The sequence below is a fragment of the Sesamum indicum genome, linkage group LG5 (genome assembly GCF_026168435.1).
Source record: "Sesamum indicum cultivar Baizhima isolate 11 linkage group LG5, ASM2616843v1, whole genome shotgun sequence".
NCBI lineage: Eukaryota > Viridiplantae > Streptophyta > Magnoliopsida > Lamiales > Pedaliaceae > Sesamum > Sesamum indicum.
This window is the reverse complement of record NC_142661.1, coordinates 606431-660260: the sequence shown is the minus strand read 5'-3', so window position 1 is coordinate 660260 and position 53830 is coordinate 606431. Positions and strand designations below refer to the sequence as shown.

General features: G+C 31.3%; 5 protein-coding genes across 5 annotated transcripts; 3 read left to right on the top strand and 2 right to left on the bottom strand.

Moving 5' to 3' along the window:
- Nucleotides 1-5361: 5361 nt before the first annotated feature.
- LOC105162965 (1-aminocyclopropane-1-carboxylate oxidase 5-like) lies at nucleotides 5362-6921 on the bottom strand. Its single transcript, XM_088880229.1, has 3 exons — nucleotides 6727-6921; nucleotides 6418-6650; nucleotides 5362-6158 (listed from the first exon to the last, which is right to left on the bottom strand). The coding sequence occupies exons 1-3, from the start codon at nucleotides 6826-6828 to the stop codon at nucleotides 5552-5554; spliced, it is 942 nt and encodes a 313-aa protein (XP_088736355.1). The 5' UTR covers nucleotides 6829-6921; the 3' UTR covers nucleotides 5362-5551.
- Nucleotides 6922-25870: 18949 nt separating this feature from the next.
- LOC148787980 (1-aminocyclopropane-1-carboxylate oxidase 5-like) lies at nucleotides 25871-27419 on the top strand. The gene is made up of 3 exons (XM_088880248.1): nucleotides 25871-26053; nucleotides 26130-26362; nucleotides 26623-27419. Exons 1-3 carry the CDS (start codon nucleotides 25952-25954, stop codon nucleotides 27227-27229), a joined length of 942 nt encoding a protein of 313 aa, XP_088736374.1. The 5' UTR covers nucleotides 25871-25951; the 3' UTR covers nucleotides 27230-27419.
- A 4573-nt stretch (nucleotides 27420-31992) lies between these two features.
- On the top strand, nucleotides 31993-33641 carry LOC105162914 (1-aminocyclopropane-1-carboxylate oxidase 5-like). Its single transcript, XM_088880276.1, has 3 exons — nucleotides 31993-32207; nucleotides 32285-32517; nucleotides 32841-33641. Exons 1-3 carry the CDS (start codon nucleotides 32106-32108, stop codon nucleotides 33445-33447), a joined length of 942 nt encoding a protein of 313 aa, XP_088736402.1. The 5' UTR covers nucleotides 31993-32105; the 3' UTR covers nucleotides 33448-33641.
- Nucleotides 33642-39904: 6263 nt separating this feature from the next.
- Nucleotides 39905-41547, bottom strand: LOC105162915 (1-aminocyclopropane-1-carboxylate oxidase 5-like). The gene is made up of 3 exons (XM_011081090.3): nucleotides 41356-41547; nucleotides 41047-41279; nucleotides 39905-40706 (listed from the first exon to the last, which is right to left on the bottom strand). The coding sequence occupies exons 1-3, from the start codon at nucleotides 41455-41457 to the stop codon at nucleotides 40100-40102; spliced, it is 942 nt and encodes a 313-aa protein (XP_011079392.2). The 5' UTR covers nucleotides 41458-41547; the 3' UTR covers nucleotides 39905-40099.
- A 9895-nt stretch (nucleotides 41548-51442) lies between these two features.
- LOC105162966 (1-aminocyclopropane-1-carboxylate oxidase 5-like) lies at nucleotides 51443-52949 on the top strand. The gene is made up of 3 exons (XM_011081148.3): nucleotides 51443-51603; nucleotides 51680-51912; nucleotides 52135-52949. The coding sequence occupies exons 1-3, from the start codon at nucleotides 51502-51504 to the stop codon at nucleotides 52748-52750; spliced, it is 951 nt and encodes a 316-aa protein (XP_011079450.1). The 5' UTR covers nucleotides 51443-51501; the 3' UTR covers nucleotides 52751-52949.
- Nucleotides 52950-53830: the final 881 nt, after the last annotated feature.

The following is a 53830-nucleotide window of genomic DNA, read 5'->3' as shown; positions in this document are numbered from 1 at the left end:
TTGAGTACACCTATGGTATCGCTTGATGTTAATAAAGATCCATTTCGTCCTCCAGCACATAACGATGAGATTTTAGGTCCAGAAGTACCATATCTCAGTGCAATTGGTGCATTGATGTATCTTGCTAATAATACCCGACCAGATATAGCATTTTCTGTTAATCTACTAGCAAGATATAGTTCAACACCAACAAAGAGACACTGGAATGGTGTTAAACACGTTCTACGTTATTTACGTGGAACAAGTGACATGGGACTATATTTTGAAAGGCATGATGATGCCAAAACAACCAAATTAGTTGGTTATTCAGATGCAGGGTATTTATCTGATCCACATAAAGTTATATCTCAATCTGGATATGTATTCATGTATGGTGGAACTGCTATTTCATGGCGTTCAACCAAACAGACTTTGGTAGCCACCTCATCAAATCATGCAGAATTAATTGCATTATACGAGGCTGGGCGTGAATGTGTATGGCTTAGATCACTAATACATTATGTGCATGAATCATGTGGACTGGAATCAATCGAAAAGAGTCCCACAGTAATATATGAAGACAATGCAGCATGCATCGCCCAAATCAAGGATGGTTATATTAAAGGCGACAGAACCAAGCACATATTACTAAAATTTTTCTCCACTCACGAGCTTCAAGTGGAAGGCAAAGTTGATGTTAAACAAATTTCATCAAGTCAGAACTTAGCAGATTTGTTTACGAAGGCGTTACCAACAAAGGTGTTCAAACAACTCGTACGTAATATTGGCATGCGACACCTGAAAGATATCTGCTTCAATTGAGGGGGAGATTATACAACTGTACTCTTTTCCTTAGCCTTGGTTTTTATCCCATTGGGTTTTTCCAGGCAAGGTTTTTAACGAGGCAGGATGTATATAATAAAGAGGTATGCATTCAAGGGGGAGTATTATATATAATATGTATATATGAATGCATACACCTCTTCATATTCATTTTTAATAATCCATTATGTTATACCCTTTTGTATCCCCCATTATGATTTGTAATTATAATGATTTATGGTGTATTTTGTAACCACATTTTTGTGGTCTATAAATACCACCATGTATTTCATTTGTATATAGTCTTTGGAGAGAATAATAAAGTGATTTTGGAGAGAAATACATATACATTTTACTCTATATTCTATTAGGAGTGATAGGCCAATAAACTTAGAATTTCTCTAAGTTTATAACAAAGGTGAAATTAATAACGCCAAACATATATAAAATAGAAATGGATTTTTAAATTAAACTATAATACCTTCTTCTTCTTCTTCTTTTCTTATTTCTTTTGTAGAACTGATAATTATACGTTATATCTTAATATTTTAATAAACTGAACAAATAAGTAATACATCGATTCGATCAATACATTAAATTATAATAAATCTAAATAAAATAAAAAAAAAACCCACTCATTAAGCATGCATACTATCTTGTATGATTTAGACCAAAAATATACTTTTACCACGTAAAGGAACATTCGTTCTCGACACGAGTATACTATATTCGGTAACATCAATAACATCATTAGTGTCATTTTATTGTAATTATTCAACATGTAAATATAAGTTCTTATCACTTTCACAAAATAGAGAAATATATAACCCTCATTTTCCGTTGCTGCTTTCGTAGATTTAGTACAAATAGTGATTAATCATAATCTTGCTTACTGCTATTTTAACTGGAAGCAAATGAATTATTTACAAAAAACAATTATAATTTTAGTACTGTAATTTAAAGGGGGTGGTATTTTCGTCCTATATGAATTTACTTTCGTAATTTAGTCCTTTAACTTTAATTTTTTTTCAGTTTTAGTCCATTCTCGGCCAATTCGATCGGAAAAAATTGCATGTGACTTGCACACGACTCAATTATTGTAACTTTAATCATGTGAATCAATTCATGCAGGATCAAAGAAATACCAACACCCGGAAAGTTATAGAACTAAAATTATAATTAAATTATGGTACAAAACTCATTTTATCAAATACATCATTATTTCTGTACTTATCGAAGACAAATTGTTAATCCATAAATAATTTATGGTAATAAACTTTAATAAATAACCATATATGTAATAATAAATAAATAGCCAACTTTTTATCAATAGAACGACAACATTGCAATAACTAGAACTTGTTTTTAAATAAAATAGTAATTAAAATCTGGTTCTGATGCATGCATCTTGCCTTAAAAAATGTCTCATTCAGATTAAAATCTGGGGGGCTCTGTAGATATTGGATTTGAAATTTGGGCTCCATCCAATGCATTGCATCAAAATAACTAATTTTAGGACTTTGAATGATTAATTACAAAGATAAAGGACAAAAGTGATTTGGTTGGAGAAGGGATGTGCCTCTCTTGGAATGATTAATTACAAAGATAAAGGACAAAAGAGGTGACAATTTTGGTCCTCAAAATGTCAATATTTTGGTGAACATGGTCATTCACGTTAAATGCTAATTAGAATCCGATAAGTTTTCATGCAATTACTTTTAGTCCTTAACTTGGTGCACTTTCAATTTAATCCGATAACTTTCAAAATGGCTTAAATCAAGACCACAAACGGATTTTCGGACATTTTTACGCTTGAGCAGATTTTAAAGAGCTATCTTAGTCCACACAAAAAATCTGATTTTCACACATGCTCGCCTAGAATGGTATCAAAGGTTTGTTGAAGAAATACATGAATATATTACATTTTGATATTATCCACTAATGGAGGAGACTCTTTCAGAGCAAATAAAATCGAACAAAAGTTCGAGTTACAATGAAAATAGGGAATATTTTCAGATTCTAGAAATACAGAGAAGGGAATTTCTCATGAAATTCTTGACAAATATTACGACGGTCCCAAGAGGATTGATCCAAAACTTCTCATGCCAAATGAAGAACAAGAATGACTGAGAAATTTTGAAATTCGACAAGTACTATCAGGAAATGCAGTGAATGGCTAATCACAATGAAAATAAGAAAGGGAGTGAATGAGAATAAAATAATTTGTACAAATAGGAAGAACCTAAGCAAATTATCGAGCTTGAGGCACAAAATAGTAATGCAAAAAATACTGAACAAACAATTCAAGAGATTGGGAGCCGTAGTAAGCCTTCTCTCACAACTACATCATATCAACCAGGAGACATAATGAAGGTATTGTTTTAGTTTATTTCTTAAATTCATGCTTATTTTTCTATTGTTCTGTTTATTTTTTTTATTAAACAATTTTCTTGTTAATAGGTGAGACGATTAAGCAAATTTATTCGACTCGCAACCAATAATATATAAAGTTATTGACGGCCCTTCAGTGGCTTGTTCAATTTTTCTATTTATTTTTTCGAACAATGTGAGTGGTGATTGAATATAAGACTGTTAGTGTTGTTGAATTATTACCAGGCGATTATCTCTACATTAATCCACATTTTAGCATCAATTTGTATTTCCATAATGATTTGAATAGGGAGAAAATGTTTGAATTGGGATTTTCACAATGATTTGAATTAGTATTTTTTTAATAGATATTAGATTAAATGTATTTTTTTTACATTATTGTCCTCAATTACAAAATTAAAATCAAAATAGAATTTTTTGTGTGTTGAATAAAATGACAACCAAACATGGCCTTATATGAACAAGCTCCCCCGTTAATTTTTCATCCAAAATTAGATAGATCATTTGTCATAATGATCAACCTAATGGAGGATACTCAGACAGATGAAAGTTAAAAACTTTAGATACCAAGTCTGATGACTTGGAAACTTGGAATATTGAAATTAAAAAAAGGGTTATAATTTGGATATAAAAAGTAAAATTATCCCTTTTGGGATCTAAACGAACAAATCATGGAACCAAAAACGCAATACCCCTTTTTGTGGGACCAAAAAAATAATTTAGCATACAAGAACTATTATAATTATGCAAAATTGACTGAAAAAATCAAAATATATAAGAGAATACTTGGACAATGGTCGAAAAGGTAGAAATTTTTGGAATAAACAGTGGCCCCTCGCAAAAAAAGTGGTGAGGGGTTATGTTCTTCTGAAAAGATGATTGTGCGTGTACGTAGATTGGCCTATATCTCTTTTCAGAGCGAAAAGTACGTTATGACTATTTTAATTCATTATAGATAATTTTATTTAAAATAAATATTATTCAAAAAATTTTATTCTATAATTATTATAGAATTTGTATAAACTCTATAACTTAATAATAAGAAAAAGTACGAGAGAAAAAAAAAAAGGAAAAAATAAGAATAAGAAAAAAGTAAAAAAAACTCTATAACTTAACAATCCTTATATTTTTCCATAATTATTTAAATATTTACATAATTTTTGTTTGTATTATTATATGTATTTAACTTTTTTCTAAAAAAAATTATCAATACAATTTTAAACATTACACCGAAAATCTATATACATACACGAGCAGTGAAATATGCAAATCTTTAATATATATAATCTATAATACTCTATACTATTTTTGGTAATGATAAAATATATTTTAATTATTTGTACATGTAATTGAATAAAAATTTAAAACGAAGTTATATAACATACTTTTTTTATTAAATTATATGAATTATATATTAACTGTATTCTTTAACATAAATAATTAACTTTGTAGATGATATTTTCATATATTGGGCTTGTAAATATTTTTTGTATTACATAATTTATAACAATTTATAAATTTTGAACATTATTTTTTAAATAAAATCTTAGTAAAATTCCAAATAATAAAAGTAGTTTTAATAAAGCATATTTATGGGAGTTAAGTGAGAAGCGCATTTTTTTCTTCGTGAATGCTTTAAAAGGGTAAATGCGAGTATATATGGTTTGTGACATCGTGAATAATATATTTAACCCATTATTTTATTACTAATATAACAAAAAAGGTCCTTTTCAGTCATAAATAGCGATTTGTGACACGGCGAAAATAATATTTTTGTAGTGTCAATAGCACCTTAAATTAGTTTTCTTTTCTTTATTTTTTTTTTTTTGTAAAATATGATGTGTTGGTTTATATATTTTAATTTTATTTATGATATTTAAACCATGAAAGATTATTAATTTTATACACATAAAGACGGAAAGCCAAGATGACAAGCACATTAATATATATTGGGATAATTATAATTACTTTCATCTCTACACATAGCGACTGATTTAGTTTCCGTTGCTAAAATATCACATCAATCATTAATGATAGAATTTTTAAATTGTCGAAAATGTTGGAATGTATAGAAGTAAATCATTCTAAAATTTAATAGAATTAGATTGAGATATAAATATATATAGCAACTTAAATTTTACAAAATAAAAAATGGGAGCATCTGAAATATTTGAGACGGAAGACAAGATGAGCTTTTTATTTATTTTTGTATGCTTCATACAGACAAGGGTGAATTAACATACACCCAATAAAGCATTTTGCTCAAAGGACAAGCCCAAAACCATAGTTAAAAACGTAAACACACACAAGACACATACAAACTCTGTCATTTCTCAATAGGCATTGGGGTCATCAACTTTTATATTGCTGCAACGGCTTGGAATCTGGGTTCTTTAGGTTGGAATTTTTGTTCAAGATAAACGGACATATAGTCTCCAAACACAAACTTAGGATATTTAGCAACATCTTTCACCATGTTCTCAACCTTAGCATCAAGCAATTGTGGAGCAGGCTGAATGGTGGCCTTGAGGGATGGATTGTAGAATGAAGCAATTGATCTCCTTTGCCCATCTGTTTGGGGCACAACCCTGTGTAAAATACTCTTGTACCTCCCATTACTCAAAACTTCAATTTGATCACCTGTGTTAATGACTATAGCATTTTTTAAAGGTTGTACATCAGTCCAAACCCCATCTTTCAACATTTGAAGTCCTTTCACCTCATCATCCTGGAAGAGCAAGACAACTCCCCCAGCATCCGTGTGGGCTCGCAGAGCATTTACCTTCTCCGGGTGCGGGCATGGTGGATAGTGGCTTACCTTGGTGCCAAAAAATGCTGTATTGTCGATTCCACCATCAAAAGCATTCTTGATGTAGCCTTTTGGCAAGCCTAAGTTCTCATCCATTATATTCATGACTTTGTGCCCTAGTTTCTTCAGTTCAGCTCTATATTCCTTCATGGTTTCCCTAGATTCAAAATTATGATTAGAGAAACACGTAGCTGTCACTTAGATTTAATTTTTGCATATGAACCAAAACTAAACTATTAAAATGTTACTCTTCTTTTCTATTTTTATAACGCTTCGTTAGTTATAGATATGTCCTAATTTTTCTTTTAAGAAATTTTTATCTTTATGGCGTTTAAAATGTATAGAAGCATTCATTTGAAAAAACAACTTTGATTAAATTGAAGCATAAGAAAAATATTAAGAAAAAATGTGTTTACTTGAAACCAATAGTTTTTGATGGCCACTCCTCATCATTTTCATCTGAGAGTAGGAAAACATCCTCCCAATCCACATTCTCTATTTTCGCATCACTATTCTTTTCTAGCAGCTCATTCAGCAACTGCACCGGTTTTGAGTTTCTGAAATCTGCCTCCCTTTCCAATTTATAGCATTCAGTGGCCACCCTCTTCACCCTATCCAAGAGCTCCTCAGAGATGCCATGGTTGATTAACTGTCGCAATAATGAAATCAATTAGACAATCCAACATACAGTAAAATAACAAGTCATGTTGTAGTCATGTAAGTACCTGAAAGAATCCCCACTCTTGACAGTAATGATCAATCAGAGCTAGAGTATCGGCTCTCTCCTTTCCATTAACCTTTGAGAAATCAACAACTGGAATCCCCATTGATGATAAGTTGAAGAAACTACTTACCAACTTAAGTACAAAAATTAAGAACTTTTTCTTGTTGCTAGTGTGTTGATATGATGCTAAATAGCTCACCTTTAGGCCTATTTATAAAGCAACGTAGCATTACTTATATATATTTATATTTGTTGCTTTCTGAATATTGTAGAAGTTTAAACCTTAATAGGGTGGACAGTGACAGAAATCCTTAACTAAGGTAATGAATCTTAACATCATTAGACCATTTGCTTTATTTTGAAATAATTATCAAAAGTTGAATGGAGAGTAAAAATATGAAGTTCATGCAATTTTTGTTTTGGTCAAATTCAACATTTTTTGTTCAAACCCTAATACAAAGAATACAGTTATAAACAAAGCATTCTAACAAAAAGTGTATTTATAATTTCAAAAGCTTTTGAAAAAAAAAATATAATTTTATATTTTCAGACGGAGTTTAAATTCAATTAACCCTAAAAAATTCTATAGTAATAAAAGAACTTTAAGACGGAACACTTTCTAAACTATGAAACCATTTATGTTGTTTATATATTTTTTTTTCCAGGACTTTTTCTTGGTATATATTTTACTATTATTTGAGGGTGCACTTGGATTAATGCATTTAAATTATTTTAATAGATTTGTATTGATAAATTTAAATTTAAAATATTCAAATCATTCAATTTTAATTTCAATCGAAATATGTGTTCTGAATATTAGTAGATTTTATAATTTTAATGTAGATGTATTTCAAATCCTTTGCTGATATAATTTCTATTCATTTGCATATGTAATATATCATATGCATAAAGTTTTTTAGTTTACGATTGCTTTAAATTATCCTATTTTATGTTAGAGAAGGTGAAATAATGACAAACATAAAACAAAAATGGGTTTTTAATTGAACCATGTATGCACTTTCTTCTTCTTATTTTCTTTTTTCATAAACGCTACAATTTACAAGTGATTATATTAATATTTTAATAAATTAATTAATAATTAAATTATATATATACATCGATTCAATGAATATATTAATATAACAAAGAATCCTAAAGTAAATTATAATAGGCTTACATATATTTCTGGTTCTGTAATTTTGATACTTTGGTATTTTTATTTTTTATATTTCAAGAGTTGCAAAATTGCCCTGTAACTTTTTGACATTTCATGATTTGGATTCTTCTAGTGTCGAATTTTGCAAAAAAATGTATGAAAATATCATGAGCCCCTTGCGATTTTGCATTTTTATTCTTTATGTTTCCAAAAGTTGCAAAAAAGTCCTGTAACTTTTTGACATTTTGCAGTTTTGATATTTTCGGAGCTAAAGTTTACAAAATTGAACCAATTATAATAAAAGCCCAGTTTACATGAACCATGTGAGGCCCATATGATTTATTTTGATGATTTTTGCGAAGTCCGACACTGAAAAAAGACCAAAATTGCAAAATATTAAAAAATTACAAGACTAATTGGCAATCCTCAAAAGATAAAGGAAGAAAATGTCAAAATGCCAAAATTTATGACCAAAAATAGATTTAAGTCATTATAGTAAACTTACGTAAAATGAAACAGATATCCATACATGACGTGGAACTCAAATAGATATCCATGCATGCTATCTTCCATGATTTAGACCAAAGATTTTTAGCACGTAAAGCAACATTCATACTAATGGATCATGAAAATTACCAGCTATATATTTTCAGTAACATCATGAATGTTATTTTATTATAATTACTAAAAATATAAATATAAATATAATTTCTCTTCATTTTCATAATATATATATATGTATAGAAATATTCTAACCGTCATTTTCCTTTGCTTACTCCTATTTTAATTGAAACCAAATGAATTCTTTATTTGGTTTGATAATATTTTATGTTTCTTTAAGGTAAAACAATTAAATATATATATCGTTGTATGTCTATTTATCAACAACAAATAAATAATTTAAAATATTCAACTTTAATAAATAACCATATAAGAATATTAGAACTCGATTCGACAATGAAGTCTAACTTCGGGTCTCATTAATGTATAGGTATTGTTCTATTTTAATGATAGTTTTTCAAGGGTAATAGTAATTACTTATTAATTATACATATTTGATATTTATAATTGATGTATATTAATTGCTCATTATTGAAGTTAATTTATATAATTGTACCCAATTCGGTCAAAATAAAATTTTAAAAAAAAAAATCAAAAGTTGATTTTCAAATAAAATAGTAATTAAATTAAAGTCTTGTTCAGATTCATGCATCTCGACTTAAAAAATGTTCCAAGTCTCTTCCAACAGAACTCCTCAATATTTCTCAGTTCCTTGTCAATCAAATGCATTGCATCCAAATAATTAATTCGTTAGCACTTTCATTGATTACTTAAAAGATCAAAAAGGCAAAATGGTTTGGTTGGAAAAGGAATGTGACAAGGATTACGACGGGTTTATATAGATTGAGGGTAAATTACGACAGGATTCTTTGAGATTTTTTATTATTAAAAATATTTTTTATTATTTAAAAAATTATAAATATTCTTTAGAAATAATGATTGTCTATAAATACCATTTATGATTGATTGTCACGCTGGAGTATTTGTTATATGATTATTAATACTATAAGGTATTTATAATTATTCAAACAATAAGGGACAGTTGTAATTATGGAAAACTCTAGGAGAGTCTTTTGTAATTTACCCTTGGACTACATTTGGATTGATGAATTTAAATTTGAGAAATGATATAGACTAGGGGTGGCAAATGGGCAGGTTGGATCAGGTCCAAACGGCATGAGTTTAAAATGGATTTGAATTAACGGGTTGAAAATGAGTTGGGTCGCAAATGGGTCAGGTCGGGTCGATAATACCCATTTTTTTTATATTTTTTTCGGTAAATGTAAATTTCATTAAGTAAAGGGTATAATTTTATAATACAACAATGTTCAAACTGTGGTTTCTCTCTCGACAGGCCAATGGATACGTCTTAATCTATAAAGCGCACAAGAACTAACAGAGGGAGGTAATGTAACACTAAGTATTCTCTGTCGAATATCATCTACGATAAGGAAAGCTAGAGAGTTAGCTATCCGATCCGTCTGCTCAAGTTGCGTAGATTGTGTTCCTGCATATATGATAAACACAAGAAGCCAACAATGCTCGATATGCTACATTTATGATGTGTTTCCCTCTCTATTTTGTTGCTGCCCAAATAATATCCCTTAGCCAGTTACGATTAGGCCAACAATAATGTACAGACCGTCTAAGGACTTGTAAGCATCATCGAGAATACAAACACCAGAAAAATAAATAATTATGTGGTTCGACCGCTCCTTCATCATACAATATATAGGCGCCTACGTGGGAGAGCCATGATTTATCGGCCATGGAAAGTTTCTCCAGGATTGGGAGCCATAGGATGAAGTTTAGTCTCAGAATCTTAAAAAAACCTGAAAGTAGTGAAGATCAGCCTATCTTGGGTCATGGTAGGTCCAGATACAGTATAGTAGGTAGCCCATCCTTATAACGCCATACAATGGAACTATTCCTTCCATGAATCGTAGGTAGCTAGAATTTCCAAGTACTCAAGGTAACGCGGATTGATGGTCAAGTGCCATTTCCCATCCTGAATAATGCGGCTGAGTTTCTCTTGAACGCCTAGATCTAGGAACCGTAGCCCTCGCGAAAATCTGTGAATTAAAAGGTCAAGCGCATGCCACGGATCCTGCCAAAGATAGACTGAAGACCTATCTTCAATCTGATACTCCACCATCGGCCTCAATCAGGTACGCAAACGAAGGAGCTTTCTCCATCCCCACGAACCTCCGCATTCGGGAGTTGTCCAAATAGATGCTTCCCGTAAACACCCGTAATGCAGCCATTCTATCCAAATGGATGTCCTATTGCAGTGTATCACATCACATAGTTTTTTGCATATTAATGCACGGTTTAGGGTTGCAATATCACGCAATCCCTGATCGCCTTCCTTAATTGGTTTACAAACATCCCTAAGCATTTGGCCGTCCCTCTCTCTCTATTCCCTTGGAGAATGTTTCTGTCTTCTTCTCTTTTAGCAAGGAGTTCAAGATATCCCTATTTTCGATGTGGTGCGAACGCACTTAGAAGGTTGCTATGTTGGAACCTCTGGTGAACATTGTGGCTGAGTTAACAAAAATGAAAAAGGTATCATCTTCACCCTTTTATTTTCTCATTTCATACCAACAAGTCTCATATGCTTTTATTTATGTTTTTATTTCTATACTACATCGAACGCCTAGAAACTCCAAGGGTACACCCTTTGGTTCATTCGTTTCACGCTTTAATTTTTAATTATTATATGCATTTTCGTTACGCTTTCCCAAGCCGTACCACTCGATTCTTCAGTGGTATCAGAGCCCGATTCGATGGAGAGACTATTGGTTTTGTGTGATTAGCATGCTAACGTGCCCTCTAAGTTTTCTTAAAGCATGTTGCATTGCTTTTTTCCTTATTAGTAATTGTACGAAGAAATAACTTCTTTGGATTTTAGAATTATTTGGATGATTCGAGTAATTTTTGATATTAGTACATTTTGGAGATACTCGTATATTTAATTTGGTGAAATAACAACAACAACAACAAAAATTCTTTAACTACAGCAGCAGAATGTGCACGCGGCTGTGCGCACGCAGGAGACAACCCGCACATAAGGCAAGTGCTTGTGTGCAGCAGCGTGCTCACAGGCAAGAGCCTATGCGCTGCCTGGCGTGTGCACGCATGTAGGCAGCGTGTGCACGGCATGGCCAGCGCGCGCAAGGGGCTGGCCCTACAGGCTGCAGGCCAATGGCCGCGATGGGCCATTTTTCTGAATTTTTTGAAAAATTATTAAATTTCACTAATTTCATTTTAGAATAAATTGAATTTTTTCTAAAATTAAATGACCTGATTAATTTGGTGTGATATGTGTATTCGATGCACACTGTTTTTTGGATCATCCTTTTAATTGGGAATTTCGAACTTGTGTTTTGTTTATATGATTTATTTTTATGAAATTGGATATCATGGTCTATGATTTTACATGGAATGTATGTTATGAGATGATGGATGATCGGAGCCCTTGACCACTTGTATGCTTATGTTTATGGTTGGACTCGTACGCCCTTGTAATTTTTCTTCTCTTTCCCTCTCGTTTCTTGCCTTGGAATAATAAGGTTTGCTATCCTTCTTATTATGTACTCCCCCCGTTTTTTTTTTCAGTTGTAATGTGTAGGATTTTTGGTGAGATTTTTAATTTTTGTAAGAAAGCAAACCAATCGAGAAGAAGATCCACGGAGAAAGAGGCCCATAGAGGAGTTACAAGGCCCATTTATATGTTAATGGATAAATTACTTTTGTAATAGCATAAGGCCACCTTAGACTGACCATATACTCACTATGGGCTTAGTATGTCGCATAGATTAGGCTTGTAATCATCCCACAGGGTATGCTAGGCTATTTTGCACGCGATGTGTTTAATGCTTTTCGCATTTAATGTTTGGCATGCAATGTTATTATCTGATGAGGTCTCGGTCAAACACTCAAACCTAACTCTCACTTTGTGACGTCCTTAGAATTTTTCACGTAATTGGGAGACTTATTGGTAATTATTAGAAATTTAGATTTAATTAGTAAATAAATTATAGATTGAATTTGGGATATAATAAAACTTGCACGGATTAAATTGGAGTTCGTAATAATATTTGGGGGCAAATTATGTTAATTTAGAAAATTAGGAAGGACGTAATGGGTATTTTAAAAAAATTTAAATTAAATTTAAAAAAAATAAGAAAGAAAGAGAAAAGAAAAGAAAGAGAAAGGAGTATATATATATATATTGAATCAAAATTTCACTTTCAATTGCAATTCTTCTGTTCGAGTTTTAGCAGTCTGCGATGAACTAAGATGTATATTTTAATTTTTATTAATTTATATACTTATATTATTTAATTAGTTTGTTTATTAAATATTGATTATATTGAGCGATGTATTATTTAACCGGAGTATTTTATGATTTTGGCTATTTAAATTAGTGTCGAATTAAATATCACATATTAAAATATTAGATTTGTTAGATTTAATTATTACTATAGCTAATTTACACAATTCCATCGGAGTGATTAACGAAATATGTAATTTTATGTATTGTTGCTTAATTAAATTATATAGCAACGACAAATTGATAGAAGATTCATAGAAATGTCTCGAAAAATTATATTTAAGAAATATTGTGTTATTAAATAGGGAAAATGAAGTTTCAATGGTAATATAATTTACAAATGTTATTAAAATGATAGTTATAAATATATAAGGTGTTTGATTCAATGAATTCTTATGAATTAGTTGATAAATTAAATATATGTTGAGAAGCTTAGAAAGTGTAGTTATCTAATAAAATGGAACCGGAGTTTGGACTTTAATATAAATAGAATATTAAATGGTTGGTGAAAAGTATACGAACATTATATAATATTTTATTTAGAGTTTATGATATTCTATATTGATTATACATATAATATTCTATTATAGGACGTGACGATAAAGTAGAGGGTTGAGCAGTCCCTCGTGAAATTGGAGCATTTTGGGATATAAGGTAAGTATAGCTAATTGGATTTATATATATATATCTATATGTGTAGTATTGTATATATTATATATATTGATTTCTTGGATGCAATCGTGGACTTGGCTTTATAGTATTATACGTGGCTTTCGTATATTGATTGCTTATATAATTAGTTGTGGATTATTTGCTAGATTACCCTAATACCAGTGGAATTGCTATTATGTGTCATATGTAACACCTTATATCAGTGGAATTGCTATTAACCATGTTTGTTGTGATGCCCTGTGCTGATAATGCTACACAGCTGAAGTAAAAGAGTGTGGGGATATCACATACAACAGGTATCCTATGCTGTATAGGATATGATGATGGCAGGCGAAATCATTGACACATGTACTCCAATTAGAGGAAGTGGGGCCTTTAACTAATAAACGATAATGTCAAATATTATGTCGTGGATTAATTTACAGTTGTAAGTATATATTACTGCTTATATCTGATGTTGCTATATGACGAATGCACGTTAGTCGGTGTGACTGTTTGTACATGAATTGTTGCCTGTATATATATATCGACTGATTAGCTATACTTATTGAGTAGGCAGCTCATTCCTTGCCACGTACTTTTCAGGGAATAGGTCAAACTGACTAGCCGCATTGGATTTTGAGCTATGCCGTCGTCTTTATTAGGTGGGTCAGTCGTGACATCTGAAGCCCGAGTTTTTGGTGGTTTGGTTGCTAAACATTCTAGTCTTTTATCGGGGTTGTGTTTAAAATTGTGGTACGATTTTTCTTAAGGTTATGTACATTAGGATATCTAGTGAGGGTAAATTATGTACATTTTGGTGGTATCTATTATCTTTTGTGATATATATATTATATTGATAAATTATGTGTTGAAAATAAATTACTTATAGAATGAGTTCTAATTAACGAAAGGATGAAATAGTGATAATTAGATGTAGCGAGTAGGGTTTGCTACACACTTGGTTGGACCAAGTTTGATATTTGGCCCATAATGGACTTGGATCAAAATTATTTGGATATTTTCAAGCCAATCCACAACTATGTGGTGAGGAGGTTGCCACTATCCAAGTTCTTTCTCGCTCGAAGAACGTGTAACGTTTGAAAAGTGGCATGAGGACAATCGCAAAGTCCGCAGTATCATATTAGCTTCGGTGAACATTGACATCTGAAAGCAATATGAAAGACTGGAAGATGTTCTCTCAATAATGCACCGCATGAAAGAGGTTTATGTGATTCCTGATAGGCATATTAGATATACCGCCACAAAAGCATTCCTTGGAACAAAGATGACTGGGGGATCCTCTGTACAAAGTCATGGGGTGAAGATGATATCCCTAGTGGAGAAGCTCGAAGACCTCAAAGCTCGGCTTGACAATGTTACGTACATCGACGTGATCCTTCAGTCACTTCTTCCATCCTACAATCCGTTTATTATTAACTACAAGATGAGCGGACATGAGAAGTCTATTCATGAGTTAAGTACTATGTTGGTTCAATATGAGGCACCGACCCACAAGTCCGCGCCAACAGTATTAGTAGGAAAGGCTTCAACCTCTAAGGCGAAACGCAAAAGAGCCCGAATGCTGGAAGGGGAATAAGGGAAAGGAAAAAACTGTCGAAGCCACTGTTAAAGTTTCGAGAGCTTCGCTGCCCCAGTGGCAAAGGGCAAAAGGAAAGGGAAAAATAGACGTTCACAGTGGTTGAGGGAAAATGATGTCTACATACATTACCATGGAAAGAGGCATTAGAAGAGAGAATGCCCACAACTCCTCTCCAACCCAGGTATCTTTGTGATTGAAGTGAATATGATAACTAATTCTGCTTCTTGAATTTTAGATACCAGCTGTGGAGCTCACATCTGCATGACTTGCAGGTGCTGGAAAGAAGCAAAATGTTGTGTAAGAATGAGATGGTCTTAAGGCTCTGTGATGGCAAGACCGTTGCTGCTGAAGCCGTAGGATCTTGAACTTAGCTATTAGTGATTATATTTAGATAAAATTAAAGAACTGTTATTATGTACCGAGCATGATCAAGAGTATTATTACAATTCCTGTTTTAGACAATGATGGTTATTCATTTCGATCAACAAAAATAGTTTTTATTTGATAATGGATAACAAGCTTCATTTGCTTGGTACATTAACTAATGGTCTTTATATTCTCCAATAGTCTAATTAGATTATGACTACCCAACACAAATGAAAAATAAATAATCATGACCATGCAAATTTGGCACACTAGGTTAGGCCATATCTCTAAAGATAGGATGAGGAAATTGGTGGAATCCAAAAGTCTGGAGGTAGATGACTTTGATAATCTACTAACTTGTGAATCCTTTCTAAAAAGGAAAGTGACCAAGAAGGCTTTTATAGGACAAAGTACGCTTGTCCATGGTTTGTTGGATTTCATCCATATGGACATCGGTGGACTAATGGATACTCATACTTCATAACCTTCACCGATGATCTCTCATGGTACGATTATATTTACCTTATGAGGTACAAGTTTGAGGTTTTTGGAAGGTTTAAGTAAATTCAGACTTAGAGTTGAGAATCAAACTGGTTGTAAAATAAAAACCATTCGGTCAGACCGAGGTGGAGAGTATTTAAGTGGTAAATTCATAGAATACTTAAAAGAGAATGAAATTTTCTCTCAATGGACTCCTCCTCGAACGCTGCAATTTAACTATGTGGCTGAAAAGGAGGAATCAGACCCTATTGGACATGGTCTGATCCATGATGAGTTTTACCGAACTGCCCCTATCTTTTTGGGGATACGCTCTTGAGACGGCAGCCAAGTTACTTAACATAGCGCCAATCAAAACAGTGACCACCATACAAAATGTAGAATGGCATGCCAGCATCCTACAAGTATTTGAGGGTGTATGGTAGTCCCACATATGTCAAGAGGCTAGTGGGAGACAAACTAAAATCTAGATCTAGTCTGTGCAGGTTTGTTGGATATCAGAAAGAAACTGCGGGGTACTATTTCTACAGCTAGTTCGAACAAAAGGTTTTTGACTAAACAATGCAGTGTTCTTGGAGAGGGGTTTTCCTGCGGATAACCAACGAGATGACGTACTACTTGTACAGTCAAGTGAAACACCTCAGCAAAATAGTGCAACACCATCTGATGGTTCCCATTGATAATGCTCTAGTTCTCTGTAGGTCAACCAGAGTGTCCCATCCATATAATAGATTCGGATTCTTAGCGATGACTGGCCAATTGGATAATGATCCAAGGACATACAGAGAAGCATGTCTGACATTGACTCAGACAAGTGGCTTGAGGCCATGTGATTTGGAAATGAACTCAGTGGATTCAAACTAAGTTTTAACTCTTGTAGACCCACCTAAAGGCATTAAGTCAGTTGGATGTAAATGGGTCTACAAACATAAGCTTTGAGTTGACGGGGAGGTTACTACCTTCAAGACTAGGCTTGTGGCAAAAGGATAGACTCAATAACATGGGGTCGACTTTAAGGAGACCTACTCGCCTGTAGCCATGGCCAAGTCCTTCGGATACTGCTTTTCATAGAAGCATGATATGACTATGAAATATGGCAGATGGACGTGAAAACGACCTTCCTCAATGGATCAACAAGAGGGTTTCACCTCTTTTACAGAAGAACAGAAAGTCTGTCGTCTCCAAAGGTCCATCTATGGACTCAAACAAGCTTCTCGAAGCTGGAACACACATTTCAATGAAGTAATACGAGGGTATGACTTCATAAAAAATGAATTTGATCCTTGTATATACAATAGATCAGTGGGAGCTTAGTTGCGTACCTTATGTTTTATGTCGATGATATCTTGCTCATTCAAAATTATATCAAGATGTTGGGAGAGATAAAAGCATGGTTGTCCTCTCAATTTTCCATGAAGGATGAAGTTTCCTACATCCTGGGCATCAAAATCTACAGGAATAGATCTAAAAAGATGTTAGGATTGACCCAATCCTAGTATATTGAGAAAATCTTGAAGAGATTCAAGATGAAAAACTCAAAACAAGGATTCCTTCCGATGAGGTATGAAATTGAGTTGTCCAAGAAGCAATCTCCCAAGACTAATGAGGAACTCGAAAGGATGTCAGACATCCCCTGTGCTTCGGCCAAAGGCAGTTTCAGTATGTTGTTCAGAATACTAAGCCCGATACGCTTTGAGTGTAATGAGGAGATATCAGACGTGTGCCGGGGAGATACACTGGAGTTCAGTCAAGACCATACTTAAGTACTGAAAAGGACTAAAGATATGTTCTTGATCTATGACGGTGGAGAGTTGATACTAGAATGCTACAGCTACACTAGCTTTCAGTCGGATGATGATGATTGCAAGTCCCAATCGGGCTTTATATTCAAGCTAAATGGTGGCATGGTTACTTGGAAGAGTTCCAAGCAGACTACCACAATGGACTCCACCACAAAGTTGAATACATAGTAGATTTCAAAGTAGCAAAGAAGTAGTTCGAATGAAAAAAAACTACATCTAAGAGTTGTGTATGGTTCCTAGCATTGTGGAACCAGTAGTTATCTTATATGATAACAATGGGGCGATAGCACAATCAAAGGAATCAAGATCTCATCACTGTTCCCATTATTAGATGCTACCATCTGCTTAGAGAGATAGTGAGCAGAGGTGACATTCGAATGGACCGAGTCAGCTCAGTAGAAAACACAGCAGATCCACTTACTAAACCGGTGTCGCCAATTGCTCATATTCAACATCTTGCTAAGATGGGTTTAAGGTCAATGTGTGATTGGCTTTAGGTCAAGTGGGAGATTGTTAGAATAAATGACCAAAAAATCAATTAGATTGGCTTGAATATAATCAATTCTGGTAATACTCGGTATTATATAATATTATTTAGTGAATAAAATGAGTATTCACTTAATTGACTTCTTTAGTTGTTGTGCTCATTCTATATGTTTGTATCTTCTTCAATATCACAACAAAGCCCACAGACCAAGTTAACAATCGTGCAGTTAGACCGCACATTGGATGGCGGTGATGAAATCAACTGCCAAAAGGTTAAGTCTGGAACGTTCCAAGTCGAGAACCTTCAGATTGGGCATCGAGCGTTCTATAGAGACTTGCGCTAACAGTCGCATTCATTTGATGGGTGTTGCATTTCATCGGTGACACACAAGGTGCGTCTATGCGATCTTAGGAGGTTGATTGGCTAGGTGTCAAATCGATTAAACTAACTCGTGGGGATCGTCATATGGAAGTCTTGAGGGCTTGGTTGGTATCATTTGGATCCCCTATTCCAATAGTACGGGAGTAGTGCTCGGACTTGAGGAATCACGGCAGTCACTTGCATATGATGGTTGCATCTTGGATGCGCGCAAGAGGTGATTATGTCACAGATATAATCATCATAAGTCTCGTCCAGTGCCGTCGGAGTATGTAGCAAAGACGGTGAGTTCCAAGAGAAAGATCCATCCCCTATCAGCATATGATGGAGGCATCTCCTATGCACATGGAGAAGCAGTCACACTTTATTAACATGTGGCCACAATAGTTGATCGAATAGGAAAAGAGGTTCCTATGTCGATCAATTAAGCGTAACATGGTCTCAAGTATTAAAGCATAGATGTCTAGTCCAGGATGGGAACCAACACCGAATTTCATGCCTAGACTATGACAGGGACACGGTAAATGGATGGACCATACCCGAATGTACTCGAGAGCCTAAATATTCACAAAGATATTCACCTAGTCTCTAGCGTTATTGACCGTTGCTAGACGGCCACCCATGGTAACAAGCTTTCTTGATCAAAGATTGATCAAGAATTATAAATTAAATTAGATTTAATTAATAATAGTATGAGACACTAGCTCAAGATTAGCTGAAAGGTGATCCAAAGAATCACATGTTGGAATGGGTGACCAAAAGCTAATTGGATTAACGGTTTTGAGAACCATTCAAGCAATCTTTATTTAAGCGATGTTGTTTCAACGACTATGGTAAGTATTCGTCTTCAGCACACATATCTGTTGTGCTTACCAAATTACGTCAAGCACTGGTTGGATGTCACAACAGATGCCCACAGACCACTTTAACAATCGTTCAACAGTTGGATGGCGCATTGGATGGCGGTCGTGAAACTAACTATTTAGGGTTGGTCTGAAATGTTTCAAGTCGATGACCTCGAGACTAGGCATCGAGATTCCTACTGAGACATGCATTAAGAGTCGCATTCATTTGATGAGTGTCATGTTTCATCGGCAATAGACGTGGGACGTCAATGCGATTTTAATCGGTCGATTGGCTAGGTGTTTAATCATCTGAACTGACTCGCGGGGATCGTCATATGAAAATCTTGGAGGCTTGGTCAGTATGACTTGAGTCCCCAGCTCTGATAGTACGGGAGTAGTCCTCAGAGTTGAGGAATCACGAGAGTTACGTGCATGTGATGACTGTATTTTAGATTTGTGCGAGAGGTGATCGTATCTCAAAGATGGTCATCATAAGCCTTATCTAGTGCAGTCAAAGTATGTAGCGAGCATGGTGAGTTCCAAGAAGGGGATTCGTTCCCTGTAAAGACATGATAGAGGTATCTCCTACGTACTTGAAGATGCGTCTATGCTCTATAAAGCTGTGGCCACAGTCATTGGTCGAATAGGAAAAAGAGGTTCCTACGTTTGCGTAACGCGATCTCAAGTATTAAGCATAGAGTCCTAGTTTACGATGGAAATTAACACCCAATGCCATGTCCTAAACTAAGGCCGGGAGTTGGTAGACGAAAGGACCGTACCCGTATGGACTTCGGAGTCTAAAAGTTCACATGGATGTTTGCCTAGTTTCCAGTGTTATAGACCATTGCTAGATGGCCACCCATGGTGACGGGCTTTCTTGATCAAGGGTTGATCAAGAATTATTAATTAAATTAGATTTAATTAATAATAGTGTTGGAGACTAGCCCAAGTCTAGCTGAAAGATGAACCTAAAGAGTCCACACAAATCACCGAGAAGAGACGAGGAATTAATTAGGAATTGACTCCATAAGTAATTGGATTACTTATATATGAGAGGGATCCATTAGATGGATAAGCCAAAGGATAAATTAATTGGATTAATTTATATTGGGTTTGCCCTTATTATTTAATAAAGGCTTATTGGGTTTATATATTTAGTCGGATTAAATATATGATGGACCTAATCAAATGGGCTTTAATTAAATTGGATTTAATTAAGATTAATTGGGCCTTGTATTTTAATTGAGCCTTGGATGGATAAGCCCAAGAGCTTAGTTTAGCATTTGTTTGGACAAAACAACAACTATTGGAGGCGAGTTTTTGAAGTTAGGACACTACACTACTCACAAACATGTATGTATCCTTTTACTTGCATTAATTAGGAATAACTGCTTGATGTGAGATATGATCCCTTTTAATCTTTTACTTATTATTTTCATTGCTCATTTAACGTCCCGAGTTTGTACCGATTCATTCCTCACAAAGATATGAATTTTCATATATAAAATAAATGTGTATGATATTGAATATCGGTACATATTTTATATATGCTTCAATATAATATATTATGTGATATATATGATATTTGTCTGTTATTTATGTGATGAATAAGGAATGAAGATGATCATGAAGCCCTTGTCCCATATGATTTATTCATTTATTTATTATTTTATATTTGATGAGCTCTATATGTTTCTTTAATTCACTCCCTCTTGTCTATTGTTTTGGAATAATAAGACATTCTTTCACTCTCCTATGTACCTCCCATGACCTATGATTGCAGTTTCTTCATTTAAGTTGTAGTTAGAGTAGATTAGGGATGAAGATTTCATTTTGTTGTAAACTGTAAATTTGTGGAGAAAGTCATAGATGGAGACTATTGGTGGGAGTCAAATTGAAGGCGAGCAAGACCATAATTGTATGGGATAGAATCTTTGTAATAGTATAGGACAACTACCAATTGCAACCCCCAGCTTCATGCCAGTGATATCAGATCAAAATTTTGATTGAAAAAATAAATAAAATACCACTTGAATAAACTATAAATAACAACACTACTTAATATAAAACATAAGGTTTAATTGCATTTTTGTTCCCATTAGATAGGGTCATTATCACTTTTAGTCCCCTGCGTTACTTAGTCGACACTTATAGTCCCAAATTTTTCAGAATTTTAACAGTATCCTTTGATCAAATCCTTTTGCTTTTCTTTGGTAATCTACCCCTTATGCTCAGAATTAGGCCCAACATGCTTTCAAAATAAATTAAGTCCTCATAAATTCGTACTTTGTTTTTCAACGGACTTGTTTCCCGGGAATTCCAAGTCCAGGATTTTACGAATTTCATCCAACCGCACTACTGCAGTAGATGGCTAGCAGGCACTTGACTCATTCAGCAACAAACAACACAATCCTATTTCGTTTCCTACCTTAGAGCGTAGAAAACAATCCAACATAGGGATTTAATAGAATTTCGGACAACAAGTTAAACAAAAGCCTTACTTATATTGAAAAAATATATAAAATATTACATAGATATTATTTCTTCTTTTGGAGGAGACAACTATTTATCCTCTAATATGATAGAGGACTTGACTTGTAGGAGAAACCCCCTAAACTAAGAATTTGAAAAACTATAAAGACTTGGATAGACTAAATATAATTTTGCTTTGAAAAGTTAGAGAATTTTGTCATAATTACAATTGCCCCCTTGTTATTTGAAAATTTATAAATACCTTATCTAACATATACTCTTTGTATAATAATCATTATTTTTAGAGAATATTTATAATTTTTTAAATAATAAAAAGATATTTTAATTATAAAAAATTTCAAAGAATCCCGTAGTAATTTATGTCTTTTAAGCCTAATACTGCAGTGGACTACATGTTTCTTGTAATTATGTACTCCTAATCCTAATACTTCTCGGACGGAGGAGACTGCAATTGAAATAGGAAAACTCCAGAGTGAGTTAGAGTCTGAGTCAACATGAAACTCTCCTCTCCGTTGTTGCTCATATATGTGTATATATACAGATACCAAAACGCATCTACAGACGGAAAACATATCTATCCTTTACCTTCAGCAAGCATTTTGACTACGTGGCAAAATTCCAAATGGAGAAATCGGTGAAGAGCACTGCCGCAGCACCTGTGAATATGCGTATTGCGCTTGAGCTTTGCTGCAAAGGGTGTGGCCGGAAAACGTACAAAGGTGACAGATTTTGGGGTTTGAAAGAGAAAGCTGGAAAGGACTCGTGTTTTGGCGTAGAGATTTACAGGTTTCAGTTCCAATGTCCTTCGTGTCGTGCTGACTTCTTTATTAAATCGGATCCCGGGCGTTACGATTACATTGTGGAGTCGGGAGCAACTTTGGTTCCAAGGAAATTTTAGAATAAATAGATAGATTAAGGTAGATTTGGTTTAAAGAAAACTTTGTTCGATCTATTTTTTTCTTTTTTTACTTGTTCATAGAATGATTTTCTGGGATTTAACGAATTTTTATAGCTTTAATTTTAGTTGTAATTTGGCTTCGTAAACAGTTTGATGGATCTTGACCACAAGGAATTTGTGGTGATTTCTATGTTTTTAGTTGAAGAACTCTCTCTCTCTCTCTCTCGTTTGAGTTGTCTTCCTGCAAATAACTACTGTAAGGATAATATATAGATTTTACTAAAATTATGATGTGGAAGAAAAATTGGCATCTGTTGGAGGAAAAAAAGGTGACTTTTCTTCTCTCCAAACTTGCACAAAAGATGGTCAACTTGTCTTACACATCATAATTTTAGCCACATAAGATTATAAATCAACAAAAACGCATCTAGGTGTCATGCCATGTCACTTTTTCGGCACAAATTATAAATCCAATCTATCGGAGGATTAAAACTAATCAATTTTACAAGTTGCTGGAGTTAATAAAAAATGGGCATACTTATAGGACTAAAACTAAAATTAGGCATACTTAACGGATTAAAAAAATATTTTTTCCTTCCTTATAGTATTAATAACCATTTAACAAATACTCATTCGTGACAATCCATCAAAAATGGTATTTATAGACAATCATTATTTCTAAAAAATATTATAATTTTTTAAATAATAAAAAATATTTTTAATAATAAAAAATCTCAAAGAATCCTGTCGGAATTTACCCTCAATCTATATAAACCCGTCGTAATCCTTGTCACATTGCTTTTCCAACCAAACCAGTTTGCCTTTTTGATCTTTTAAGTAATCATTGAAAGTGCTTACGAATTAATTATATTGCTGCAATGCATTTGATTGACATTTTTTAAGGCAAGATGCATGAATCTGAACAAAACATTTTTTTTAAATTTTATTTTGACGGAATTGGGTACGATTATATAATTAATTTCAATTATCAACAATTAATATATATCAATTGTAAATATAAAATAACTAATAAATAATTGTTATTACGTTTCGAACAACTATTATTAAAATAGATAAATACCGACATATTCGTGAAACTCGAACCATGACTTCCCCAATAAAATAAGTTAGGCTTCATTGACCAATCAAAATTTAATACTCTTATATGGTTATTTATAAAGTTCAATATTATAAATTATTTATGTGTTGCTGATAAATAAATATATATATTTGATTGTTTTACCTTAAAAAAATATAAAATATTATCAAACCAAATAAAGAATTCATTTGGTCAATTGAAATAGGAGTAAGCAATATTATAATTAACCACTATTTATATTAAATTTACGAAAGTAGCAAAGGAAAATGACGGTTACAATATTTCTATATATATATTATGAAAGTGATGAGAAATTATAGTTATATTTATATTTTTAGTAATTATAATAAAATGACATTCATGATGTTACTGAATATATAGCTGGTAATTTTCATGATCCATTAGTATGAATGTTGCTTTCCGTGCTAAATATTCTTTTGGTCTAAATCATGGAAGATTGCATGCATGCATGAAGGTATATATTGATGGGTCGTGATCAGTTTGAGTTTCACGTCCTATACAGATATCTGTTTTACTTTATGTAAGTTTACTATAATGACTTAAATATATTTTTGATCTTATAATTTTGACATTTTGATTGGTTCAATTTTACCACATGGACGATAAATTAAAAAAATGACATGGTATATGATTTATTTGACAATTTTTACAAAATTCAGTACCGAAAAGATCAAAACTGCAAAATGTCAAAAAGTTACAGGACTCTTTTGCAACTCCTGGAAAGATAAAGAATAAAATTACAAAATCGCAAGGGGCACATGATATTTTCATACAACATTTTGCAAAATTCGGCACTAGAAGAACCCAAATTGCGAAATGTCAAAAAGTTACAGGACTATATTGCAACTCTTGAAATATAAAAAAATTAAATACCAAAGTATCAAAATTACAGAACTAAAAATATATTTAAGCCTATTATAATTTGCTTCAGGATTCTTTATTATATTAACATATTGATTGAATCGATATATATATATATGTATATATTATTTAATTATTAATTAATTTATTAAAATATTAATGTAATCATCTGTAAATTGTAGCTTTTATGAGAAAAGAAAATAATAAGAAGAAGAAAGTACACATATGGATCAATTTAAAAACCCATTTTTTTTTTTTTATGTTGGGCATTATTTCACCTTCTCTAACATAAAATAGGACAATTTAAAGCAATCGTAAACTAAACAACTCTATGCATATGATATATTACATATACAAATGAATAGAAATTATATTAGGTTATATTTGAATTGATCGACATAGACATGAGGAAAGGATTTGAAATACATCTACAGTAAAACAAAATATAAAATCTACTAATATTCAGATCATATTTCGATTGAAATTAAAATTGAATGATTTGAATATTTTAAATTTAAATTTATCAATACAAATCTATTAAAATAATTTAAATGCATTAATCCAAGTGCACCCTCAAATAATAGTAAAATATATACCAAGAAAAAGTCCTGGAAAAAAAAATATATAAACAACATAAATGGTTTCATAGTTTAGAAAGTGTTCCGTCTTAAAGTTCTTTTATTACTATAGAATTTTTTAGGGTTAATTGAATTTAAACTCCGTCTGAAAATATAAAATTATATTTTTTTTTTTCAAAAGCTTTTGAAATTATAAATACACTTTTTGTTAGAATGCTTTGTTTATAACTGTATTCTTTGTATTAGGGTTTGAACAAAAAATGTTGAATTTGACCAAAACAAAAATTGCATGAACTTCATATTTTTACTCTCCATTCAACTTTTGATAATTATTTCAAAATAAAGCAAATGGTCTAATGATGTTAAGATTCATTACCTTAGTTAAGGATTTCTGTCACTGTCCACCCTATTAAGGTTTAAACTTCTACAATATTCAGAAAGCAACAAATATAAATATATATAAGTAATGCTACGTTGCTTTATAAATAGGCCTAAAGGTGAGCTATTTAGCATCATATCAACACACTAGCAACAAGAAAAAGTTCTTAATTTTTGTACTTAAGTTGGTAATTAGTTTCTTCAACATATCATTAATGGGGATTCCAATTGTTGATTTCTCAAAGGTTGATGGAAATGAGAGAGCCGATACTCTAGCTTTGATTGATCATTACTGTCAAGAGTGGGGATTCTTTCAGGTACTTACATGACTACAACATGACTTGTTATTTTACTGTATGTTGGATTGTCTGATTTGTTTCTTTATTGCGACAGTTAATCAACCATGGCATCTCTGAGGAGCTCTTGGATAGGGTGAAGAGGTTGGCCACTGAATGCTATAAATTGGAAAGGGAGGCAGATTTCAGAAACTCAAAACCGGTGCAGTTGCTGAATGAGCTGCTAGAAAAGAATAGTGATGCGAAAATAGAGAATGTGGATTGGGAGGATGTTTTCCTACTCTCAGATGAAAATGATGAGGAGTGGCCATCAAAAACTATTGGTTTCAAGTAAACACATTTTTTCTTAATATTTTTCTTATGCTTCAATTTAATCAAAGTTGTTTTTTCAAATGAATGCTTCTATACATTTTAAACGCCATAAAGATAAAAATTTCTTAAAAAGAAAAATTAGGACATATCTATAACTAACGAAGCGTTATAAAAATAGAAAAGAAGAGTAACATTTTAATAGTTTAGTTTTGGTTCATATGCAAAAATTAAATCTAAGTGACAGCTACGTGTTTCTCTAATCATAATTTTGAATCTAGGGAAACCATGAAGGAATATAGAGCTGAACTGAAGAAACTAGGGCACAAAGTCATGAATATAATGGATGAGAACTTAGGCTTGCCAAAAGGCTACATCAAGAATGCTTTTGATGGTGGAATCGACAATACAGCATTTTTTGGCACCAAGGTAAGCCACTATCCACCATGCCCGCACCCGGAGAAGGTAAATGCTCTGCGAGCCCACACGGATGCTGGGGGAGTTGTCTTGCTCTTCCAGGATGATGAGGTGAAAGGACTTCAAATGTTGAAAGATGGGGTTTGGACTGATGTACAACCTTTAAAAAATGCTATAGTCATTAACACAGGTGATCAAATTGAAGTTTTGAGTAATGGGAGGTACAAGAGTATTTTACACAGGGTTGTGCCCCAAACAGATGGGCAAAGGAGATCAATTGCTTCATTCTACAATCCATCCCTCAAGGCCACCATTCAGCCTGCTCCACAATTGCTTGATGCTAAGGTTGAGAACATGGTGAAAGATGTTGCTAAATATCCTAAGTTTGTGTTTGGAGACTATATGTTCGTTTATCTTGAACAAAAATTCCAACCTAAAGAACCCAGATTCCAAGCCGTTGCAGCAATATAAAAGTTGATGACCCCAATGCCTATTGAGAAATGACAGAGTTTGTATGTGTCTTGTGTGTGTTTACGTTTTTAACTATGGTTTTGGGCTTGTCCTTTGAGCAAAATGCTTTATTGGGTGTATGTTAATTCACCCTTGTCTGTATGAAGCATACAAAAATAAATAAAAAGCTCATGTTGTCTTCCGTCTCAAATATTTCAGATGCTCCCATTTTTTATTTTGTAAAATTTAAGTTGCTATATATATTTATATCTCAATCTAATTCTATTAAATTTTAGAATGATTTACTTCTATACATTCCAACATTTTCGACAATTTAAAAATTCTATCATTAATGATTGATGTGATATTTTAGCAACGGAAACTAAATCAGTCGCTATGTGTAGAGATGAAAGTAATTATAATTATCCCAATATATATTAATGTGCTTGTCATCTTGGCTTTCCGTCTTTATGTGTATAAAATTAATAATCTTTCATGGTTTAAATATCATAAATAAAATTAAAATATATAAACCAACACATCATATTTTACAAAAAAAAAAAATAAAGAAAAGAAAACTAATTTAAGGTGCTATTGACACTACAAAAATATTATTTTCGCCGTGTCACAAATCGCTATTTATGACTGAAAAGGACCTTTTTTGTTATATTAGTAATAAAATAATGGGTTAAATATATTATTCACGATGTCACAAACCATATATACTCGCATTTACCCTTTTAAAGCATTCACGAAGAAAAAAATGCGCTTCTCACTTAACTCCCATAAATATGCTTTATTAAAACTACTTTTATTATTTGGAATTTTACTAAGATTTTATTTAAAAAATAATGTTCAAAATTTATAAATTGTTATAAATTATGTAATACAAAAAATATTTACAAGCCCAATATATGAAAATATCATCTACAAAGTTAATTATTTATGTTAAAGAATACATGTTAATATATAATTCATATAATTTAATAAAAAAAGTATGTTATATAACTTAGTTTTACATTTTTATTCAATTACATGTACGAATAATTAAAATATATCTTATCATTACTAAAATAGTATAGAGTATTATAGATTATTTATATTAAAGATTTGCTCGTGTATGTATATAGATTTTCGGTGTAATGTTTAAAATTGTATTAATAATTTTTTTTAGAAAAAAGTTAAATACATATAACAATACAAAACAAAAATTATGTAAATATTTAAATAATTATGGAAAAATATAAGGATTGTTAAGTTATAGAGTTTTTTTTTACTTTTTTCTTATTCTTATTTTTTCCTTTTTTTTTTCTCTCTCGTACTTTTTCTTATTATTAAGTTCTAGAGTTTATACAAAATTTATAATAATTACAGAATAAAAACTTTTGGATAATATTTATTTTAAATAAAATTATCTATAATGAATTAAAATAGTCATAACGTACTTTTCGCTCTGAAAAGAGATATAGGGCAATCTACCTACAAGCACAGTCATTTTTTCAGAAGAACATAACCCCTCACCACTTTTTTTGCTAGGGGCCACTATCTATTCCAAACTTCTACCTTTTTGATTTTTTCAGTGAATTTTGCATAATTATAATAGTTCTTGTATGCTAAATTATTTTTTTGGTCCCACAGAAAGGGGTATTGCGTTTTTGGTTTCATGATTTTTTCATTTAGATCCCAAAAGGGATAATTTCACTTTTTATATCCAAATTATAACCCTTTTTTAATTTCAATATTCCAAGTTTCCAAGTCATCAGACTTGGTATCTAAAGTTTTTAACTTTTATCTGTCTGAGTATCCTCCATTAGGTTGATCATTATGACAAATGCTCTATCCAATTATGGATGAAAAATTAACGGGGGAGCTTGTTCATATAAGGCCATGTTTGGTTGTCATTTTATTCAGCACACAAAAAATTCTATTTTAATTTTAATTTTGTAATTGAGGACAATAATTTAAAAAAAAATACATTTAATCTAATATCTATTAAAAAATACTAATTCAAATCATTATGAAAATCCCAATTCAAACATTTTCTCCCTATTCAAATCATTATGGAAATACAAATTCATGCTAAAATGTGGATTAATATAGAGATAATCGCCCGGTAATAATTCAACAACACTAACAGTCTCAGGTTCAATCACCACCCATATTGTTCGAAAAAAAATAAATAGAAAAATCGAATAAGCCACTGAAAGGCCGTCAATGAACTTTATATATTATTGGTTGCGAGTTGAATAAATTTGCTTAATCATCTCACCTATTAACAAGAAAATTGTTTAATAAAAAACATAAACAGAACAATAGAAAAATAAGCATGAATTTAAGAAGTAAACTAAAACAATACCTGCATTACTACGGCTCCCAATCTCTTGAATTGTTTGTTCAGTATTTTTTGCATTTTTTGTGCCCCAGACTCGGTAATGTGCTTAGGTTCTTCCTATTTATACAAATTATTTTATTCTCATTCACTCCCTTTCTTATTTTCATTGTGATTAGCCATTCACTGCATTTCCTAGTAGTACTTGTCGAATTTCAAAATTTCTCAGTCATTCTTGTTCTTCATCTGGCATGAGAAGTTTTGGATCAATCCTTTTGGGACCGTCGTAACATTTGTCAAGAATTTCGTGAGAAATTCCCTTCTCTGTATTTCTAGAATCTGAAAATATTCTCTATTTTCATTGTAACTCGAACTTTTGTTAGGTTTTATTTGCTCTGAAAGAGTCTCCTCCATTAGTGGATAATATCAAAATGTAATATATTCATGTATTTCTTCAACAAACCTTTGATACCATTCTAGGCGAGCATGTGTGAAAATCAAATTTTTAGTGTGGACTAAGATAGCTCTTTAAAATCTGCTCAAGCGTAAAAATGTCCAAAAATCCGTCTGTGATCCTGATTTAAGCCATTTTGAAAGTTATCAGATTAAATTGAAAGTGCGCCAACTTAAAAGGCTAAAATTAATTGCATGAAAACTTAAAGTGCTGAAATGATCATTCTCCCAAATTATTTTAGTGATACTGCTCACAAGGGACGAAATATGTATTGTGGTTGAAGTATGCGACTTCAAGGTGGGATTACAAACAACCAAAGGAAAAGCAAGAGTGCAACATGAGTTGAGAATAACAGGCCTATGTCGTGTTGTTGTGTTCCTCTTCACCAATTTTTATTCTAATTAGCATTTAACGTGAATGACCATGTTCACCAAAATATTGACATTTTGAGGACCAAAATTGTCACCTCTTTTGTCCTTTATCTTTGTAATTAATCATTGAAAGTCCTAAAATTAGTTATTTTGATGCAATGCATTGGATGCAGCCCAAATTCCAAATCCAATATCTACAGAGCCCCCCAGATTTTAATCTGATTGAGACATTTTTTAAGGCAAGATGCATGCATCAGAACCAGATTTTAATTACTATTTTATTTAAAAACAAGTTCTAGTTATTGCAAGGTTGTCCTTCTATTCATAAAAAGTTGGCTATTTATTTATTATTACATATATGGTTATTTATTAATGTTTATTACCATAAATTATTTATGGATTAACAATTTGTCTTCGATAAGTACAGAAATAGTGATGTATTTGATCATTTCACCTTAATAACAAATAATATCATCAAACCAAATAAAATGAGTTTTGTACCTTAATCTAATTATAATTTTAGTTCTATAACTATCGGGGTGTTGGTATTTCTTTGATCCTGCATGAATTGATTCACAGGATTAAAGTTACAATAATTGAGTCGTGTGCAAACAACATTACTAGCTTTTTCTATTTGAACCCTAATGTATAGAATGTTTGTTAATAAATTATATTGAATGTTCAATGAAGGGTAAAATTAAAAGTTTATTTAAATTTTTATCGACGTTAGTATTTTCTATCCTAATGCAAAGGTTATAGTTACAAACAGAATATTCTTGTAGCAAGTGCAAGTGTAATTTTAAAAAAATTAAGAAAAAGTGTAATTAAATATTTTTAAGGGGTCCAAATATAATTAATGATTTTCTACAATTACAATAAACAGTAACACATCAATAATGTACATTAGGACCCATATATATATATAATATTATAAAATAACGAACGCACTCCTAACAGTAAAGCGTATCAAAACAACATTCTTGATGGGTCAAAATAAAACGTATGTAAAATCGGACTTTATATATACTCCAATGGTCTGAAGTAAAATAAACAAACTGCAGCAAAATAGCCTAATGGAATAAGTAACTCCACCTTAAACATGAATTAGTCACACAAATGGTGTCAAAAAGTAAAGTAATTAGTGTTATTAAGTTAAAATGGATGAAATAATGCTAAAGGTATTAATTGTTTGTGATTCTAATGTTGTTAGAAAGTTTTATTACTTACTCATAAGGATTTCCAGACATAGAAAATGATATAAATATAAAATTAGTTTATTGAACGCTTCATTTTAAGTAAAAAATACATACGTTTTTAAAATTTGAATAATCAGAACAGATAATAGTTGTAATCCGAAGTTAAATAGTAACATAATTACGTGTTTAAGATTAGAACAAGATCATTAATTTTGGGATATATGCATCGAAGCGTAAAACGAACATGCTTTCATAAATTAGAGTTGATTAAACAATTGGATTAATGATGATAAGATCCATTACCTTAATTAAGGATTTGTGTCACTGTCTATTGCCCTAATGCTTAAAATTCTATAATATTTAGGAAAAAACAAATATAAATATATATAAATGATGAGTTTATATCAAGATCGAGGGTTAATACTACATTACTCCTGTATAAATATGCCTAAAAGTGAGCTCTTGGGCACCATATCAACACACTAGCAATAACAAAAAGTTCTTAGTTTGTGTACTTAAGTTCGTAAGTTTTTTCGACTTATCACCAATGGGGATTCCAGTTATTGATATTTCTAAGGTTGATGGAAAGGAGAGAGTTGATACTCTGGCTCTGATTGATCGTTACTGCCAAGAGTGGGGATTTTTTCAGGTATTTACATGGTGTAAAATACAACTTCTTATTTTGTTGTATGCTATGTTATCTAATTGTTTTCTTGATTACAACAGTTAATCAACCACGGCATCTCGGAAGAGCTCCTAGACAGGGTGAAGAAGGTGGCTACTGAATGCTATAAATTGGAAAGGGAGGCAAGTTTCAAAAAGTCAAAACCAGTGCAGTTGCTGAATGAGCTGGTAGAGAAGAATAGTGATGAGAAAATAGAGAATGTGGATTGGGAGGATGTTTTCCTACTCTCAGATGAAAATGATGAAGAGTGGCCATCAAAGACCATTGGTTTCAAGTAAACGCAATTTTTTTCTTAATGTTTTTCTTATGTTTTAGTTTTATGAATGCTGTCATTTTCAAATGGGTGCTCCTATATGTTTTAAACACCATAAAGTTGGAACTTTCTCTGAAAAAAAAAAAAAAAAATCAGGCCGCTACATCACGAAAGCATGCCTACAACTTAAATGAAACATTATAAAAATAAAAGTAACATTTTAATTGTTTAAGTTTGGTCGATATATGAATACAATAAATAAAATTTTAGCAGAATGGAAATATTTCCATACAAACATTAAATTTAACTATCACCTCGTTTATCTATCATAATTTTGGCAATAGGGAAACCTTGAAGGAATACAGAGGTGAATTGAAAAAATTGGGGCACAGAGTCATGGAAATAATGGATGAAAACTTAGGGTTGCCAAAAGGATACATCAAGAATGCTTTTGACGGTGGAGTAGACAATGCAGCATTTTTTGGCACCAAGGTGAGCCACTATCCACCATGCCCCCACCCGGAGAAGGTAAATGCTCTTCGAGCCCACACAGATGCTGGGGGCGTTGTCTTGCTCTTCCAGGATGATGAGGTGAAGGGACTCCAGATGTTGAAAGATGGGGTTTGGACCGATGTTCAACCCTTGAAAAATGCTATAGTCATCAACACAGGTGACCAAATTGAAGTTTTGAGTAATGGGAGGTACAAGAGTATTTTACACCGTGTTGTGCCCCAAACAGATGGGCAAAGGAGATCAATTGCTTCATTTTACAATCCATCACTCAAGGCCACCATTCAGCCTGCTCCACAATTGCTCGATGCTAAGGTGGAGAACAAGGTGAAAGATGTTGCTAAGTATCCTAAGTTTGTGTTCGGAGACTACATGTCGGTTTATCTTGAACAAAAATTCCAACCTAAAGAACCACGATTCCAAGCTGTTGCAGCAATATAAGAGTTCATGACGACTTGATTCAATGCCTCTTGATAATGATGGAGTTTGTATGTGTGTCTTGTGTGTGTTTGTGTTTTTTAATATGGTTTTGGGCTTGTCTTTATAGCAAACTGCTTTGTTTGGATGTATACCAATTCATCTTTGCATGTTTGCAGGATATAAAAATAAATAAAAAGCCCATCTTGTCTTAGATATACGAGCTGCTCCCACTTTTTCTTTTGTGCAACTTAAGTGGCTATATTTACTCCATAACGTTATAAATTTTGTATCTCAATTTAATTTTATTAAATTCGTGGATGACTTACTTGTACACTTTCCAACATTTTCGATAAGTTTCAAATACTCTCTCATTAATGATGGATGTGATATTTTGAGAGTAAAAGCTATAATTTTATAAAAATTATGTTACATAACTTATGAATTTTATCTAATTACATGTATGTATAATTAAAATATATCATATCATTACTCAAAATTACAAAAGATTATAGATGTGCATATTTTAGAGTACATGTATGTATATAGATGTTAAATGTAATATTCTAAATTTGTATTGATAATTTATTTTTTAAAAAAACTAGTTCAATATATATAACAATACAAGCAGAAATTATGTAAATTTTTTAATAGTTATGTAAAACAATATAAGGATTGTTAATTTATAGAATTTATACAAATCCTATATTAATTATAAAATCAAAACTTATGGATAGCATTTATTTCAAATAAATTTTTTATAACAATTTAAGTTATATTTTATGAGAATGATTGTACCATAAATAATTTAGGGGTGTAAAGGGTAAGGGCATTTTCGTTATAATAAAATAATGAATTAAGTGTATTACTCACGATGTCACAAACCATATGTACTCGCATTTAACCCTCTAAAGTATTAACCGAAGAAAAATGCCCTTCTCACTTAACTCCCTAAAATATACTTTATTAAAAGATCTCCCTCAAAACTACTTTTATTATCTTGAATTTTACTAAGATTTTATTTAAAAAAATAATGTTTATTATTTATAAATTGTTATAAATTATGTAATACAAAAAATATTTACAAGCCCAATATATCAAAATATCATCTACAAAGTTAATTATTTATGTTAAAGAATACATGTTAATATATAATGCATGTAATTTAATAAAAAAGTATGTTATATAACTTAATTTTAAATTTTTATTCAATTACATGTATGATTAATTAAAATATATCTTATCATTACCAAAAATAGTATAGAGTATTATAGATTATATATATTAAAGATTTGCAAATATAGGATGTTTGATGTAATATTTAAAATTGTATTGATAATTTTCTAAAAATAAAAAGTTAAATACATATAAAAATACAAACAAAAATTATGTAAATATTTGAATAATTATGTAAAAAATATAAGGATTGTTAAGTTATAGAGTTTTTCTTTTTTTTTTTTACTTTTTTCTTAATATTATTTTTTCCTTTCTTTTTCTCTCGTATTTTTTCTTATTCTTAAGTTATACACTTTATAAAAATTCTATAATAATTATAAAATCAAAAATTTTTGGATAATATTTATATTAAATAAAATTGTCTATAATAAGTTAAATCATATTTTAAGAAAATGATTGTAATAGACATATCTTAACGAGATAAATAATAAAAGCATTTTCACCATAAATACTTGGTCCATATTATGAGGAGGTATTAACGGGGGAGTTTGTTCGTATAAGGCCATGTTTGGTTGTCATTTTATTCAACACACACAAAAATCTATTATAATTTTAATTTTATAATTGAGACAATAATGTAAAAGAAATACATTTAATCTAATTTCTATTAAGAAATACTAATTCAAATCATTGTAAAAGTATCAATTCAAAAATTTTCTCCCAATTCAAAGCATTATGGAAATAAAAATTCATGCTAAAATGCGGATCAATGTTGAGATAAGCGCCTAGTAATAATTCAATAACACAAAAATATTATATTCAATCACCACTCACATTGTTCGAAAAATAAATAGAAAAATAGAATAAGCCACTCAAAGGCCGTCAATGAACTTTATATATTATTGGTTGCAACTCGAATAAAATTGCATATGCATACTTTGATATATTATATTATTATTTGCATACAGAATAAAAATACTTTTTCAATTATTATTTTTGACCGAGAGAATTTTGTTTGTAAATCTATTAAAATTTTCTATTTCACTAGTCATAAAAAATCCAAAAAAATTTGTTAAAAATAATTAAAAGAGAATTATGAAAAATAACATACCCCCTAAAGGATAGATTATGCATTGACAATATTTGTGTTGTAGCCATGCAGAAAGAGAAACGGAAAAAAAGGCATGTGCTTTTTCCAGTGAAAAATTGGTATTTCTTTTTTATATAAATTGGATTAAATATGTCTTTTTTTTTAAAAAATATTGTCGACCTCAATTATCAAATTGAAATCGAAATAAATCAAAATAGAATTTTTTTATATGTTGAATAAAATGACACCGAAACATGCCCTTATATAGACAAACTCCCACTTAGTTTTTCATCAAATATTGGTATGTTTGAAACTACTAAATTTTTAGAATATTTCACCGCGTTTAATAATTAGAAAAAAAAATGATGAACATATTGTTTTTTTTCATTTTATTATATTTTTTATTTTATTGTAATAAGTTGTACATTGTTGTTTGTTTATCTGATTATAAATATAGATATGAATAAAAAATTATATTATAAATCACAAATTATAATAAAATAAATATGAACGAATAAATTATTAGTCTATTCAACCATGATCTGTAAGAGTGATGTTGATTTAATAAAATAAGTTTTATGCTGTGTGCATTGATTTATTTATTAAAAATAAAAACCAATGAAAATAAAGTTTTGGGACTAACTCACAATTTCGTAAATCGTGGCCATAAAAGGAAACTTTCCTCCTTTGTGAGACAAAAAAAGGAATTTAATAGTTGAGGATTAACGGAGTTTTGTCACTTGTCGTTAAAACTTAACGGAAAAAGACTTTTGGGACTAAATTTGCAAATTTTTTAATAGTTTTGGTACCGAAAAAAAAAATTCGTAAATTATGGTAACAAAAATACGGAAAATCAATTTAGTCTTTCTTGTAGTTGTCATATAGACCTTATATCTTACAAAGTTATTGCTAGGATGTTACCAAATTTTGTGGCCAAATCTCATAAACTTTTGAAATAGTCCAAAATTTAACCCATAATTATCTATGCTCCCAATGTGCCTATGATGACTGCTAGCTAGTTTCAATCATACTACTTATCAGATATCTATGCTCCCAATGTGCCTATGATGACTGTTAACTAGTTTCAATCATACTACTTATCAGATTTCTAAAAAGAACTAGCACTCTTTGAAGACCTAGTAGTCATGATTCTTCCAGGGGGCTTGAAGAGAGGCTTAGTTGCAGCACTCTTCGATGCAACTTCGGTCTTCAACGCAACATGCTAGGATCCAAGTGGAGGTACTGAAGCAATCTGAGGGGAAAATATGGAGGCTCTAGCTTCATTCCTAATAGTGGCTCTCAACTTGAAAATACTAATGAAATTAACACCTCTTTTAACAACAATTGGTATTGTTATTCTTCAAGTTTGATTGATTTTTCCAAAATAAAAGAAGTTACTAGTAATCACAATATAAGAAACTAAAATGAAAAATACATATATTTACTTACATTTACTGAGGCCACAACGTTAGAGAAACCCCCAGTATGAGCTCTCATTTGCTTGGTATTCTGACCTGTAAACAACAAAATTATTTAATAAGAATGATGCGCAGTGGAGTTCAACAACACCCAATGGTTGAAAGATCTGCAAACATTTCCTAAGACTAAGAGAGGATTAACCTCCAAAACAGGTATTAGCAGTCTGATTCTTAAATCAGTAAATTAATTTACTGAAAAATGAGTAAGAAAACACTTGAAAATAATCTAATAAAGGTGAAATAATTGAAGTTGAATGATGAAATATTAACATATAAGATGAAATATGCTTGTGAAGTGCAATAATTGAGCAGGAACTCGTAGCCTTACTGTGTTCTAGAGTAAAAAGTGTGTGAGAGTGAATGAATAAAGTTATCGTTATGACTAAATTATAACTTATATCTATAAGCCAATTTGAAAACAAATCCAGAGGTTTGTTGTAGCAAGTGATATACTATTTGAGAACTATGTGTGTTAGCTTACCAATAGAAAAAATGAATTTAAATTTGCACTTATCTGAACGAATATATGTTAGTTTTCCAGTCAACCTGAAATTTGGGGAGTTAATATACCTGCTGTTGGTAGGTTGGTAGCACAAAATCTAAGAAAAGTTTGTTGGAGATTTTCAATGCGATGTATCACGTGATGTTAGAGAGTATGTATGACGTGAAATTCTGTAGTTTGCTAAGTTATCTTTTTGAATTAGAGTCATCTTGGGCCCCACCAAGTTAGAGTAAATGTAAAAATTATGGTTTTTACATGTAAGTAAATATATGTATCTCTCATTTCAGTTTTTCATATTGTGATTACTGGTTGCGTTGAAGACCGAAGTTGCATCGAAGAGTGCTGCAACTAGGTCTCTCTTCAAGCCCCCTCGAAGAATCATGACTACTAGGTCTTCAAAGAGTGCTAGTTCTTTCAGAAATCTGGTAAGTCGTATGTGAAACTAGCTAACAGTCCGTCCGCTACTACGTACATCATAGACACATTGGGAGCATAGATAATTACGGGTTAAATTTTGAACTATTTCAGAAGTTTATGAGATTTGGTCACAAAATTCCATAACATCCTAGCAATAACTTTGTAAGATATAAAATCTATATGACAACTACAAGAAAGGCTAAATTGCTTTTTGGTATTTTTGGTGCAATACTTTACAAATTTTCTTTTACGGTAACAAAACTATTAAAAAATTTGAAAATTTAGTCCCAAAAATCTTTTTCCGTTAAGTTTTAACAAGTTACAAAACTCCGTTAATCCTCAACTATTAAATTGCTTTTTTGGTCCCTCAAAGGAGGAAAGTTTCCTTTTATGGTCCCACGATTTACAAAATTTGGTACCAAAATTGTTAAAAAAATTGTGAGTTAGTCCCAAAACTTTATTTTCATTGGTTTTTATTATTAATAAATAAATCAATGCACAGAACATAAAACTTATTTTATTAAATCAACATCACTCTTACCAGATCATGGTTGAATAGACTAATAATTTATTTATTCATATTTATTATATTATAATTTGTGATTTATAATATAAATTTTTATTCATATCTATATTTATAAAAAAAAAGGAACAAATAATAATAAGAAAAAAGTAAAAGAAAAAACAAAAACTCTATAACTTAACAATTATTATATTTTTTACATAATTATTCAAATATTTACATAATTTTTGTTTGTATAGATATATGTATTTAACTTTTTTTTTCAAAAAAGTTATCAATAAAATTTTAAATATTACATCGAACATCTATATACATACACGAGCTGTGAAATATGCAAATCTTTAATATAATTAATCTATAATATTTTATAATATTTTTAGTAATGATAAGATTCATTTTAAGTACTCATAGATATAATTGAATAAAAATTTAAAATTAAATTATATAACATACTTTTTTATTACATTATATGCATTATATATTAACATGTATTCTTTAACATAAATAATTAACTTTGTAGATGATATTTTCATATATTGGGCTTGTAAATATTTTTTGAATTACATAATTTATAACAATTTCTAAATTTTAAACATAATGTTTTAAATAAAATCATAGTAAAAGTCCAAATAATAAAAGTAGTTTTGAGGGAGATCTTTGAATAAAGCATATTTTAGGGGGTTAAGTGTGAGAAGCGCATTTTTGTTCAGTTAATACTAGGGTATTTTTATACATTTCATACTGTAGAGGGGTAAATGGGAGTACATATGGTTTGTGACACCGTGAATAATATATTTAACCCATTATTTTATTACTAATATAATAAAAAAGATCGTTTCCACTCACAAACAACGATTTCTAACACCGCGAATAATGTTTTTATAGTGTCAATAGTATCCTTAAATTAGTTTTATTTTCTTTATTCTTTTTTCTTTTTGTGAAATATGATGTGTTGGTTTATATATTTTATTTTTATTTATGATATTTAAACCATGAAAAATTATTTATTATATACACATCAAGACGGAAAGTCGAGGACTAGCACATTAATATATATTGGGATAATTATAATTATTTTCATCTGTATACGTAGTGACGGATTTAGTTTTTGTTCCTAAAATATGACATCCATCATTAATGAGAGATTTTGTAACTTGTCGAAAATGTTGGAATGTGTAGAAGTAAATCATCCTAAAGTTTAATAGAGTTAGATTGAGATATAAATATATATAGCGTTATGGAGTAAATATAGCAACTTAAATTGCAGAAAATAAAAAAGGGGAGCATCTGAAATATTTGAGACGGAAGACAACATGAGCTTTCTATTTATTTTTATATGCTTCATACATACAAGGGTGAATTAACATACACCCAAGTAAAGCATTTTACTCAAAGGAAAAGCCCAAAACCATAGTTAAAAACATAAACACACACAAGACACATACAGACTCTGTCATTTCTCAAGACGCATTGGATCAAGTCATCAACTTTTATATTGCTGCAACAGCTTGGAATCTTGGTTCTTTAGGTTGGAATTTTTGTTCAAGATAAACGGACATGTAGTCTCCAAACACAAACTTAGGATACTTAGCGACATCTTTCACCATATTAGCAACCTTAGCATCAAGCAATTGTGGAGCAGGCTGAATGGTGGCCTTGAGGGATGGATTGTAGAATGAAGCAATTGATCTCCTTTGTCCATCTGTTTGGGGCACAACCCTGTGTAAAATACTCTTGTACCTCCCATTACTCAAAACTTCAATTTGATCACCCGTATTAATGACTATAGCATTTTTCAAAGGTTGTACATCAGTCCAAACCCCATCTTTCAACATTTGAAGTCCTTTCACCTCATCATCCTGGAAGAGCAAGACAACACCCCCAGCATCTGTGTGGGCTCGCAGAGCATTTACCTTCTCCGGGTGCGGGCATGGTGGATAGTGGCTTACCTTGGTGCCAAAAAATGCTGTATTATCGACTCCACCATCAAAAGCATTTTTGATGTAGTCTTTTGGCAAGCCTAAGTTCTCATCCATTATATTCATGACTTTGTGCCCTAGTTTCTTCAATTCAGCTCTATATTCCTTCATGGTTTCCCTACAGTCAAAATTATGATTAGAGAAACACATAGCCGGTACTTAGATTTAATATTTTTATTCTTCTGAAATTTTATTTATTGTATGCATATATTAGTTTGATTTTAGACTTTTGTATATGAACCAAAACTAAACTATTAAAATGTTACTCTTTTTTTCTTTTTTTATAACGCTTCGTTCTTCAGTTATAGACGTGCCCCATGATGCAATGTCCTGATCTTTTCTTTTTTTAAGAAATTTTCATCTTTATGGTGTATAAATTATATAGAAGCATTCATCTGAAAAAAACTACTTTGATTAAATTGAAGCATAAGAAAAATATTAAGAAAAAATATGTTTACTTGAAACCAATAGTTTTTGATGGCCACTCCTCATCATTTTCATCTGAGAGTAGGAAAACATCCTCCCAATCCACATTCTCTATTTTCGCATCACTATTCTTTTCTAGCAGCTCATTCAGCAACTGCACCGGTTTTGAGTTTATGAAATCTGCCTCCCTTTCCAATTTATAGCATTCAGTGGCCACCCTCTTCACCCTATCCAAGAGCTCCTCAGAGATGCCATGGTTGATTAACTGTCGCAATAAAGAAACAAATTAGACAATCCAACATATAGTAAAATAACAAGTCATGTTGTAGTCATGTAAGTACCTGAAAGAATCCCCACTCTTGACAGTAATGATCAATCAGTGCTAGAGTATCGGCTCGCTCCTTTCCATTAATCTTTGAGAAATCAACAACTGGAATCCCCATTGATGATAAGTTGAAGAGACTAATTACCAACTTAAGTACACAAATTAAGAACTTTTTCTTGTTGCTTGTGTGTTGATATGATGCTAAATAGCTCATCTTTAGACCTATTTATAAAGCAACGTAGTATTACCCCTCCATCTTATTAAATTCATCAATATTATACATATTTATATTTGTTTCTTTCTGAATATTGTAGAATTTTAAACCTTAATAGGGTAGACAGTGACAGAAAACCTTAATTATGGTAATGGATCTTATCATCATTAAACCATTTGCTTAATCAACAGTGATTATGAAAGCTTTATTTTGAAATCATTTCTATTGTATAAAAAAGTACCTATAATTTATCCAAAAATTGAATGGAGAGTAAAAATTAGAAGTTTATGTAATTTTTTTTGGGTCAAGTTCAATAGTTTTTGTTCAATCCCTAATAGAAAGAATACAGTTATGAACAAAGCATTCTAAAAAGAGGTGTACTTATAATTTCAAAAACTATTGAAAAAAAAATATAATTTTATATTTTTAAACGGAGTTTAAGTTTAGTTAACCCTAAAAAATTCTATAGTAATAAAAGAACTTTTAGACGGAGCACTTTCTAAACTATGAACGTATTTATGTTGTTTGTATTTTTTCTTTCCGGGACTTTTTCTTGGTACATATCTTGGTAGCATATATATATCGACTCAATCAATATGTTAATATAACAAAGAATCCTGAAGCAAATTTTGATACTTTGGTATTTTTATTTTTTATATTTCAAGAGTTGCAAAACAGTCCTGTAACTTTTTGACATTTCGCGATTTGGATTCTTCTAGTGCCGAATTTTGCAAAAAGATGTATGAAAATATCGTGTGCCCCTTGCAATTTTATATTTTTATTCTTTATCTTTCCAAGAGTTGCAAAAGAGTCCTGTAACTTTTTGACATTTTACAATTTTAATATTTTCGGTGTTGAATTTTGCAAAACTTGTCGAAATAAATCATATACCACGTCATTTTTTTTTAAATTTATCGCCCATGTGGCATGAAAATTACCAGCTATATATTTTCGGTAACATCATGAATGTCATTTTATTATAATTATTACAAATATAAATATAAATATAATTTCTCATCAGTTTCATTTTATATAGCAATATTCTAACCGTTATTTTGTTGGTTCGGGTCTCATTAATGTGTATTGTTATATTTTAATGATAGTTTTTCCAGGGTGATAGTAATTACTTATTAATTATACATATTTGATATTTATAATTGATGTATATTAATTGCTCATTATTGAAATTAATTTATATAATTGTACCCAATTCGGTCAAAATAAAATTTTTAAAAAAAAACATCAAAAGTTGATTTTCAAATAAAATAGTAATTAAATTAAAGTCTTGTTCAGATTCATGCATCTCGACTTAAAAAATGTTCCAAGTCTCTTCCAACAGAACTCAATATTTCTCAGTTCCTCGTCAATCAAATGCATTGCATCAAAATAATTAATTCGTTAGCACTTTCAATGATTACTTAAAAGATCAAAAAGGCAAAATGGTTTGGTTGGAAAAGGAATGTGACAAGGATTATGACGGGTTTATATAGATTGAGGGTAAATTACGACAGGATTCTTTGAGATTTTTTATTGTTAAAAATATTTTTTTATTATTTAAAAAATTATAAATATTGTTTAAAAATAATGATTGTCTACAAATACCATTTATGATGGATTGTCACGCTGGAGTATTTGTTATATGATTATTAATACTATAAGGTATTTATAATTATTCGAACAACGACAAGGTAGTTGTAATTATGGCAAATTTCACGAAATCTTCTGTAATTTACTCATAGACTACCTTTGGGTTGATGAATTTAGATTTGAGAAATGATTTAGACCAGGGGTGGCAAATGGGCAGGTTGGATCGGGTCCAAACGGGTTGTGTTAAAATGAAATATTTACAAAAATTAAAATTTTAAATCATAATAATTAAATGACAATATTTCTAATACAACTTGTAATATAGTACATTAATACGATTAAATTTATATTAATTATTATTTATGAAAAGTAATCAAGTTACATTAAAGATTCATTTGTCAAATATAAAAGGAAAAATTTGCAAAGTATTAAAAAATACTTCATTTTTCGAAACAAATCATGAGATGAATAGTTATGCAATCAATTTCTCCATGATTCTTTCTAAAATTGAATTGTGAATTTTCAATCCTAATAATAACAGTACATGTTAGTTCATTATAAATTATTATTACCTATTGTTATTTGATATGTTCATTGAAATTTATAATATAATTGTATATTATCAGTTTATTAAAAAAAAAATTAAATGGTCACATATGAATTGTAAATTTTGACTATTTTATAAAATTCTTCACTCTTTTTTAATTTGTTTCTCATTAATTTAAAAAATAATAATTTTATTAAATAAATTTTAAAAATATTATTTCTCGTAAAAATGTGAAAAGTCAGAAAGGTAAATGTAGCTAGTAATATATAGTACAATTAGATCATTCTAATGATCTTAAAACCCATCACCAATTCATATATATATCACCAATCCACTTAAAATCTATCATCAACCGATATTGGATCCATGATGAACTCATTATCGTAATTTATACTAATATCTTTCATTAATTTAATTATTTACTAAAATTACTTTTGGCAAACTAATAGAAAATTAAATATGAAGAATACATTTAGGACCATTTAGAACCTATATAGGACCCATAAATTATTTAAATTTATTTAAACAAAATCATATTAAACCCATGTTAAAACAATTTAAACCCAATCCAAAACTAGGTTGGTCGGGTCTCCACCCGTATTGCTGTACCTAATTTAGACAAAAGATTTCAAATAACTACATATTAAAAAATTTTAAAATCCTTCAATTTTCAGTAAAATTTAGTTTAAAATTATAGTTGAAGGATTTGAAATCATTTGAATTTAGAATTTTTCAAAAAAATTAAAAGGATTTGTTATTAGGAATTTGCAATTCATATTTTTAAATGCAGCAATTCAAACACACTGTTAGATTAATTCATTTTAAACCTTCTTCGGATTGTACAATCAATATGAAAATATATATTTTCTCTTTTTCTGAAAAAAATAGTAATCTTTGGGTCATGTCAAAATCCCTAATTCAATATTTGAGAGGTACAGTCATATATATATATAGATTTTTTAAGTTTTATATAGAATGATTGATTATATATTATTATTTATTAGTCCCTACTACGTATATTATTGTGAGTGCATTATGGTCCCAAATTTTGAGGTCCCAACCGTATATGCTTGAGAATAATCTATGTTCAACACAAGCATCCGAGGTTTCGGATCATAACTAAAATACTCTGATGATCAAGTTTGTGAAGAGAGTCAAGCAGGTCGACCACGGTACAGTAAAAGAGTGTAATGAATCGTAACTTTTCATTCAAATAAAACCTGTGATTAAAAAAAAAAAAGGACCACATAGCCACCTGTAAAATTTAAAATGATGCACACTGCCCCGGTGCATTTGAACATGAGTCTTATATTGCAATGACAAAATACTCTTTTCAGATCAACGGCTTATGTTTAATCTGATCTAAACTTGTGGCTCAAATTTAATCATGGCTTATAGAAAATAAAAGTATATTATTTTAATACATAGGGAATTATATATTTTAATATATAAATATGTATGTATATTTGTATCTATTTGTATACATCCTAAATCTAGTTTTCTTCTCCTCCCATATCTCCGTTGTCCGAACACCTCTTGACGCGAGGTTACCATCAGCAAGCTCGTCCAACGGCGAGTATTTTGATACCCCATCCACCGAAAATCTCCAATCATTCAGCGAGTTATATCTATTTTTTTCGTTCAAAAAATCCTAATCCGCAACCCCATCTTCTATTATTTTTTTCTCCGCCGTCTGACCATCTCTCAATGTGAGTCTACCATCGTTGGAAAGCCCGTCCGACAACGACCATTTTGATACCCCACCTACCGCCAATCTCCCATCCGTCGGCGAGTTATCTTTATTTTTTCGTTTTTATATTTTTTAGACTTGTATATATGGGTGAATAGAAATTTACCCTCTTATAATATTGAAAATAAGCAAATTATTACCCAATAAAAAATAAAAAGCAATTTAGTCCCCTATGTTTTAAAAATTGAAGGAGGTAAATTGCTTCATTTTCTAAATCATAAGGGGATAAATTCTTCATTTTGAAAATCACAGGATGGATAAATTACTATTTTATTTTTTATGAGAAGGTTGTTTGCCTATTTATCATAACACGGGTAGGTAGATTGTAATTTACCCTTCTATATATAAACATAGAAAAAAATGCAAGCTACCGCCCCGTGTTATGGGTAATATGCAAAATACACACTTGTGAAATAAAAAAAAGAAAAACACAAATTACCCCCTTGTCTTCTTAAAATTTAAGCAGCTTACCCCCTTAGAGGGGGGTGTGTAGTGCACTTGCCCCTCTTGCAGCTGGGCATGATTTTTTTACTAATAAAATATTATTTTTATATAATATATTATATATAAAGTTTATTAACAATTATAATATATAAAAATATTTATTAAAAAGGTTAAAATATAATTTTAATTTAAAATATATAATATTTTTAATAATATATTTTTTTTTATTTAAAGACAAAAAAACAAAACCTACCCCGACCCCCTCGCCGGCCATCGTTGCCCCCGCCCTTTCCCCCCTCAGTCCACTGCCTCAACCTCCACGCCTATCACCACTCTCCACCCTAGCCGGCGTCGCCCACGCCACCACACCATAACCTGGCATGTCGCAACCCCTCATCCGCACCCTCCTCCCCCTTCCCAACTCCAGCCTTAGCGCCAACCCCCTCCCCTACTTCCCCCCCCCCCCCAAAAAAAAAAAAAAAAAAACAATTGCAGGCCTCGCTAAACCAGTAACCTTGCCCCCTCAAAACTATTTGCATTGCAGTCGCCACACCCAAACCACCATTCCTTCCACTCCCTCTCGCTATGCCTTAACCCCTTTCCCCAACTCTCCGATATCACACCTCCCTCCCCCGGCCCTTTTTCCGTAGTCGCCACACCCAAACCCCCTCCCCAACTTGTGCCATCACCCCTTTACTCTTTTGCTCTCTCTCTCTATATATATATATATATGTATATCCATATATATAATGGTAATTATATAACATTCACTACATATAACATATTTTAAATCAATATCAATATTTAAATAAATATATATAAGGTAAATTTATAGTTGTAAATCTAGACCGTTGATTTTGAATTAAGTAAGGTTTAAGCCATTGATCTTAAATTGAATTTGGAGCTTGGTTTCAAATTAGATCCAACGATTCTTAAATGATTCAAATTAAAAACTAAAAATAATATAAAAGGCGCCTGTAAATTGCTCTTTTTTCACAAACACGGGGAGGTAATTTGGTATTTTTTCATAGGGGGTAATTTACTCATTTCTAATATTACCGGTGGTAATTTGCATTAAACCCTATATACATGCATATAACTTAAAATTATATTTTTTTTATATTATATTTTTAACGGTAAATGCTATATTTGATTCCTAAAGTTTTTGTTTAAAATATTTTTAGTCTCTTAAGTTCATTTCTTGATTTTAACATTCTTAAATTTTAAGTTTTGTCTCTGTTTTGTCACTTTGACAATTCTTTGGTGAAAATATGATTGGAGTTTGACTTTTTTGAGGGCAACTGGTCGGTTTAAGTTTTATTTTATCACTTTAGTTCCTTAAATTTTTAAAATTATCGAATTAGTCACTTTTGTTTTTGTAAAGGAAACCATTTTTTTTTTATATCTTTATATGGTATGATGTAATTATCTTGTATGAAAAATGAGAACTTTGAACTTTTCTGGACATAATATTAACATATTGCTTAACTTAAAATAAAATAGTCTCTTTTTTTAATTTTCGAAAGGGACAAAAAATATCAAAATTATAAATAAAATTATAAAGTTTATCTAATCTAAAAATATAATAAAAAAATTGATGTTGGTTCTTTAATCTTAGGAGTTAAAGATATATCTAATAAAAATAAACATTAACATCTACAATTTTGAAGAAGAAATTGGTTAAATATACTTTTAATTAGATTATTAAGTGGATTTCAAATATATATATAATTTATTTTAAGAGGGTTTTTAAATTTATTTTATAGATCTTTTTCTATATTAAGGAATGATTTTGGAGCTACTTTAGGAACGGTTAATTTTATCTTCATGTTAGGAATGGATTGTTTATACATTTAGGCATAGTTTTCTTTAAATTCATTTTAGGAACGGTCAAATATTTAAAAATTATTTCTATAGTTGATTTTCCTTCCACTTTTCATTTGGCGCGAAATTAAATTTGTTTGGAACTGATTTAGGAACAGTCAATATAAATTGCCGTTCCTATATTTTGATTTTCCTCATTTTTTCTGTAGGATATTGTAATATATTTACGCACGTTCTTTTTTACTGTTTCTGTTTGAAATTTAATATTTTTCTCAAATATTAAAGAACAGTTATATTTAGGAACGATTTTAAATGTGACTGTTCCTAGTAGGAATGGTTTCGGAACGGTTTTTTCTATCAATGATCATTCCTAAATAGAACAAATACTTTATAAAAATACATAATTAATCATTAATTTATACAAAGGTTATCTGGAGATGTCTGATTACAGAAATGCTTAACTGTCATTCATAATTATTAGCTTCTTCAGTCTAGTAATCCTCATCAAAGCTATCTTTGTCAGACTCGTCATCAGATTCACAATTCCCTGATCAGGATGCACCTGCTCCTTGTTGATTAGCAACAAAAAGCTCAACGACTAATTGATACAATTTAGGTCATGCAAGTCATAATTATAATTGTCCGTCACAATTTATGGAATAGGCATTGTTTCATCCTCTTGAAATGCAACTTCAGTCCATTGAAAGTCATCAATGACTCTTTTGGCTTTTGTTTTGCAGACAGACATCTACTCCACTTCATCTTTGTTCATGCAAGGGTATTCCGTGTAGTAGACTTGTACTGCTTGTTATGCCAGGCTGAAAGATTTGTTTTTTTGGTATACTTTTTTGAAGTTAACATCAACGATGTGATAATGAGGATGTACCTTCATACCTCCCACGAGATCGACCCAACGGCATTTAAACAGAACGATCTACATGTTTGGAATAAGTGGGTAATCTAACTGAATTATCTCTTCGAAAATCCCATAAAAATCACAATCTGTGTCTTTATATGATGAGCTTTTGACACACACCCCATAGAAGTTCTGTTCCTAATGTGTTTTTTGAAACGAGTTTTGAAACGATCTTATGATCCTTGCTAAATTCCACCTTTTTTTTTGTAATGATGATTTCATTGAATTGTTAGACATATTTGCATGCTTAATTTTGGAGGTGTTAGTTCGATAAAATTGAACAGATGAACCAAATCGAGCTGAAATATCGATATGCAAAAATATTATATGAAATGCTTGCCGCAAAGGAAAGATCTTCTATGATTGATTGCACGGTCCTCCAGTAGTTATATGCAGGAAGACAACTCAAACGAGAGAGAGAGAGAGAGAGTTCTTCAACTAAAAACATAGAAATCACCACAAATTCCTTGTGGTCAAGATCCATCAAACTGTTTACGAAGCCAAATTACAACTAAAATTAAAGCTATAAAAATTCATTAAATCCCAGAAAATCATTCTATGAACAAGTAAAAAAAGAAAAAAATAGATCGAACAAAGTTTTCTTTAAACCAAATCTACCTTAATCTATCTATTTATTCTAAAATTTCCTTGGAACCAAAGTTGCTCCCGACTCCACAATGTAATCGTAACGCCCGGGATCCGATTTAATGAAGAAGTCAGCACGACAGGAAGGACATTGAAACTGAAACCTGTAAATCTCTACGCCAAAACACGAGTCCTTTCCAGCTTTCTCTTTCAAACCCCAAAATCTGTCACCTTTGTACGTTTGCCGCCCACACTCGTTGCAGCAAAGCTCAAACGGAATACGCATATTCACAGGTGCTGCGGCAGTGCTCTTCACCGATTTCTCCATTTCGAATTTTGCTACGTAGTCAAAATACTTGCTGAAGGTAAAAGGATAGATATGTTTTCTGTCTGTAGATGGTATTGGTGTATATATATATAGATACGTATATGGGCACCAGCGGAGAGGAGAATTTCATGTTGACTCAGATTCTAACTCTGCTGGAGTTGTCCTATTTGAATTGCAGTCTCCTCCGTCCGAAGAGTATTAGGATTAGGAATACATGATTACAAGAAACATGTAGTCCACTGTAGTAGTAGGCTTAGAAGACATAAATTATGATGAAATATTATTTTTTTGAATGAAAGCTCTGAGTTTCTTGTTTCATGATACTAGTAAATACACGTGTGTTTGCGTGGGACGTAATTTTTTATTTTTCATTATATGTAAAATAGATTTTGTATAAAATAAGATTTATGTCAGTATTTCATTCTTTTTTCCAATCTATTATATAAATTGTATTCTACAAAAATTAAATATTCAAGAAATTAACTTATGGCTTCTCTCGTTAAATAGTTATCCCACATGAATTATGGAATAATACTAATGATTGAATTAAAAACCCATTCCGTATTTATGTTTTGTTTTGATTTATAGACTAGTCAAGATAAAATAGAAAACGGTTAGCCTGATTTTTGGACAACTTTTAACTACTCATGAAATTCTCGAAAGTCAAAAATAGTCCTACAACTTGTAAAAAAAGTCTTTTTTTGGACCTTTCTACCAACTTCACTAGAAAATTAACGGAAAAATCATGTGTAAGTTAGGTGGTTGTTATCTTTTAAAGTGGATGGGAACAACCACATTTTCAGAACAAAAGGAAATGGCCACAAGACTTACGCGATTTTTTCAGTCAATTTTCTAATGATAGTTGATAGAAATACTGAAAGTAAGAATCCTTTAAAATTGTGAGAATAATAGAACTGAAAGTGTGTAGAGCATAAACTATAAGATGAAAAGTGAAATTTATCCTTCAATTTCTCTTCCTCTTTACTCTTAAAGGTAAAAGTTATACTTCGTAAGGTGAAGCAAACTTGGGGAATATATCTGCGTGATGAAAACATGGATAGTGCAACATGCTTTATTAAAATCTCCTATTGTATCAAAAGGAGAAATCATATTTTTTGTACCATAATTTTTAAAAGAAACATTTTTGGTCCCATAATAAATTTTTGTAAAAATTTTAATGAAAAATGCTACGTGCTTAGCACGTGTATATTAGGGCCTTTACTTAAAAAAGTAACATTCTATACACTTAACAGCCAGTGAACTGAATCATTATTTAAGACATGATGCATGAATATAAACCCAATTTTATCACTTTAGTTATTATCAAATTTTATTGAAGTCCTAATTCCAGCAATACAAACCATTACCCTCTGGCCGTTACCAAGGGAAACGACTACATGACTTATACGTTGTTTTTTTGGTCAATTTTCTGATAAAAGTTGATAGAAATACTGAAACTGAGAATTTTTAAAAAATTTTGTGAGATTTTTTTCAGATTTTCTGTAAATAATAGAACTCAAAGTATAATCCGACAATCAATAAGATCAAAAGTAAAAAAGTCCTAAGTTACGTGACGAAAAATACTATTTGCCCGAAATCCAAATATTCTTAAATTCATATATGCATGTAATAATTGTAACAACATTACTTGAGTTTAATATTCGAGCAGGATAATTATTGGTACAAGCTGCCAAGCGAAAATGTCTAATTAGTATGGATTAAAATATTGGTTTAATGATGACAAGATGCATTAGCGTAATTAAGGTTTGGTGTCACTTTCCATTTCCGTAATTAAATATTAAAATTTTAATAATTTTGAAAAAGAAAGAAATAAAAACATATGTACTACGATATTGCTCCTATATAAATAGGTCTAGAAATGAGCTAGTGAGCACCACATCAGTACACTAGCAATAAGAGAAAATCCTTAATTGTGTACTTAAGTTGGTAATTCCCTTCGACTTATAATGGGAATTCCAGTTGTTGATTTTTCAAAGGTTGATGGGAAGGAAAGAGCTGATACTCTGGCTCTAATTGATCATTACTGCCAAGAGTGGGGATTTTTTCAGGTACTCAAATGACGATAGTATGGCTTACTCTATTACTGTATGGTATGTTAATTGATTCGTTTCTTGATTTTCGCAGTTAATCAATCATGGCATCTCTGAGGACCTCCTGGACAGGGTGAAGAAGGTGGCCACTGAATGCTATAAGCTAGAAAGGGAGGCATGTTTCAAGAACTCAAAACCAGTCCAGTTGCTAAATGAACTGCTAGGAAAGAATAGTGATGAGAAAATAGAGAATGTGGATTGGGAGGATGTTTTTCTGCTCTCGGATGAGAATAATGCCGAGTGGCCATCAAAAACCCCTGGTTTCATGTAAGCACAACTTTATTTTAATTATGTTCCATAAGATTTACTTTAACTATAGTTTTCGTTTACATATGAATAGCTATGTTTTGGTTGATATGAAAATATATGGAACCAAGATAACATATGCATACAATAAACTAAATTTTTCTTAGAGTAGGAACTAGTCCATGCATACATCAAATGAAATTTTTTTTCTAATTGTTTAACTAATTATGTTCCTTACAATAGAGAAACCATGAAGGAATACAGAACTGAGCTGAAGAAATTAGGACACAAAGTCATGGAAATAATGGATGAAAATTTAGGTTTGCCAAAAGGCTATATTAAGAACACTTTTGATGGTGGAGTAGAGAATACTGCATTTTTTGGTACCAAGGTGAGCCACTATCCACCATGCCCCCACCCAGAGAAGGTTAATGCTCTCCGAGCCCACACTGATGCTGGGGGCGTCGTCTTGCTCTTCCAAGATGACGAGGTGAAAGGCCTTCAAATGTTGAAAGATGGGGTTTGGACTGATGTGCAACCTATGAAAAATTCTATAGTGATCAACACTGGTGATCAGATTGAAGTTTTGAGCAATGGGAGGTACAACAGTATTTTACATCGTGTTGTGCCCCAAACGGATGGACAAAGGAGGTCAATTGCTTCATTCTACAATCCGTCTCTCAAGGCAACCATAGCACCTGCTCCACAACTACTCGGTCCCAAAGTGGAGAATAAGGTGAGCGAAGTTGCCAAGTACCCTAAGTTTGTGTTTGGAGACTACATGTCTGTTTATCTTGAACAAAAATTTCAACCTAAAGAACCAAGATTCCAAGCTGTAAAAGCTGTGTCAGAGTCTTAAACAATTGATGGAATGTTGCATGGGACTTTAGGAATGTGTATTGAGAAATGATGCAGTGTGTGTGTGTGTGTGCACGTGTGTGTTTGTGTTATGAAGATGGGTGCAGGGTTTGTCCTTATAGCAAAATAATTTATTTGAGCATATGCTTGTACGTTTATGAATGATGTGGTAATAAATAAAGTTCCTATCTTATCTTTTATCTGGAATAGTTCAATTGTTAATGTTCAATTGTTGCTATATTTTCTCAATAAAACCTAGTAGTCCTTATTCAGAACTTATTCGTATGTCAAAAGTTCTTCAGGCATGGACTCCTCCAGCAATATCCGAGATAGAGATTTATTCAGAACATAAGTTTGGTTCTCGAAATCGATGACTATCCTCAAATTTCTCAACCAATAAGAATAGTTTGTTCCATCAAAATTATTTACCTCAAGTATGAAATTAAGTGGATTCTTAGACATCTACAATATACAGAAAAATCATAATAGAATATCATAATATTGTGTTCTAGTTAAGGACTTGGACTTCCGTCATTAACTCTTCAAATATTCCTACAAAAGCCAATTACTCTCAAATGGGGTTTCGAAAAATCTTTTCCTAGTGGGCTTGAAATTCTACATACTCCGATTTTACAATTTATATGGAAATAGCCTCATGGGAGGTATCCATTTTTATTCTCGATCTATGAGATCCCAACATATTTTGCCTCACTTTTTTTATGCGATTCTTAGGACTCCAAGCTAATCAAGATACCTGGTGTTAGACTCAATCCATCAATCAAATCATAGCGCAAACTATCCCCCATGACTCATGAGACAGAGAAATAAAAGTGTATCATCTTTGTTCACAATAATAGTACAACTTAATTTCAATGCAGACGTGCTAGGATTCGTGAGACCACATATGAATGAAATCAACTTTCTCACTACATTACTGTGGGTACAAGGAATGGAAATTACATTACTTGGCATTTGATCTAATCCATCAACAAAATTATAGCGTAAACTATCGGCCTCCACGACTCATGGGATAGGGAAATAGAAGTGTATTCTCTTTGTTTACAATAATAGTGCAACTTCA

Excerpts from the sequence above, each read along its gene's own strand:
- LOC105162966 (XM_011081148.3), top strand. The coding sequence starts at position 51,502 with ATGGGAATTCCAGTTGTTGATTTTTCAAAGGTTGATGGGAAGGAAAGA. Across the intron at positions 51,604-51,679 it reads AAGAGTGGGGATTTTTTCAG|TTAATCAATCATGGCATCTC; the intron begins GTACTCAAATGA and ends TGATTTTCGCAG. Across the intron at positions 51,913-52,134 it reads TCAAAAACCCCTGGTTTCAT|AGAAACCATGAAGGAATACA; the intron begins GTAAGCACAACT and ends TCCTTACAATAG.
- LOC148787980 (XM_088880248.1), top strand. The coding sequence starts at position 25,952 with ATGGGGATTCCAATTGTTGATTTCTCAAAGGTTGATGGAAATGAGAGA. Across the intron at positions 26,054-26,129 it reads AAGAGTGGGGATTCTTTCAG|TTAATCAACCATGGCATCTC; the intron begins GTACTTACATGA and ends TTATTGCGACAG. Across the intron at positions 26,363-26,622 it reads TCAAAAACTATTGGTTTCAA|GGAAACCATGAAGGAATATA; the intron begins GTAAACACATTT and ends TTTTGAATCTAG.
- LOC105162914 (XM_088880276.1), top strand. The coding sequence starts at position 32,106 with ATGGGGATTCCAGTTATTGATATTTCTAAGGTTGATGGAAAGGAGAGA. Across the intron at positions 32,208-32,284 it reads AAGAGTGGGGATTTTTTCAG|TTAATCAACCACGGCATCTC; the intron begins GTATTTACATGG and ends TGATTACAACAG. Across the intron at positions 32,518-32,840 it reads TCAAAGACCATTGGTTTCAA|GGAAACCTTGAAGGAATACA; the intron begins GTAAACGCAATT and ends TTTTGGCAATAG.
- LOC105162915 (XM_011081090.3), bottom strand. The coding sequence starts at position 41,457 with ATGGGGATTCCAGTTGTTGATTTCTCAAAGATTAATGGAAAGGAGCGA. Across the intron at positions 41,280-41,355 it reads AAGAGTGGGGATTCTTTCAG|TTAATCAACCATGGCATCTC; the intron begins GTACTTACATGA and ends TTATTGCGACAG. Across the intron at positions 40,707-41,046 it reads TCAAAAACTATTGGTTTCAA|GGAAACCATGAAGGAATATA; the intron begins GTAAACATATTT and ends TTTTGACTGTAG.
- LOC105162965 (XM_088880229.1), bottom strand. The coding sequence starts at position 6,828 with ATGGGGATTCCAGTTGTTGATTTCTCAAAGGTTAATGGAAAGGAGAGA. Across the intron at positions 6,651-6,726 it reads AAGAGTGGGGATTCTTTCAG|TTAATCAACCATGGCATCTC; the intron begins GTACTTACATGA and ends TTATTGCGACAG. Across the intron at positions 6,159-6,417 it reads TCAAAAACTATTGGTTTCAA|GGAAACCATGAAGGAATATA; the intron begins GTAAACACATTT and ends TTTTGAATCTAG.